The 72,089-nt window shown below is 41.6% G+C and overlaps 2 protein-coding genes across 3 annotated transcripts; both read right to left on the bottom strand.

Moving 5' to 3' along the window:
• Nucleotides 1-26,852: 26,852 nt before the first annotated feature.
• tfap2b (transcription factor AP-2 beta) lies at nt 26,853-38,652 on the bottom strand. Of its 2 annotated transcripts, none has more exons than XM_068708222.1 (7): nt 38,577-38,652; nt 35,907-36,362; nt 34,438-34,492; nt 33,244-33,463; nt 32,782-32,900; nt 31,625-31,766; nt 26,853-27,863 (listed from the first exon to the last, which is right to left on the bottom strand). In XM_068708222.1, exons 1-7 carry the CDS (start codon nt 38,622-38,624, stop codon nt 27,575-27,577), a joined length of 1,329 nt encoding a protein of 442 aa, XP_068564323.1. In that variant the 5' UTR covers nt 38,625-38,652; the 3' UTR covers nt 26,853-27,574. The 2 variants fall into 2 exon arrangements, with proteins under 2 accessions (XP_068564323.1, XP_068564322.1); XM_068708221.1 differs by lacking the exon at nt 38,577-38,652 and adding an exon at nt 36,677-36,828.
• Nucleotides 38,653-46,801: 8,149 nt separating this feature from the next.
• Nucleotides 46,802-61,292, bottom strand: tfap2d (transcription factor AP-2 delta (activating enhancer binding protein 2 delta)). The gene is made up of 8 exons (XM_068708219.1): nt 61,254-61,292; nt 60,050-60,568; nt 56,860-56,920; nt 51,506-51,671; nt 49,798-49,916; nt 49,539-49,680; nt 48,449-48,562; nt 46,802-47,075 (listed from the first exon to the last, which is right to left on the bottom strand). The coding sequence occupies exons 1-8, from the start codon at nt 61,290-61,292 to the stop codon at nt 46,859-46,861; spliced, it is 1,377 nt and encodes a 458-aa protein (XP_068564320.1). The 3' UTR covers nt 46,802-46,858.
• Between the last annotated feature and the right edge of the window lie 10,797 nt (nt 61,293-72,089).

Here is a 72,089-nt window from a genome sequence, read left to right as displayed (position 1 = left end):
TCCCCACTAGCAAGCAAACCATCAGCAAATCCAACACCATTAAAACAGACAGTTCACCAGTACAACAACCAGACGCTCTGGTACACAACACTGAACACATTCACTGTCACACCTGATTGTCTTTCAACCATTTTTTCAAACTAAATTTAAAATGTGTAAGAAGTACTCCACTCTGAGATACTCAGAGAGAATCAAATCTAATCAGAACTAGCTGTTTTTGATGGACGGCTGACACATCTTTCTGGTTCTAGTTGTGAAGCAATGGTAATCTATTAAGTGATGCACTTGTCTAATCAGGTGTCGGACGAGTTTCTGTCGTCTGAGTGAAGAAGACCGTAGACAATTATTATGACTTTCCTCCTTCCCAGGACCTGTTAATAATCACCAGGAAAACATAAAGCTCTTGTCATCGTATTTGGATCTCAAAGTTATTATGACAATCAGCATAACTAGGATAAGATTAAAATAGGTGAAATCAACAACTGAGACCAAAATTCTGCCAAACCCTAGCCTCAGCTCTGAAACATGTTGATTAACCATATTATGCCTGAAATTGAACATTTCGCAGCATGTTTCTGTCTTTCCACCATTACAAAACTAAACGCGGCAGAATCAAGACACCTTTGTTCTGCTGTTGGCAGCTGTAGCATCTGGAGGAAAGACGATAAGGAAGTCAGAGCTCTGTTAGAAGCACAATATCCTCTACTGTATCTACAAAGCAAAATCGTCAATTAGGAGTGATGTCACTGTTGAAGACGTGTGCTTCGCAGGTGCAACAGAACCACTGTTATGATCTTTTTTTGTGCTATTGTATTCCATCTGGAGACGTGAATCAATGCATCTTTTTGATCTCTCTCACTCCCATGTATACAACAGAGTGTGTGTGTGTGTGTGTGTGTGTGTGTGTGTGTGTGTGTGTGTGTGTGTGTGTGTGTGTTTCCATGCCCCCGGGGATGCCGGTTTAATGATAGTATCTCACAGGCCCCTCCGTGGGTTTGAGGCCTTATTATCAGAGCAGGTAAAGTAATTTCTCAGTTCGTCCAATGTTCCACACTAATTCCTCCTCTATATGTGTATCTTTGTCTGTGTGTGTGTGTGTGTGTGTGTGTGTGTGTGTGTACACGAGCATGTGTGTGTTTTTGTGTGTGTGCACACACATCAAAGCAGCACAGAGAGATGGGCCAGATAGCATTTCTCTGATTAATTTAGTCATTTGGGATACTCTGTTAACTGGATTACACTCAGATGTGTTGATATGGCCACATGGCCCTGGGTTGTGTTTGTGTGTGTGTGTGTGTGTGCGTGTGTGTGTGTTCGTGCACATATCCGAGCATTTAACAATTATCAAGAAGCCCCGCGTTTCATTCCACTTGTGAGGTCCAGAAATCCTACAGTACACTGCCATCTGAAGAGACTGACTGATGAGGGAGGGATCTGCTTTAAAGCCACAGTACTGAAGAGGTTGTTCTTTAAATAGACCCACCTGTGTGGGTGATGAGACTTTCAAAGTCATCCATGCGCCCAGGTAAGCCTGATGAACAGAACAAATTGACATTTAGTTTAACGTCATTCTTTCAGTCTGACGTAGTGTTCACATTATCCTCTTTCTCGTTGGGAGGGAGGGCTATTTTATTTAGTTTACTATCACTTCCGCGTGTACCGAAAAATATCTGCAAAACTATAATGTCCCGGTTTTCAACCGTCACTACCAACCTGTCCCGGTTTTCATTACATTATTTACTAAAATAATAATGAAAACATTGACGGCTTCAGTTTTTCCGTTTTCCGTACTTACATAGACATTTATCATGTTCAGTCCCAGTCATTATTACCTAACTCGATATAAAAACACTGCACCATGCGTCTGAATTAAACACAGATTTGTCTGTATGTGACTCACTCACTCAATGTGTCTCTTTCTAACTGAACCTGTCACGCCGAAGTCGGTCCTTTCTAAAGAGCTCCAAGGAGGCTTTGTGAAGTATCCGGTAACGAAATGCTTTGTTCTGCACACACTTGCAGGAGTAGCTCACATCTTTCGGTAGCGCAGGGTGGAAATGCTGACATAAAAGATCGTATTATAGACGGCAAGATAGCAATATGTAATAGCTGGCAGAGATGTTCTATTACACCAATGCTATCCTTTCGTTGTGTTTTACTAGTGGTACTATACTCCGTAGGTACCACTCGGATGTTTTCTGGATGAAAACAACCTGAGGTGCACACATTCATGTACGTCTTGGTTTGGGGGTTTTAAAATATGGTCACCCTAAGTATCACTAGCTAATTTAAAGCCACAGTGAAATCGCCACTTTTCTCATCCACGCTTGTCGCCATGTTTGTGGCTATTTTCTGTCGCTATATTTCATAGATGTAGCTAGCTAGCTATGTAGGAAGATGACGATGGTAATGACGACAAGACCAGGCACCTTTTTGGATCGCTGAATAATCGCTACTCCTCGCTTTCTTTCTTTCGTAGCTTTCATACAATGCTATTGGCCGAGCATCACCCATTGTAATAAGTGGAAGCATTATTACAGCTCACACACAGATGATTTTAGTGGTCGCAGAATCAATATCATGCTGATTAGGGCTGTCACTTTATATTCAAAAAGTAATAAGCCAAAAAGAAGAAGACTAGCGAGCTGTGCTGAGCTGTTCATTGTGACACGAAACCATCTGGTGATGCCTAAGATTTCTTTAGTCGATTAGTCGTTTTTTTTGTGCGTTTTTCATGCTGAATGACTTATTTCCAAGAAATCAATGAGCACATCTCTGGTAAACACAAGACTTTAAGTGGTGCTTTTGTGTGATTTTTTTTTTTGTAGCGAAACTCAGTTTTACAGATCTATCGGTTACATCAACTAATCGACATGTAACCGAAATCGTATGAGTGTTAATTGACAATGAATGTCTTTGGCGGAAGTAATAACAATGAGTAAGTAACCATGAGGCCTGGTTTGCATGCAAATTCATTTAAAGTAATTATGTATTTGATTTCAGATTTGTTCTAACCACATTTTTTTGACAAAGTGACAGCTGTAGTCGGGGAAACCCAAAGACGGAATATTGTACTAAAAAGACCATGACGTAATGATAACGTGTCTAATAACGTCCACATACATATTCATCATATAGAATGAGGCGGGATGGAAGTGGCAAATGTGTGTTAAGGTCCAATCGTTAGTAAATGTGTGAAAACAATTGTTGTGTACTAGTTTGTCTGCTGCGTCAAGACGCATTGAGACAGACAACCAGTGAAATGTAAAGAAAAAGAGAGGGAGAGAGGGAATGAGTGGAAAGGGTTAGGATAACAGCGAGGGGTAGAGAGACACCAAGAAAGAGAGAGAGCGAGCACAGTGAGATGGTAGAGTGGCCAGAGGGCAGTGTGCATTAGAGTAAGAGCCTGATTGGCTCTGACCTTCCTCACAGCCAGCTGTCAGCCTCTTAGATACACACACACACACACACACACACACACACACACACACACACACACACACACACACACACACACACACACACGCATTCACACGCACACACACAGCCTGTTACGGCCCTGCAGGCTCTGATTACCATATCAGCACCGTCTCATTTGCATAAATCCCAGCACTCTTAATTAGGCTTCATCTCTCTCTTCCTCTTCTTACCTCACTCTCATTTTCAGCTCTTTCCCTCCACTTTTCTTCCTCTCTCTCTTCCTCTATTTGCTTGCAGATATGGGCTGGGGTTTAGGGTTAGAATTAACAGATAGGAGGGTCCATGACTCCCAATTAGTTTAGTGCTGATTAGCCTAATGACAATTTCACTTCATCTACATGTATTAGCGCACCATATTCTTTTACCACTTCTGTTCACACAAACATTACCTGCAAAGAATGTTCTCTTTCAACTTCCCCCTCTGCTCTCTTTTTTTATTGCTAATTTTATTTTACAGGTGTTGTGGTCAGAAAGGACAACGAGCTAATTATGCCTAGAAGTAAACTCTTGTACCTGCAGTAAATGAATGGGCAGGACAATTCAGCGTTACACTTTTGCCTTCACGCGGTCGCGTTGGGGTCTTACAATAAGATTTTGTTGTGTTATATTTGTATTTCGTCATGGCTAACATTGACGCCAGTAAAGATCCATAATCAAAAGTTGGTTTGTTTACCAGCTCATCATCTGTCATAGCACAATTTATTGCAGCTTAATCGGGGAGGATTAGCAGTCCATATGCTACCTACATGCTGTCAGAAATATAATGAATTTCTTGCCCATTATCCAAAAGTCTGACAATGTGATTGCTAAAGTGTAAACTGTCTCTGTAGAGCCCATACTGAATGCAGATATGTGATGTTTAGAGTGAACAGAGTCAGCGACTTAAACCTTGTAAAACAGGTGTATGTTTCATGTTGTTCTTTAGAAATGAATACAAGTCTTCAATTCATGAATACATTGTCTAATAAATCATTCAAAGTATCAATTACATATGAAACAATAAATCAATTTATATTCCTCCTCTTCAGCATTAGTAGAATGAGCAATATTGGTCCTTTAATATTGGTATCTGCCTACAGCATTTATACTTAAATAAACTCAATTCTGTAAATTGCAAATACATGAAAGCTAGTAAGCCCTCCCAAAAAAGCAAAAATCTGACAAAGACAATGATCTAAAACTACGTTTGACAGATATTTGACTTATGTTTAATGACCACCCTTAGGGTCAATCTAAAAAAGTACGGTAGTTTACGGTAATTTAAATAGTTTTGCTAACTAGCGAGTAGTGGTGTAGCGGCCCACTGTCGACCCTTGACCCGTACGGATCGTCCCTCACGGTTCGGCACGCATGTGGACCACGGATTAATTACACAGTTTAAGGTTAACCATCACGGTGTGAAATGAATGACGATCGTCGGACATTTATGCTTTTCTAGTCACCAATCTCTGATAATGTCACATTGTAAACAACCAATCTGTGTTTAAATCAACAGGAGAGCTGTAACGATGGCAGCACCACTAAGGCCAACGAAGGCTCCGTTCGGTTACATTATGATGCGTTCAGGCTCTGTTCAGAGAAAATGAGTATTGGGCGAAGGTAAATTATAACATTATCATGATTGATGTGTCACATGTGATCTCGTAAAATGTAGTGTTGGTGAGAAACTTGAATAAATCCAGTTGTTTGAAGGAGATGTTTTACAACAACATAAATAGATATTAGAGAGTAATTATAACCTGTTTACAGTGACTCTAAGCAGCTTATAGTACATCATTAAAACTACTGATGACAAGATTTGTTTTAATCAATAAAAATACAATATTTTATTTTATAAATTGTGTATTTATGAAGAAAAAAACCCACTATAGATGACTATAACAAAGTATTAGTTAAAAGTATGGTTTACACTGACTTTAGAGCGGTTGAAATAATTTTTGGGACGGATGGAGCCTTGTAGACCAGCTGCTATAATCAAACAACAAAGGGATCTGTATCTGTATTTGGTATTGGCGGCAAAAAAACGTGATCAGGGATCTTTAAAAGTTGCTCCGTTTTTACTTTTGTGCTGATCCGATCTGTGATCCGATCTGTGAGTTGTATGATCCGTTGCACCACTACTAGCGAGGATGGTAACTGATGACAAGAACCAGTAAGCCTGTCATTTTAACCCTTTCATTAGTCGTAAGACACAAAGCCCCCAGAAATGAACCATTTCTGTTATTTCAGTGCAGGTGAAACGACTTTAGCATTTGTTTAAACTGTGAACTGACAACATGTATTGTCAAAGGAAAATCATTTATCGGTACAGATTAACATTCATGGCACGTATGAATTACAAGGTAAACAAAGCTGTAGACATCATAATCTGCATCCCGTTTTTATAAAATGTGAGACTACAATCTGCCTCTGTGAAGCTGTCACAACTCACTGTTTGTGTGCGAGACAATTCATTTTAAGAAGTAAATAAAGTGAGCATTAATAAATCTCTCAAGTGATGAAATTGGACATCAATACAGTGTCAACCAGCAAGCTGATCAACCTTTCTGAAAGGGTTTGGAGAGCATCATCTACCATGTACATTCCATATTTTTCTATGACAATATGTGATCAGTCCGACCTAACATCTGTCAAACATGAATCCACATTAGCTTTGTTTCACGTGTTCTACTCTTATTAGGCAAGCAACTCACATTTCTTTAAATTCTCTAAAATTTAAAAGATTTTCAGTTATTTGGAATCAGCATTTTAGGTAAACGGTGACTTTTTCCAAAAGAACAACTCTGTATTGAATCTGGTTTGTGAATGTAGGAGCACAAATGAAAGTGGATTGGGGCAACTAAATCATATTCAGCTTGGGCGCCGCACTCAGCCTGGGGGCAACCCTGATTTGTGGACCGCCAATATGTCTGCCTGAGGGGGCGTTACATCACCTGAGTGCCCACCAAAACTGAAATGGACTTCAGGACGACATTATTGGCCTAACTAACGAAGGATCTAAGAGGAGGACTGGGACTTGAACATGTGGTGAAGGTTCAACTGCATGTACATCATCTTAAACTAAGATACATAACCAGATGGCTTTTGGGGGTTCATTGTAGAACCAGGGGGCGCTCTGGGAGGCTGTTCGAACCCCCGAAACACTGAATTCTGTGTGTGTACACCTTATGTGTGTGTGTGTTGTTGGAGGGAGGTGTGTAGGGGGGTTAAACACAGCTATATTCTGTAGATAACAGGATTAGCTGGGAAGCGGATAATAAGTTAGCATTTCCTCCCTGCGGCGCTCTCTCCTCTCTCCTCTCTCTAATCCTGCAGCTTTGATGTCCCTGCTCCCATCAGGTATCTGGGCTGCTCTGGCCCCGGGGCCTCGGGGGCCTCCAAATGCTCAGACACTAAGTTGTGTGTGTGGATGTGGGTGTGGATGTCTGCATGTGTGTGTGTGTGTGTGTGTGTTCAGTGTCCTCATTAGTTCTGCCTGTTTACTAAAGTTGGCTTCTTGGTATGAAATCTGCTGTGCGGCCGCTCTGCCAGAGATCTGCTCACTATTTACAACTCTCTCTCTCTCTCTCCATGCCAGGGTCTGACCCAGCAGAAAGCTGATGAGGCATCTTATTCTGGCATCGAAGCCCCAAAAAATGCCTAAAAAAAAGGAATCAATTCAATTTGAACAGCAAAGCAATCAGCAAAGTTAGAGCTTTACAGAAAAGAATATCCTCTCAAAGACTTTTTTTAAAAGGATTTTACATTATTAATCATGTTCTATATAGCTCAGTTAAGATATCCATGCATAATCTTTTTTACAGCTATGATAGATTTCTGCACATGTGCTTTAACTGCAAGCACTGTTTTATTCTATTTCACAGATCTTTAAATGATAGGAAACCCTGCGCCCCCACGGTGTGATTCCTATCAGGTTGGAAACGCCTCTGAAACAGACAAAGTGACATAATGTTCGTTCAATCTCATAAAACCACCTGTGAGCACATTCTGTTGCAATGGTTGAAGTGATGTTGGTATATGAACCATGATCTTTCACCGTCTTTGAGGTTGCTGATCAGAAGCACCTATGACCTTTTGTCATGTAGATCGGAGGACTATTAGTGAAGCGGCATTGAGATCATAACGGGAAACTAAAATTCATCTTAGGATGTGTTCAGACGTACATTAACACTATGGGCCTTTCTCAATACCAAGTACGCCAAGTACGTACTTGTGTACTTTGGAGTTTGGACTTGGCAAGTTCAGCTCTCGGGAGTCCAGCCTCGCAAGGACGGAGGGACGCAGTACGATCATTCTGCATTTGGAACAGCAGCTTACTTGCTGACGTCACCACCTCAGAACAAATAATAGACTCTAAGACCAAAGATTGCTCGTTAGATACAACCAAAACAAATTATAATTCATGTTTAACTACTACGGAGACATCAGAGCCAGTGGCAAATTTGAAAAAAACTTGCCAAGACGAGGCTTTCTCGGCGCGGTACCATGACTAGCAGGACTTCACATTTCCCAAAACGTTGAAGCAAATTTTTTAAATCGACCACAGATTTGATGTGTAAACAACTAAGAATATCCTAAATCTACAATGACTCAACAACAGTACAACATCAACTTTCAGTTGTGTGTTTTCTCCTCCGCCATTGATCCCTGTTGCTGGTACACCCAAGTCACCTCTGCTGCATCCCCGGTAAAACGGGCGGAGCAGGTTATGTGCGAGCATTTGGATTGTGCTTGGCTAGAATGCTGACTTTTGAATTGGAACAGTACAGAAAAGAACGTAGATTGAGAAAGGCCTTGTGTAAAAAAAAAAAAATAACCTCCTCATCCTTTTCATTGATGCCACTGCAGTGGCAGAGCATGAATCCAGCAGACGCTCTAGTAAAAAAAAACACAGGGTTGTCTGGCAAACAACGTCGAACCGGGCAGAACATTTGTCATACATTAACGTAAAGTCATTTAGCGCTGCTTTGGCCAGTCTATATATGTGCAAGCACACATTCCTGGTACATATACTTCTGTAACATGAGCGGTGTAATTCTACTTTTTACCTTGCGATCGTTGAGGTGGACTATAAAATGTTGGGCTGCCTGATAAACCTTCAAACCAAAGAATGGTTCAAACTGGACTTCCTAGGACCCGAAAAGATGGTGAACTATGCCTGGGCAGGGCGAAGACAGAGGAAACTCTGGTGGAAGCTCATAGCGGTCCTGACGTGCAAATCGGTCGTCCGACCTGGGTATAGGGGCGAAAGACTAATCGAACCAGTAGCTGGTTCCCTCTGGAGTTTCCTTCAGGATAGCTGGCGCTCACAGTTTTTCCCCCACTGCATTCACGTGAATATGTTGTATAGAAAGTGTTCAATCATAATTCTCGTGGTGCCCACGTTACCTGAAGGCAACGTTGTTGAGGAAGGTCCTCAGCCTTCTTTGTGATGCTGTCACTCATGATGACACACCCCTCTCAGTTGAAGCCACGCCCCCACGCTAGATCAGGGTCAAAAGTCTGAACTGAAAAAAACAATCTGAAAGTGAAAAAAAGATTTGAAACCGAAAAAAAAAAAAAAATGAATCTGAAAATAAAAAATCTGAAACTGAAAAATACAAGACCTCAAATATCAAAATATATATGAAAGTGAAAATAAAAAAATAAATGTATTCAAAAAAATTCCAGAACTGAATCAAAATTATATTCAACCCAAAAAAACTTTTTATTCACTTATTTTTATTTTTAATACATTGCTGTATTTTTCAATGTTCAAGACCATAACTTGAACTTTCAGGTTAAATTTTTTTTCAAATGATCAAAACTTTTGACCTGGATTTAACTCCATACCAGTATCCACCCAGATAAGAAATAGTCCTGCAGACATAACCCCATGTAACACCGCAAGTTGTCATTTTTAGATATTTTTGTACAGATTAAACAAATAATATAAAACGTGTTTATTAATGAGCTTTACAGGCGAATGTTCAGACAGAGCCAGGCTAGCTGTTTTCCCCTGTTTCAAGTCTTTATGCTAAGCTAACTGGCTATTGTTTTCCTATTGAATGAACAAACTGTGAGAGTGGTATCAATCTCCTCATCAAACTCTCTGCAAGAATGCAAATAAACTTATTTCCCCAAATGCTGAACTATTCCTTTAAACCTAAAGTAAACTCTGCACCACACAGGGAGGCAATGATGTGGGATAAACCTAAAACTGTCCCTCTCCAGTGGGAGGTCCCTGAAGTGTATTAATGATATTGTTAACATCCCAACAGCAAGTCAGTAAAAAAACCCTCCTCTTTCTAAATAATGTTGTAAATGTAAATTATCTTTAAACGCATATCTTAAACATCAGCGGACCAGATATAGACGGTATAGGGTCTCCATACTGTTGTCAGGCTGTTTACTTATGCTAGAATGTGTGCGGGTGTGTGGTAGGAGGGGAGAAATTGAGTCTTGGAGTGTGTGAGTCTAATTAAAACGATGAAAATAATTACTGATACAGGCTGACAGACAGCCTCGCCCTCAGACATCCTCAGTAATTAGTTAATTAACCAAACGCAAATTAGCAGCAAGAATTAGTCAGCCAGGCTTAACGGAGAAGATGGTGAGCCCTCCTCTCGCTTTCTGCTTTGCTACTCTCTGCTCCGCCTTTGCTATCAGAGTGTGCAAATGTGTGTGTGTGTGTGTGTGTGTGTGTGTGTGTGTGTGTGTGTGTGCGCGCGCGCGTGTGCTTGCAGAGCCACACTAAACAGTTTTTTAAAAACTTTGAAATAGGGCACGTCTGCTTTATTACACTTTATCACTACTTTGCATGACACAGTCGCAACATGGTATGTCATATTTTTTATGCCTAAGTCAATTCATTCAAATTAAAAAGTGATTTCAGGATAATGAGGCAGTAATTTTCTCAGCTTTTGCCAAACATAACAGGGTTACACAGTGTGAATGTTTGCATCTGTTCCCCTTCAAATCCCCTAAATTTGTATGTGGTAATAAAAGTGCTAATATAAAAAAAAAAGATATTCAAGCATTTTCTTGAAACTTGAAGCTGAAGTTTAACCATAAAGTCATCAAGGACAGAGCAGATATTCTCTCTGTTGGAAAAAAAAATAAAAATACTTCCTCATCCCTCCAGCTCACATGATCCTAACAAGCTACTGTAGTTCCTCTGAAGCCCTGCAGGTCATAAGAACAACCCCTCAGATCTACCACACTGAAGTCAGAATGATTACATGAGCAGGGATGAATATTCGCCCACTGTTGGCTCCAGCGGGCAACTTGAGGCTCAGTGCTGGAAGCGGCTGGTATCCCTCTTGTTAACATTCACTTTGACTCGCCTGTGGGTCATTTAAGGAAGAGCCGAGAGGAAACAATGCCCCGACTGCACAACAATCCTCAACCCTGATGTGGCGTGGCCATATGCAGTATGTATAAACGTGAATAAAGGATCCGTCTGATATATGCTCTTTTTATCGTCAACAAATAACTGAGTGACATGCTCCTTCATTACAATGAACACACACACACACACACACACATACACACTGCAGTTTATTTTAAATATTTCTCGCCATTCTGCTGTGTGACATATTCATTAGAGCACCACATGTGTATTCATCCACAGCTGAAGATAGTCCCCAACAAATGCGGTATTTCGTCCAGTTTGATGAGGGTTTTCTAAAACACAATCACTTTTGTCCACAGGGACCAATAAAATCAACACAAAAAGAGTGCTTTTAATGTTAACTTTACTAGTAGGTTTAGTTGTTATACTTATGATTGAATTTAGTCGGCACACAGCAGCACATGGAGTGATGTCACAGCTACACACACACACACACACACAACCTGTCGTTGGTGTGGAAGATCTTCAGCATTGAGGAAGGAAGACGTAAAGCTCAGCGACCGGCTCGTCTGCCAACAGCTCGGTGTCTCTCCCGAGGACAGTCCTGCTTATAACAGAGCCAACAGCTAACAATGACGTGAGGTTGTATTGGCTCGATTATGTTGCGTTCAAGCTCTACGTCAAAATGAGTATTCAGCAAAGGTAAATTATAACGCTATCATGATGTGTTCAAATGTAATCTTGAAAAATTTAGTTTTTGGTGAGAAACAAGAATAAATCCATGTAAATAAATGTTTTAAGGAGATGTTTTCACAGCAATATAAAATAGAAATTAATGAATGCAATTAACCAGTATAGATGACAATTACAATGTAAGAAGATAACATTTAGAATAGTTACAGTTTACATTGACTTTTTGGAGCAGTGAAAAAAGTTAGTCTGGAGACTTGCTGTCAATTATTGTTAGAAAGACGATCGGAATCGGCAAAAAATACAAATCGACAGGTCAGACTTTTAAAAAAATTGGAATCCACAGAGAAATCTGCAATCTGTGCATCTGTATGACCGCCAACCCGAAAATTAGCATACCTCTGGTTCCCTAGACAAAAATCCCATTGGGATTGTTCCATTGGAGTTTGGATGATTACAGAAAAAAAAGCCCTGCCTAAAACAAGTTCATGATACTTGCACATTTTAATCAGCAAGATAATCTAACACCACTTTTATGAATTTTGAAGCATAAATACAATCGGCAGAAGTAAAAAGCTAACGTTAGGCTAGAAACAAACTACACCACATAACATTTAGTAGTCTCATTTAGCCACTTGCTGGAAACCCCCTTTCTTAAGACAATTAAAAGATACAAAAATCAAGAGTGGGATATTTACTGACACATTTCATGTCATTTAAGAAAATGTTAAAATTGCTTAAGCTCATGTTAACCACAGACCTCATTTCAGGTATCTAACCAAAAACTTTGAGAGGAAGGAACCAGAAGTTAAAAAATGCTAACCTCATTTTCGGGTTTTAGGACTCATTCCTGTAATTTTCTATTGGGCATCTGAATGCTTACATGCAAGAATATATGTGCATCATTGTGTATAGCTGTGTGTGTGCGTTTGTGCATCTTTGCATGCTTGCTTGCTTGTTTGTAGCTTGGGGGGGGGAAAGGAGCCATGTGCACATTCAGGTCAGAGCTGCCAATCATGCCCAATCTGTTACTTTTGTGTGTGTGTATGTCTGTGTGTGTGTGTGTGTGTGTGTGTGTGTGTGTGTGTGTGTGTGTGTGTGTGTGCGCTTGCACTGAGTGATAAAGTAACCTAAAACCAGCTGTAGTGATGGCCGTTAGAAAAGTATCTCCTCCATTAGTGCTGCAGGATTTTTCCTCACACTTCATGTGAGGTAGAGCAGTTTTGAAACAGTGCCGTAATGAATCCAAGAATTGTCTCGGTTATCCAAGGCCCTTTTTTGTTTCCCTTTTCACACCGACATAAGACATGAAGTGGACATCTGACATCAAAATGGGAGTGCACTGTTGATGCAGAAGGGATGTTGTGCTCCATGGAAGTACAATCATTTCTTTGCTATAAAAATGATCTTTTCTAGAAAGCCTTTTATAAATTCAAGCCCACGTCTTCTTTGTTAATTTGCCTGAACTCCTGAAATGTTCTAATCGTGGTTCAACCATGTAAAGCACTTTGCAACTTTGTTTTGAAAAGTGATTTATTAATAAAGTTTAGCGTCATTATCACTATTATTAATATCATAAACTGCTTTTATAAAAACATTTGTTGATTTCAATATTAATGCATTTTCAGTGCAACTGTCATTGATTACGCCGACTGATCATGGCAGCCCTGTAAGCCTTGAAGGTTACTGATGCATCACTTAAACTGGACGTCCTGGATCCTTCTTCATCTTCTCACCAGACCCGTGAAGCCCTGTACGCGAGTGCTCTGACACAGTGCTATTTTCAGTGTTGTTTACAACACAGCCTGGGGTTTAGCGTCCCGTCTCCGCAGTCGTTGTTTGCTTCTATAAATGATGAAGGTGATCTCTCCAAAACCATAACTAAGTCGTTTTAGTTGCCTAAACTTTACCGTAAGTTAACTACAGGTGCGTCTTAGAACACAGTGACAAATTGATATACTCTGTCGTTGAGGTGTGAGGACTTGTTGGTCTGAATAACTGATCTAAGGGTACGTGTCACCGACATGATGCTGTTGGTTCACATCCACTTGGATCTTTTGTTTACGCCGCCTTCGCTGTCTCCCGTCTTTCCCGTCACACTCCGCCGTGTATCGCTTAGTAGAAGTCGAATCGCTTTAAAACAGTCTGTAAACAGCACAGTTTCTCTGGTGGGAACGTCTGACTGTGTTTCCATTCGCTAAGCAGCCAGCAGCCAAAGAGCTGGCACAGTGGGATTCAAACTTTTTCTCCAGGGACCCACACTGGAAGCGCATCTACCCAAAACACAACAGCAAAACCTAAAGTAATAATTTTTGACAGTAGCTAAAAATATGAGAAACGACCCCAGGGGAGTGTGTCTGTGTGTGTGTCAATATTTTTTTCTGAACAGGATGAAAATCATTTTCTTCATAACTTTTGAACTAGAGGAGAGACGCACATTATCTACATGAGAAATTGTATCTAGCTCCATAATTAACGATAACGATGAACACAGATATCTGATGAAGATCTCGGGATGCAAAATGCCTGAATAAATATGTGGGAACTTTGGAACTAGTGTTTGGCATTCTCCCGTTTTATTTCTCATGGCAATAAGGGATGTGTCTTTGGTACCTTACATTTTGACCGAGCTTCCAAATCAGCCATGGTTTATAATTATAAGAATATTCATGAATTTATATTTTAACCTTTAATCTGGTGGTCTATTAAGAAAAAACAAGGTGAATTTCTGTTTATTTAGCTTTTTATGTTTACTTTCCACAAACAGCCAGTAAAAGTCTCGGACTCTGAAGGAGGATGCATCTATGCATCAATAAGGTATGTCACGAGCGCTAATAGGCACTTCAACTTGGCATTTTCTTTACATTTCCAGCATACAATGGACTGACTGCTTTGTGGGCCCATGGGGACAATTATATCCCAATAATCATCAATTCGCATTTACTTGCGATCCCAATTATTTTCATATTGTGGCATGCCCACCTCAGGGTAACATTACTTCATCAAAAACAACTGTCTTGGTTCCACCCTCTGAGATTCAGGACACATAAAAGACATTTCCAAGTTCTTTGTACTGGAAAACAAACCACGACCAAACATGAAAAAACAACAGAAATGCAAGTTAAGGTGATGATTTGGCTTCATCCAGCACCCAAAAAATCCATTGAAATCCATTTTCTTTTTTTCCATACTCCGTGTTTTCCGTTTACAGCTTTCTGAATTCTGAATTCTGAATCTGTGTTTTACTCATTTGGTTTTTTTTTAAGTTACAAATTAAGTTACAGTTAAAAAACACAATCCATCCTTTTGGATGTCTAACAGGTGACCCTGTTAGTTACTTTGGCAAATTCCACGATATTCCACGTTTTGCAGCTGATTTTTTTTTATCAACAAATGCTGCGTTTCCCTCTGTTCTCCGCGTCGCAGAAATCATAGAGCCTTACACTTTGCCCCAATGTCCGAGATATGACATGACCTGCAGGCATCTGTTCTCCTTCCCTAGAAGCTTCTCATATATGCACCCATCAAAGGCATCACACACACTTTTTGCAACACACACTCCCCACACCCCTGTCTTGTGGTATTTCTCGGGTATCCACGCCCCGTGTCCTATGGTGTGTCGGTAGAGGAGTGTATGTTTTGTTTATGGTCAGTGACATGCACAAGCACTGTGGGGCCTAACTGAATGTGAGCACTGTCAGAAGAGATTAGAGCCATGTGTGTTGGTGTGTGTGTGTTGGCTAGTTGACTGGTGGGGAGACACCAGTACAGATGGGGGCTTCAGATGTGATGAGCGTCATGGTCGGGCCTCCTCCTGTCCTCTTGGTTCAGCATCAAGAAAAGCCCTGCTGCTGACGTCCAAACTAAGCAGCCCACCGGCCACACCAGTGTCCCCTTTGTCTCCTTGTCCCTTTCTCGTACACACTCACTCACAGACACACAGTTGGTTCAACTGATATGGGTTTTCCAAAGTCAAATTTGTATTTTTAGGACCGAAGCAGCTGAACAGATTTCCATCCAGAATTTACGTTCCCAGTGTTTCCCATACATGCATTTATTTATTTATTTGTAGCGGCTCGCCACAATTTCAACATTGACCGCCACATCTTGATCGTCTTTTCTTTTTTTTTTTATACTACTGCAGTGCCCGTTTAGAATGTGTCACTGTTCTTAACAGGCTGATTGCTTCCAGAACTGCTCATTGTTCATTGAGCGAAAGTGAACTGCTACTTCGGTAGCAAGTCGATGCCAAAATAAAAAAAACGTGACGTTACTTATTTTTCTACAGTAACTAATGTTGTCCTTAGGATGATAGAAATTGTGTTGGGACGCCTATGAAGGTAAATCGCTGTCAAAATCTGATTTGGTATACAGAGATTGGAGTGGTATCAATCTTCTAAGGGTTTTAACCCCTTTCTGCACTTAACATCCTTTTTCTTCTTCTTTGAGATGCAAGTTGTAATTGCAAAAAATTGATTTCCCCCTTGGAATCTTTCAAATATTTTCTAACATAATAAGTACATTGTGATAAAGTCCTGTTCTTGTTTTACTTTTGATATTTTATATTCATAATAATAATAAAACCTTCTGCTTCAACAGTGTGGTTGCTAGTGTTCTTGATTAAATATATATTCAAACAAACTGCACTGCATACGTCATACATAGACCGTGTTGGACGTGTTATGAGGGCGGGCTGGATGCTATAGGAGTGGAGGTTAGTTCATGGCCTTGCTCACTCAGACTAGGCATTTTGTTCAGACACTGAACAGAGACCTCTATCGCCCTGAGGACATTTCTCTCTCTCCATCTCTCCCTCTCCCTCCCTCCCTCCCTCCCTCCCTCACACAGTCTGTGAGCTAAAGCAGAATTTCTATTATACCTGTAACAAACAGATAATACGGTTTGTCTGTTATCTCCCTCATCATCCTCTTCCGAAAACACATCATCATCCTCCCTCGTTTTATCTTTGATCACACCTGTTGTGTTTGCAATGCATTCACATTTAGCAGATACATACACATTAGGATGGTGTTTGCCTGTTGACCAGATGGGATTTTCAGAACAAAATTAGAACACAAAGTTAATTTCTACATAAGTAGATCTACAAGCAGGTATACAGGGGTCCAAGCAACCAAGGCAATTCGGAAGGCAACAAAGAGACCGCTTGGGCAGGCTTGGATTAGGGATGCAACGACATCACACCAAGTACAAGTACTTACGTTTGAATACTTGCTGATGCCGATACTAATACTTAATAATAGCATTACAATTTTACCAATGACTTTGACATCCTGTTTTATTTTCAGCAGATTAGAGGCTTCCCTGTAGAGCACAATGTAAGGATCTGCCACAGTCTTTGACCATAAGGTCAGTGGAGTAGTGGTGGGTATCGCCACTGATTTCCAGGATCTATTCAATTTCTAATTAGATATCAAATAGATTGGGGATATTTCACTAAAAATACCAAAATTTCTTGGATTGAAAGAGATTCTGAGAGAACTAATGCTGTAAATTGTGCACAAACACACACTTTCCGTGCCTGTCCCGCATGGCAAATGAGAGTAGATGAGGAATAAAATATGCCATGTGCAAGCTTTGCTAGATGGTTTGGTCAAAACAACAACGTCGGCTCCCAGAGAGGTTTGCATTGAATCTGCAATAGCCTCAGTTATATCAGAACTGTGTGTTTGTTAACTGGAAGAAGAGCCAAGAACGAAACTGAAAGCTTTTCCTGATGGAAAAGATATTTTTCCTCTTCTCCCGACTCTCTTCGGTACGAGTATGGTTGACAGATGGTTCATCCAATCACCTGCCACATATTTTTTTAGAATGTGCCTGACCTTTTCCACACAGTTTTCAATGACTGCTTTTCAGATGGTTCTGCGCAACAAACCATCTGGCGGGTCAGGTTAGATATAAGGACCTTTAAACTGGAATGATGGGGTTTTGGGTTTGGTTTCCAATGGCAGCTACCATGAAGGTTTACCTGTTTTGGTTGAAACTTATAATACCCAATGACCTAAAGAACCTGTCACACTAAGCAGCAGATATCTTCAAGTTGACTATGCTCTAATATAAATGGCAGATCCCAGACAAGTAATTGGATTGAAAGGGAGTATCAGCTTACTGACGGCTTTTTAGAAATGTACTTTCCTTTCAGTTGAATGAAACAAAGACATAACACAGAATAACAAATAATAACCTTTAAACAATATCAAACTAAATTAACTTAATTAAAATGATCAAATCATATGCAAATCCTTAAATCCTCTCACCTATTACCACTACTTCCTTGTAGCAAACTCAGCAATGCACACACACACACACACACACACACACACACACACACACACACACACACACACAATAATGAGAAAAGTTGCAGGCCTGGACATTGCTTGGGTTTATTGTGGCCCACAGAGTCTTTATCTAAAACAAGCAAAAGAACAGAAACAGAACACAGAAACTACAACTCACCTTTCGGCTTCAGTCCTGGAGAAACAGTTCATGGTCCGAAAGATGAAACCAGACAGCAGCGGAGATGAAATCCTCATCAGAACGCACACCAACAGTCCTTATGGTGTTATCACTCCGCTACTATCCACTACTCACACAAGCTAAATTAAAGAAACTGCTGCTAGCCGATGCTACCAACATATCTAGCCGCATTTAGCTAAGCAGTTAGCATCTTTACTCCCGCTTAAGTTAGCGGCTAACTGCTAAGCGATTTCAGTTAACCTAATCAAAGAATTCACACAAACAAACAGTAACATTCAGGCTACATAACCAAGACTAAATAGAAGTGTGTGTGTGTGTGTTAGTGTCAACCTAGCTTCTGTTGATCCACATGTACCATCCTTATCTTGTTTTCTCTTCCTTGGCGTCTCTTCTGCATTTAAAAAAAAAAGATGACTTATTCCTCCCACTCTCTTGCTAACCTTCGACCAATTACCACAGGGTGTCACTGACTGATACCTACAGTATCCAATCAAACTAAGTTAGGTTAAACTAATGGCACAATCTGTGTGATTTTGTTTTGTTTTGTTTTGTTTGTTCAACCCCGCTGTTTTTTCGTTCTTTAACAAACTATATTACTTTCAGTTTAATTGCTTTACTGAATTAATTTCATCCAACTTTATTAGGAACTAACTTGTTTTAATACTTTTACACCAGGGCTACACATGCCTGATCCAACCACAGCATGATTTATACTTATTATTTACACATCCTGCATTTTGGCCACTTTGCAGCAGAATATTGTTCATTGGATGACATTTGATGATTTACAACACCATAAATATGCACCTTTTCCCCCCAATTTTGCAATGTTGTTTTTCCTAATTATATTATTTCTTTTGGAATGCTCTTAAAACCTACAATTTCCCCTCTGAATATTAACACTTAAGAAACAGCTATTTGTGATATACCTTGTACTCATATTATATATATTTACACGCACACACCCACACACATTACATTATATGTGTAAGAGCCGGTTCACATGTGGCCAAAAAACACAACTGAATGAACACTCACTCAGTTTCTGTTATCTAAAAAGAAGGATTAAGAAGATCTGTGCAAATGTCGCTATTGAATGTAAATCAATTAATGACACTGGTAGGATTTAATACTAGTCAACAGGGTCAAACAATCAAGTGCAGCTAAAAATGCTCACTGAAAAGAGGGGAAAAAAAATACTTTTGATTAACGCTAATAGCATCATTAGTTGCCTCTGGATTGACCCACTTTGAAAATGTATCTGCTTGGGCCAAAGTGTTTGTCTCTCCTCTGACTTGAAATTTACATCTGCAATTGATGCTGTTGTCTCATGTCTGACCTCCCACTGTGACATGCCTCCTCCCGTTCACTGGTCTGTGTGTGTCTGTAAGTGGTATGACCCAAGCATGCCTTCAACAATAAACACAGCTAATAACAACTGACTCTCAAAGGACCGTGTAGATATATTTGTGTGTGTGTGTGTGTGTGTTTGTTGGGGGTTGAGTAAACGGGTGAGTTAATAATGCAGGCAGACACAAGCAGAGTTCAGTAGTGGTGGTGTACATATAGTAATCTTCAAACCCTCAGCATTCCACCAATCATTTCCCACTCCCTCCTTCTCCGTACCTGATACCTGCATCGATTTGTCTCTTTGGATTGAGATCAATGATGTTCCCTCATATCTCCGATTTCAAGGTCAACCCTAACAAGCACTACATCACAAAACGATATTATATAACTGTGAAAAAAAGTTTTTTTAAACAGTTTGAGCAAGATGTTAGGTCACAAAATGACGACGTGTAGAAACTTTGTGGTAGCTGTTATATAAGAAGCCTCTGCACTGGCGCACCAGTTAAAGCATGAAGATCAGAGCCGTTCAACAGTTTAACTAGGATCAGTAAACAAAGGTGCTGTAATAGCTTAAGCAAATCAAATTACTCATTCACTGCTGAACAAAGAAACAGCCATGACGATAACAAATATCCATCACTTACTCGAATAATGCATCTGCTGCGCAGTCCACTGGAGAAGACAGGGAGTATCAAACCAACATGCTGCAGCAAGCAAAGAGAGAGCTTGAGCAGGGCCCGATCAAGGCCTCTTATCATTTCAGGTGTGACCTGACAGGTTGAGGCTAAGTCCTGCCCCCCCTTAGGACTGGGCAGGAAGGAGGATTTCCTACAACTTGGGTGTTAGCGAAGGACGACTTATTTACAGGCATCGTCTTAGCTTCCAATTTAGTGTGAATTCCTTTAAGTCTACGATTGTGTTTTGGTTGCAGTGAAAACATAGAATCCTCTGCACGTGAGCAGTTTGCTGATCTGATCTATTGGTATGACACCTTTACCTAACTGGACATGATGCGGGCAGCAAACTATATCAGATTGTTTTTTCTTCAGCGAATATATCACTATGCTCGTTGTAGGTGAAAGCTTGAGGTTGTGGCGTATTCACTACGGTAAAGGTGTGGTTACATCAAGACAAAACACTGTTTGGTTGAGGTTAGAGCAAGTTCATCGTCCCTCATGGAGGCCAGCCTAGCTTTTTCCACTTGTTTCCAGTCTTCATGCTAAGCTAACCCTCTCCTGTCTCTAGCATCATATTTAACAGACAGATATAAGTGTGGTATGGATCTTCTCAAGTAGCTCTAGGCAAGAACAGCGTATAAGCGTAAGCGTGTTATCCCAAAATGCCAAACAAATCTGAGCAGATGCAAAAGCCAAGTAAGAGGCCAAACGATAACAGCAAGGCATCAGGAAGCATCAGTCAACACTGACTTGATAACATTGCAATATTCAAATTATTTGCACACTTTTGACATCTTAAGAAGGCAGACTATAACCTGTTAAGATGCAGCGTACAAACACATGAAGATCTCCTTATAGCAGGAGCACGTAACTAGACGTTTTTAACCTTGGCGGCTAAGAGAGCATTGCTTTGTATTCCTGGGATTGTATGCTTGTGTCTCAGTGTGTACGTGAGCGCGAGAAGCTATGTGGCAGAAGTGTATTCTCCTCTGTGCAACCTTGACCCGTCTGGAGAGGCGGCCTCGCCTCAGCATCAGCATCAGCAGCAGCAGCAGCAGCTGTGTCACTACAACTCAGCGTCTTTAGTCCAACCTTAAGGGACCCGGACTGCCCGTGTCCCTGCCCACACATCCACATCCAAGACCCCCCCCCACCCCCCACCCTGATAGAACAACCAGCCAGATCCACCCCCCCCTTCCCTCACACGCCTCCTCCTCCTGCCCTAAGCTACCAGCGAACACACATTCATGCACACTGTCCGTCATGCATACTGATAAACGTGCTCACTATCAACGGCAGCAGACAGTGGCTCGACTGCTCGACTGCTGACAAAGCCCAGACTCAGCCTGCCTGGCCCTGTAGACACAAGAACACAGGCGGAGACAAACACCGGCCTCCAGCCACTCCCGGTCAGCTCTACATATGTCACATGTTAATGACATCAAGTCCGTGGCCACCCACAGACATACTTGAAGGCAGCGGATCGAGAAAGAAAGTCGTTTCTCCACGGAACGCCGGCTTTATTCTTCCTCTGTAGCACTCAGCGCCACGACTCGGAGGCTTTAACCATTTGCGTTACTGCAGGTCTCTGGTCACCTTTCTCCACATTCTCCAGCCACAAATCATGAGGTCTGACATGCTGGGGTTTGGCTACAGAGTGATTTAGAATAAAATGTATTTGTAAAACACAAATATATCATTATAATATTTATGATACATGTTTTTCTTCCTGTGAAATAATGAATATTTGTAGCCTCGAGGCTTCCTCTGTTAATTAATTAAGTGAACTACTGAAAAGGGAAAGCATAAGTCATTATTCTCGTGTCTGAGTTCATTGCTCTGTATATTCAACTGTTTTATGGGAAACTCAAGTAGTTACCCCTTTGTTTTTGTAGGGATTTGAGCCAAACACCAGGGGATGGATGAGCCAAAAACACATATTCACAGCTTTAATCCTGATCCCATTAGTGGACTCGGGAGTGAAAATAGTAAACAGCAGCCATGCTAGACTCCTCCATGTGCAGAGGGGAAACAGTGCGGCGTCTTTTGTCAAACATGACTGATTCCCTCTCGCCTTTTGTGTGTGTGTGTGTGTGTGGGAGCTTTGCCTTTCACATCGATCACGGTTGTGCCAACTGTTTGTTTTGTCTTTTCATATAATGAACCCTGGGCCCTCGGTGAGGCCCCGACGGAGCTTTGCTCCATGCTAAAGGGCTTTTTGTGAGACAGTGTCACGCTCCCTCGTTCCGGCGAGGCTTCGCGTTTCTTATTATTCATGGCTCTCTCCCCGTTTGTTGAGAAGGCCGGGATCAAACAGGCCGATTTGCCACGCCTGACACCCACTGCTGCGAGTGTGTGTTTTGTGTGTGTGTGTGTGTGTGTGTGTGTGTGAACTCGGCTCAGGCTCAGTAATGACAGGATTTGTTAAACAGTAAATTAATGAATAATGAAATATCCAGCACGCGCCTGCCTTGCCTGGAGCACAGTGCCTCGAGCTGGAATTACTCCCGACCGGCACTCTGCTGTCTGCATGCTGGATAACCTGTGTGTGTGTACGCGTGTGTGTGTGTGTGTGTGTGTGTGTGTGTGTGTGTGTGTGTGTGTGTGTGTGTGCGCGTGCGTGTGTGTGTTGGATAAGCATTTTTACAGCCCATTGCGTGACAGAACGCTGAGGGGCTTTGCTGATGGGGGCCTGCTCTCTCACTTCCTGGCAAGAGGACAGACAGACTGACAGAGATGCAGACATAACTGCATACAGCAAAGACTGTCAGTGCTGCTCTCATACTGCGCAGATCAAATATTACCAATGTGTTCATAAGCTCAGTCCATGTTCATCAACGGATTACCTTCCACCGGTCCTTTCATTAAAGTAACAGCCTGTGACGCTTTCATAAAAGTAAAATTTGCTTCCCATTATCGCCCAATTCATCAAACACGAGTCGTTCACATCATATCCAGCTCCTGAACGAACACCGGTCTGTCTTCCACTGGTGCACAGGAAGTGATGTGATTTAGCGTGATCAGCATGTAGCCACGTTGGACCCACAATAACCCAAACTTTGGTCATTGCAGAGCAGTGCAGAAATTTTGCACAAGTTATGTAAACCCAAAAAAGGAGGAAATAACGTCATACCACTTTAAAAGGCATACCTGTAATAATCCAGAGGTATTCCATCATGGCTCACCGTTACGGTCTATAGCAGTGGGTGCTCTAGGGGCCGAACCCACTCTCACCTTTTCTGCTTACCCTGCACCAGACTTTTGGTTTCTCTTTGGATAATTACATCAGAAAGCTCAAGTGACTCCTGTGTTAGCCTGGCATTCTATGTGATCAGTTTTAACTTTCTGTGCTCATATTGACTTGTATTTGTTCAAATGAAAGTTTGCAGGATTTTGTGAGGTGAGCAGATGAAGCATTGAAGCATTCCTGAGCAGTGTTACCCACACATACGTTTTGTTTTCCGTAGTTTTAGATGAGGTTTGAAACTTCCTGTAGCTTGCATTGATTTCAGGAACCTTTGCAACGCATTGACAAGCTCCAAGTTTGTAAGTTTTCATATTATTGTATACACCCTTCAGGGGGAAGCAACATTACACAAAACATTGAGAATGCAACTGCTCAATGCTAAGGTTTTGTAAACATGTATGGTTCTTCATTGACTTCAGGTGCAAACAACTATTTAGAAAACTGAATCTATAAAGCATAAGTTAACATATAACATATAAGATATAGGGTCTTATTATGAGCTGTAAATGTACCACCAGCTTGACTTGTCTTTGGATGTTTTTATGACTAAATATCTTGTTAACAGTAAAGCCTTACTGCATGTTGCAAATAAGACAAATCACATTTGAAAAAATATAAATCCTCCAGCAAATTCCATTCAGTGTGTTGTGTGACTATGTGTTGTAGACTCAGCACAATTACAGCATTTTAAAAGCTCTGCACTGTAACTGTTACCTGCACTACACAAATAAACCTATAAGCCTAAAGTCAACACTAAATATATAAGATATATAATAGATATTTCCAAACATTTTTGTAAATACAAAAGTGTTTTTTTTTTTTATTTCTCTGCATATTCCAAGCTGTATTTGCAATATTTTTGACTTTTTGAAAATAAATTGGTAAACTTCTCATTAGCCTTCCAATTCAATTGTTAATAGCCTATATATAATAATAATACTCTAATGTGTGATTGCATTTGCATGTTCTTGGAAGACTCATTTGTCAACAACATGTAGTTGTTTGGATGGAGTCTTAACTTCACAATGAAGCATTTTCAAGAGTCCTGAGGCTCTATACACAACACTAACTTTGTTGGCAAAGGGAACAAGACCTGCACAACTGATTTTAGTTATTTGTTTGGGTTCTAAGTTTGAAGAGAGAAAAAATTGTTCTCAAACAAGTGAACAGTCCGAAGAGACACCTTTCGGCCTATTAATTCAGTTCAGTTCACATAAGATCATTATTGTCCAACAAGAGGAAATTGTTTTTGCAGCAAGGCAACCAAAACATCCACCGCTAGGTACACCACATTAGTTTGAAGAGGGGGGGGGGGGGGGATTTTTATCATTGATTAATTGCATTTTCTTTTTAAATCTAATACTAAAATTTAGATTATTATCATTTTATTGAGCTTTACTGTAATTTCATGATTAGCTATTTTGTTCTGACCCTTTTTAGATGGCAATACTAGAGGCTTCCACCCCCCCCCCCCCCCCCCCCCCATCATTTCTGTTATCACCCAGCATGAATCAGTGCACCACTTGCTAACAATTGTTAAATTGTTAGCCCTCTGGTGATTTCTTCCTTATGAGTTTATTTATTCATTATACATATATATATATATATATATATATATATATGTATAAAATATTTTCACTGCAGCTCAATGACACTGAGACATACAGGCTACAAGTTTTTGGGTGTGTATTAGCTAAATATTTTGTTTGGGATTCCTAAACAAGAAGAGCTTTGTATATATTTGTGTCTTTAACATATTAAGTAATTGACACATTTCAGTCAATTGAATCAACTAACATTAAAATTACATAGTTTTACATTGAGTGCCTTTGTAAAGTTTAAAATCGATACTCATCCTCTTGATGAAGGGATGCTGCCTCAGTTCATTAGTTAAAACGTCGTGTTTCTCTTCCGTGTTTGCTGTTTTGTTTTCTTTGGCTTGTTTGTTTGTTTATAGTTCCAGCCAACCTGTCGTTGTTGTAACCACTGATGCTCAGCAGCTTCCTGTCTTTGTTGAGCGAGAATCGCTCGCGGACATGCGGGTGCTGAACTCTGCACCTGCGTCACGCGGCGTTCCACTCCACGGGTCACACTGAGCCCGCGGGACACTCTTCCCCTCTCTCGCTCTCCTCCTCTCAAGCTCGCTATTTTCTTTCTCTCCGTCTCTCTTTTTCTCATTAGCTTTCTTTCTCCGTCTCTCTCTACTTTTGCTCTGTGTCTCTCGCGCTCTCCCGTCATTAGTACACCGGCGGTAGCTCCCCACCGCAGAAGCGGGCCCGCGAGGCACGATTCTACTCCCCCTGCGCGCGCGAAAAGAGAGAGAGAGAAGCCTCTCTGAAACGAGGGCCTCGCTGGCCAGAAAATACAGCCAATTATCTCCCTGGAATAAGGCAGTATCCATCATGGTGTGTGTGTGTGTGTGTGTGTGTGTGTGTGTGTGTGTGTGTGTGTGTGTGTGTGTGTGTGTGTGTGTGTGTGTGTGTGTGTGCGTGCGTGCGTTCATTTCAGAGGCTTTGCAATATATAGACTCCAGACTACTGATATTTTAAACGACTACTGATATTTTATACCTTACAAAGCAAAATATGAAAACATTATTTTTACTTTTATTCATATTACTTACAATTTTAATCTTGGACTATACATGCCATAAATTCGTTAACAATTTGGTTAGGCTATATCTTTAATAATCTCCATGTCATCAATAACAAAATATAGGCCAATTTAAAGGACCATTTAGCCATTTTTTTCCTCACAAACAACAATTGTGGTGAAGTCATATACATTTTTTTGCATTAAACATGGAAAATACTCCATGAACATCATAAAAGCTGTTTTGCTCTTGTTCTTGCAAACATTATTAAGGTAAACAAGCCTTTTCAAATAACGTTGATGACTGGATTAGTTCTATTCAGTGTATCAATGTGACTCCAATTCTGTGTTTGCAGTATTGGTGGTGGGGTTACATTTTTATATACATTTGAATCAAAGACATTTTTACAGCTTCCAGATAATTTCCTCCCTTCGGGAAGATTTATGGCTTATTATTGAGGGCTTATTATCCATTTATGGCTTTTAATAATGAATATAGGAAATACTAATTCTTAATTTTGCTTTTGTTATGGATTGAAATGTACCGTCTTCTGCAGTAAATAATTAGTCAAAATGAAAAGTGAAATTAAATTTGATGGTTTTCTTCAATGCTGCTGTTGGCCCATTTATTAGATCTTAATGTTTTTTTTTTACACTGGTACTTAAACCAGTAAGACATTTATATTGTGATGAACAGACAGCAGTTGTTAAAACCCTAACTCACATTTCATTTAAATCAGAATGACAATGCCCGGCCTGTGAATTTGAACTGTTACATTGAATATCAACAATCAATAAAACTGTGTTAGGGTTTAACTCCAATTTCGATCATTCAGAAAGTTGCATTTCCTTTTTAATCTCCCAGATCAGCCAATGAATACCATGTTTTAGTCCGACCCCCGAACCGTAGTGGGACTCTCGTGGAGAAAAGGCGCAGGCTGCACACCTCACATAGTAAAACACATGGTTTATTATCAATGTGATAGAAATGAAATCACTGGACAATTAGAAGCATGTCTACCCATCATCAGCACCATGACAACAGCTCTAGAAGAACAGAAAAAAAACACTGGATGAGTCCTGCACCCCCGCCGGCTCACAAAAGGTCGAATCACAGATAAATAGGGCTACTCCAAAATAGCTGGTGCACCTATTTACACAACCATCCATTTAAATTAATATAAATAAATATTTACACACATAAATTAACACCCTCCCTCCTTGTTAAGTCACCAGACAAACCTGTTTCACAGATAGAATGCTCATCACCCAATCTTCATACCCACAATGCTTTTTCTGCGTGAGGACAAACACAAGCACACACACACACACACACTCAGGCACACACACACACACACACACACAATGTTGTTTGTTGGCTGCTCACAGCATCTCAGTCTCACAGGATGCAGGCAGGGGGAGCGTAATGGATGTAACACAGTAACCATCATGTCCTCAGGGGAATGAAAAGAACGTAACACAGATGAAACATCCCTCTGTGCTCTCTGACACTGGCCCACAGGTGTCTTCCTCTGCCTTTTTCTCCTCTCTACCAAGCCTTCCTCCTCTTCCTCCTCCTCCTCCTCCACCTCAGCCCTGTGTGTGGCAGGTCAGTGGCAGTGGTGTAAAGCTAGAAGTTAACGGTGTTGAAGCCTCTGTCTGTGTGTCTGCCTCCCGTTTGGCTCTCCGTCGTCGACCTTCCCGGCTTCATTTCCGCTGCTTCTCCTCTTTGTCGGCCTTGTTGCCGCCGTCCCCGTGCCGGTTGTTGGGAGGGTTGTTGAGAAACATCTTGTCGAGTCCTTTGAGAGCCTCGGTGAGGTAGTTCTGGAGGGTGGTGAGCGCGGCGCAGATGGCGGGCGAGCCGAAGCCGTGCGTGATGAAGGAGAAGTGGGAGAGGCAGCTCTGGATGCCGGGCTCCAGGATGGGGCTGGGCCTGGAGTTGCCCAGGGGAGTCCTATCCTGGGCCAGCAGGTCTGTGAACTCCTTACACAGCTGTCTGCAGGGGGGCAGAAGACACAAGACATCAGGAGGGAACTCTGCCTTGTCTAAGGGTTTCCCCAGAAATAGTGTTCAGTATCTGTCATTTTAGTGTTTTCCAAACATGACAAACGTTTTTTTTTTTTTGGGAATTTTTACTACAAGATAGCAAATTCCCATGAATGATTGCAGAGTAACAGAGTACAATAAGTAACCAATATTCACTTAGTACTAAAATGCCTATCAATACGGACCCAGTCAGCAAAACAGTATAGAGCATGTGCAAGCTTTGCCCAACTTAAAAACTCAGGAAATGCCCACAAATCAACCACTGGCAGCACCTTACTGAGATGCCTATGTGGTGAAACAAAAGAAGATAGTGAGTAATATTTGTTTAGTTGCATTAGCAGACGTTCCTGCAACAATACCTGAAACTGAATACAATCTATCAATAAAGAAAATCTTACATCAGGTACAAATCTCACACTTCTTTAATAATGCTTTAATTGCACTGAGGAAAAAGAAGCACAATCACTTAACGCTGCATTTAGTGCATCTCTCTCTCTTTTTTTCTTTCTTTTTTTTTTTAGAACTTCATGTCCTGTTGAAAAACAACTCAAAGAGCAGATTAAAAAAAAACAATTGTGGTGTCAGTAGTGTTACAATGTGTTAGGATTAGAAATGAATTGGGGCCATCACTGAAACCCAGACTGATACAATTCTTTCCGATTGTTTAGCGGCTGCTGAAGACAGCACCACCCTGTTTACTGGAAGGGCAGTAAAGCAAACGCTTAATGCAACAGTGCCGTGTGACTGTGAAGATTTAAGAAATTACTTTTGCAACGCAGCATAGCAAGCTTCCTTTCCCCTTTTCATTGATTGATGTGATTTCCAAAAATGGGTTCGGAGAACAGTCAGAGGAAAAAACATGAACTTGATGCAATTCACCATGGACCCCCACTGACACAATCACAGACATTTACATATCCCTGCACAGCTCTTCACTTTAAATATACACGTGACACTTTAATAACAGACTCGCTTTGACGTGCTCTCAATTTGTTTTGTTTGTTTATTCTATTGTAAACGTTCATATTTGTATTTTTAAATGTCTTACACTATTGCGCTGTGATTATTGTTATGTACCAATCGCCAAGCCAAATTCCTGGTGTGCGCAAACGTACTTGGCAATAAAACGATTCTGAAAATAATTGTGAAATCAGCTGCTACTGTATGCTGTTACCTGGACAGTGGCAGCGCCGAGAGAGCAGGAGTTCTCTCATTAAAAGCAAAAACATGTCTTCTGCAGGAAGTTTATACCTGTTTTTTTGTGAAAATCTAATACAAAGCTTTACCTTTTATTCTGAAGGCCTGACATTACACATGTTTTATTGTTGATGCTTTGGACAAGTGTTTCTGCTCCTGACTCCACTGGATACCCTCTCAACCTTAAACACTGACTCAATATAACATCATACCATCATGTTGGACAAGTTAACTTCAAGAATGACAAAAATACCTTTCCACAATACTTTAAATACTCCCAGAAATACTAAAAGCCAATAATTAGCACATAACATTGTCCAAAAACACTAGCCAGTGATTTCTGGAAACTGAAGTAAAACTGAACTCATTTTAGAACAGGAATGTTGTGTGGTTTGAGGCCTCCACCTTAAGAGCCAATCTCTAACTGCAAATATATGTAATTTGAGACAAGAGGTCATCCAGTGGATCTTCATTCTTCACATGGGAAAAATGAAACGGTAAAATAAAACCACGACTTCACCTTGTTCTCCTTCTTAAATTTCAGCAAATTCTCCTCTGGTTCTAGGCCCCACATTACATATTCAAGAGACCTCTCTCTCAAATTTGTACTTGCACGCCCACATGCACACACACACACACACACACACACACACACACACACACACACACACACACACACACACACACACACCCTGTGTGCGGCCTAAGGGCAGAGCTCCAGCAAATGAGTGACAGGCTGTGCAGGCCGAGCCCAGCTGGGGTTAGGGGAGTAGAGAGGAGAAGCCGCCACCGCGGGCTACACTCAAGGCTCTCGCTGTTGTTTTCTGACGACTTGAAACACTTCACTGCTAAATAATGAATTTCTAAGAGGCAGCGCCGACACACAGTATTGGAACAGGTTTGAATCTGAGCATCAAACATCCACCACCAAACACACCGTACATACTGAGTACATCGGGATGCACACACACACACACACACACACACACACACACACACACACACACACAGGCAGATGGTTTATGCAGTGCAGGCCAGCAGACAGCACTGTTTATGCAAGCTAAAAATACAAGCTTCCTGAAGGGATCTTTGTTAGATAGTTTGCAGTTCTGCTTGCAACCTTTTCATCTAGAAAACTCATTCAGGGGAATAAATGGACGTGGAACAGGGCCGCACATTAATTGGCAAATGGCTTTTTTTTTTTTTTTTTTGGTCTTAGTAAAAATAGGAAAAAAAAATTCAAAGTAATTCTGTGATTTAATCCACATTTACAAATCCACATCACCTCTCCTTGCCCTGGTTTCTTTCAAGAAAATCTATGTTGCTCGCTTGCTAAAAAGTAATCAGAAGATCCTGGATTCAATTCCACAGTTTAACGGCCATAAAAATGGATTAATATAAGTAACTTTACGAGGAGAACCGGTAAAATGGATCGCTTCTAAGAGCAGAAGCAGAGGTCAAGCATACAACCTCAGAGCTGGTATTTAATAATGTCTGTGAGCTGATACAGGCGACATTAAAGTGTCCAGCTTCAAATAAGGTTCATGTATTCTTGAGCTAAAGGTTATTCAGGTGGTGAAAATGAATGCCTTGCCACTTTTGTTTAGTCACTATACGATTCTTGACTTTTAATGCGGATTCCTGCTCATTTCTTAAACGGTTGAATTGAATTTAACTGCCCTCGTTTTTTAGTGGGCCAATTTTCCAATCAGCCATTTTCATTACAGGTTAGATCCATATCGAGTCAGATGTGTTTCGTTAAGAAAATCTCACTCTCCCTTTTTAAATGTCAATGTCATGTTCACTGTGGCAAAATGGACTGTGTGTGCTAGAGAGTACAGAGCAGAGGATATAGGAGAGGTTTGCCCCCCTCAGGGGTCTTCAAGAGGAGCCACAGAGGCCCCGGGAAAATGGGAGGATTTAATTTCACAATAATTTCATTTATCAGAAATGTAACTACTTACAGAAGACGAATGTCCTGTTTTTTTCACTGTGTGTGTGTGTGTGTGTGTGTGTGTGTGTGTGTGTGTGTGTGTGTGTGTGTGTGTGTCAGTTATGTAATTCAATTCAACAGCGACAAAATGTTTCCACATGGCACTCTGGAACTGTAAACCTTGTCTCAACAGGGAGATACTGAGCCATGAATGCATGACTGATGTGCATCTTTGGGACATTTAAATAGGAGAACATCTGCTGCATTAGGACAGTAGGACAATATCTTGAGCTGGACTGGATGTTTGTGTTGTTACCCAGCACTTTGCTCGTCTGTGCTGACAGACATAACGTATTGAATCAGGGCTCTGACTTTGTATTTTCCATGATGCTGTGCTCTGGTTGAACCTGTCTAAATCTCTATATTGCTCATTTCAGTGATTGAACTAGAGCTACTCGTGGGGTATAATATCATTACCAGCGGTATCTCACTGCAGACGTGTATTATATATTCTATGACAGACAACATCCTATAAAGATTATAAGGGGGCAGAATCCAATCAAACGGTCCATCAAACTCACTTTGTCGCCAGCAGCATGTTTTTCCGCGTGTGCAGCTCGTTGGGGTCCGCGTGCTGCCGGTTGAGGTACTCGCTCACGGCTTTGGTGGGGAACTCCGTCTCGCAGATGTAACCGAAATCCCGGGCCAGGTGGACCGCTTCACCTGGGGGACGACATGAGCGGTTACACTCGATGGAAAAATGTAGTGCAGACAAACAATAACCCCGCTTCACAAAAACCTACACGTGTTTCTTTTTCTCTGTTTTTATAAAGAACGAATTAATGTGCTTTGATCCGCTTATTTTCTTTGTATGCAAATATCTGTTCAAACTGAAGCGTTAACCCTTTACGCACTATTTCCCCTCCGATGTCGTCCTCTCGGGTAACGCAAAAACAAAAGAAAGTGTTACATTTATCCCTGTTTTTAATTGTGAAAATTAAAGATAGTTGCTAATTAGCTAGTCTTCGTCATTACATTTTTTTTTTTAATTATGACGCTTTTGAGGCAAGGGTGACCACAACACCCAAATGTAGTAAATCCCAATACATCCCAAAATGTAAATGTCTGATAAGTTAGCATGCTTGTTTAAAGTAGCTTCATGACTTTCTGAGTAGATGAGCAAATCCTGGGTGTGAATACCAATAACTGAACTATACATTTTAAAAAGTAGAAAGAAATGGTCCTTGTATATATTACCTGGTTGTCTTAATTGAAATGACCAGTTTATGAGGAATATTATAGTGGGCTACATGTGTGAGAAAAAAGGCTTATATAATTGCAATGTATGCAATTTGGCTATAAAATAGCCAAATTGCTGCCATACAACCGGCTAGGCCCAACCTGCAGCCTTTAATCAATTAATTAACCATTTAATTAAATCTAATAACCCCAGTCCTCCTCTCTCCACTCTTCAACATTGAGTATTTATTTTCCTGATATTATATAGCAGTCACTTTATGAATACAGGGTCATTGTCATTTGTTGGCCGTGACCTTTGTAGTATAGCTGTGCTTATTGTTGGTGATGCTGAAATCATTGTCATATTGAGCAGAGAACATTTTTGGTTTTTAGAGCCACAACTTCCCCAAATGGTCTATATCCGGCTAAAGAGTATATTTCTGCAGTTTCTGTATTTATGGAGTTCAAAATAAAATAAAAAAAACAGCACATCAATCACCTTCTACAAGAGATGTTAGTAATGTGACATTGGCAGCTTTGCGTCTTCCAGCAGGTAAATTGAGTCCAATCTTCTCCAGTTTTTCTCTCAGACATTTCCCACCGTTTTTGGACTTTGCTCTGTAGAAAAAAGACAACTAATTAATGTACATTTTATGTTACAAAAGTAGGCATATATATAAAATTTAAAAATTACAGGATACAACAAAAATCCTCTCACATAGCGTTATATTAATAACTTGCCAACATTCCCTCCAGAGTTTGAACTTCAGGCGTCAACCTGTGCTCCAGTTTGTCTCCAGAGATTGTAATGTTAAGTAGAATCTATATGAGGTAAATGGCACAGATACAAAAGGCCTTTTTCACACAGCTCAGGATTTAATTAATAGATCCCAGGGCCACACGCTTTTTCATACATCCAGAGTTGTTCCTGCGTCAGCATGCTCCGAGGCGGAAGTCCTACCTTCTCAACACGCCCCCCAACAAGGAGGCGTTGAGGCACTCGGGCGGGGACAGCCTCCTCTGCACCTCCCCTACGGTCACTTTGTACTTGGAGGTGGAGCTGAGCAGCGACAGGCGGCCCGGTACCGAGCAGAACACCTCGTTTATGTTCACGGTGATTCCGCCGATCAGCCCGTCCTTGCCGAGCATCAGAGAGCCCATGTTCTTGTGTGGCATGGGAACTGAAAGAGGGGAGGTCAGAGATGCGATGTGAGTGCTTCTCTTACATAACACGCTTTGTTTTATTATATATATACAAGTGAATGCATCCACTCAAGTTTTAAATCTCTTCTGTCAAACTTTACTTCAGCGTATGACACCACGCGCGCTCTGAGGGCGGCCCTGGCCTAATGAAGCGCCCACGCGCCGGGCATTTGCTGTTATTTAATGTCGCGCGACATTCTCATTACAATATTATCGATTGTTGATTGGCTCGCGCTCTCGCAATCGCATTAACCACCTCCCCGTCTTTTCTCCACGGCCGGTTTAACTCCCACCAGCAGCACTGGATGCTGCTTCATCCCGCGTGTTAATGCTCGAGCTAATGGCGTAAAAAAAAAGAAAAGAAAAGAAAAAAGCCAGCTAGTCTCGTGCATGCATGCGTAGGGGCCAGTGCGAGTTTTTTTTTTGATGGCTCCACGGGGGATAATACCGCAGATTAGCTTTAAACGAGCTCACGAGATCTCCGTGAGCGGTGCCATTTATTACATCAGCGGCTTAAATGCCCCGCGGGGAGCTCAGTCACTCAACGTCCCGTAACTAAATCACCGCACATCATCAGGGCGGCAGCATGGCAGCCTGTCAGCGACACACTGCCTGCTGTAGTCAATATACCGGGATCGTTAACCCGGCCTCGAACTCCTCATCCCGGATACCCGAAAAACAATGTGCGCCTGCGTGGACCAGGGAGCGACCTTTGACAGAACCAAAACATGGAGATTTGTCGGGTCCAGTTTAGATCCAAGTCGCACATAAATAATAATATAATCATATCATAATTTATAAAACTACATTATATAACAAGGAGCAAAGAAACAAGATATGAGGACAGTGCCACTGAGAAGACGGACAGACAGATGTGATGTGTGTGTGTGTGTGTGTGTGTGTGTGTGTGTGTGTGTGTGTGTGTGTGTGTGTGTGTGTGTGTGTGTGTTACCTTTCTTAATTACTGATTGATCCAGGATGTTCGTTCCGTTGGTGTCGTCAATGGTCTGTTAGAAGCAAGATAAATAATACAAATCATTATAATATGTTTTATACACGCAGGTCCACACAGTAGTAATAACACATGAAGAGTATGTGAAACTTTATTTGAGTTTTTTTACAAAATCTCGGAGGATTAATTTCAGGTCTGAGTCGTGACTCATATAGGCTATAAGAAGCTCCTCTCACAAATTTAAAGCCCCATTCATCAATCTCAATAAATGCCTCTATGAATAGACCCTGCTGTTGTGCACGCTCGTAAAAAAAATAATTTAAATGGGGTTAATAAATGCATGACACAAATAAGGAAAGCCAGAAATGAGAATCTAATGTGGAGGTTAAATGGCTAACAATTCGTGATGGTTGTGCCCTGAGGGGAAACGAGAGGAAGATGAAATCCTACACAGCTGAATATAAAGTCTATTTCACCAGGTCTTTTTTACATGGCAGCAAAAAACACAACAAAAATGACAGCCTTCAAATTCTATGAATTAAATCACAACAGTAGTCAAATTAGCATGTATTTGATGATATTAGTAATAATAATAATAATAATAATAATGATAATAGTAGTAATAATAATTTTAATAATAATAATACATAGAGTAAATAATAATCATTCATAAAATACATGTTTTCAGAAAGGTGAAAAAACACAAAGGCTATTTTATTCTACATATTAAAGTTGATCAAAAAATATTCCAGCATCTTCTCCAGACTTTGCTGTTTTAAATGTGTATTAACCATTATGACAGTGAAGGGAGGTGAACTTGAATTCTTAAGCGACATTTGAGCTCCATGCAGCAATTATGGATAAGTGAATTATTCCACATATCAGCATCCTCTCATCAAAGAAGATGTCTGAGCTCTCTGAAGACGGTTTGTTTAGCTGTGGGCCATTTGTGTTCAGGCTACAGCTGCTGTGAGAGTCCAGCCCTGAGGGAGCTGCTCTGAGTTCACTGACCTTAACTCCAAAAGCCAAGGAGACAATGAAGAAGACTACTGTCAGATATTACCAATCCGTTTCTTACACTGCAATTTTTGCCATTCTATTTGTCATTTTTGTCATTTTTGTCATTTATCCTTTTATTTTAATTTCGTTGTGGTTTTTCACATGCAAAATGTTTTATATACCTGGAGTTAATATGTTCGTTTTGGTCAAACATAAAAGTGCTTTACTGTAAATTGTTACATTTATAATTACAATTAATCGCGTTTTATATCTGCTATTAAGATTATACACAATACATTTTATTAGAATTGCAGTGCCATATTCCCCCATTTTGTCCGACAGACGTGCAGTTCTCGGATGAAATGATCTCAATATCATTTAAAAAAAAAAAAAGAAGAAGAACATCATAACTGGAGCTGGAACATGTGTTACATTACTCCTGTAAATCTCATCTGTGATCTTTGACTCACCTGAATATCCTCCATACCGTGCAGCCCCTGCAGCAGTCCGTCGCCCATACCGGACTCCAGTCCCGGGTGAGCGGAGTGCAGCAGCACGTCCGGCCGCCGCACACCGTAGTCCCGCCGTGGGTCCAGCCCGGACAGCTGAGGCAGCGAGGCACGCGGTTGCGCCAGCAGAGCCGAGCTGTCCATCCGCTCCCCGGCGTCCTGCCGCTGCCGCGCCCCCCATGCGCTCTGCTGGCTCTGGTGCAGGGAGTTCAGGGAGTACGGATCGCTGACGTGGGAGTACGGGTCCTGGCTCTGGTAGTGAGCGAGCGGCTGGTACGGTGGTGGAAAGTACGGAGGCTGGAAGTCCGAGGATGGCGCATGAGACAGCGGCGGCGCGCTGGAGTATGGTCCCGCATGCGATACCGAGCCCAGCTGGGACAGGCGCGAGCTGTGGCTCGAGACACCGTCATGCCGGTCCTTGAAGAGGGTGCAGAGAAGAACAGAACAAATCAACTCCTTGCTATTGGAACCACATTTTAACGAAATAAAAACAAATGGGGGCCTATAGGACCACGGTGCGTTTATTAGCGTATATTGCCCCTGGTGATGTAGCCAAAGTAGCCTAACTGCCTTTTTTTGTTTAGGAGATCCAATGCCTTAGAGGAGCCTGGAAGAAAAAAGGTTATAGCCTGTTTTAAAATGACCCAGAACAAAAACCTCCTAGCAATGTCTACGGCTTCACCATTTGCGCAAACTAATTCTGATATACATTGTGAGGAAAGGAAACTCACCGCAGTGGAGTAGGAGTGAACTAACATTTGTAAGCCCTCTGTTGGTATCAGCAGTATGGTAAAGATAGCGTTGGCCCGAGATAGCCAAAACTAATTCCAGGTAAAAGCAACGCGTTCGTATCTGCAGGCGCGGCCTGGTCTACAGCTCCATGATGAACCTTCTTCCGCCCGGAGCTGCCGCCGCTCTGAGTGTGAGCACCGAGAGCGCCCGCCTCTACCCCCGGTATACGGTGTAATTGTTATTCATGACTGAGACTTACAGGAATATTAATGTGCGCCAGGCAGGGGACTGGCGGCACATGGAGCGTGAAGCCTCTCGCGCAACCATGAGTGACGTTGAAATTCCGTGGAGAGCCGAAACGACGCGCGAACAGCAGGAGATAGAAAGAGGACTCTCTCTCACTCTCTCTCTCTCTTTCTCTCTTTCTCTCTCTCTCTCTCTCTCTCTCTCCCTCGCAGGAGAAAGAGAACAAGGTGACCAGACCAGGGAGGAATTCCCATCACCAAAAAAAAGCGCACTTTGGGGCTCTTTTTATATAGGCAAAATCTGACGCAAGGAAGACGCTCATTCTTGGAGACACTTTTGCGCAAACCGTTTATAAAAACCAACATAAGTCAATGTGGTGGATAACACTATGAACAGGGGGTCCTGTAAAGCTCACCGGGTGACTCTTTTACCACCAGGGTCAAGGGCACACTCAGCCTCGTGCCAGTGCAAGATGATGTGGAGAAGGCTTCCCCCAAATTCAAACGCAGTTTACTTTTACGCACAGACACCAAGATTGAACACATCCTATTACGGTGTCACCAAAATATATGTAAGCTAAACTTCAGCCTTGCAATAACACTCGCACACTGAAGATTACGCACTGAGTAAACGGTGGCTCATGAAGTGTTGCAGCTGCCTTTTATTGGCCTGCTGAAAAACCCACCCGAGACACCGCGGGGAGCAAAGGGGGCTCGTGTGAACGGTGTCACGAGTCAAAAGAAGCGATTAAACTTTATATCGTAGACTATAGCGGCCCCTCTTCGCCTCTCTTGGATGACTTGTTTAACAACATTATTGCCTCCCCCTCCCTCGCGCCGTGGGAGAAAAGCCATGTGCGGCACGAGACGAGGGTTTCCCACCGGGCTGAGCCGAGGGGCCTCGCGAGCTGCCCTTTCTTCGTTGGCTTTGTGCTCGAGCCCCCATTCAGCGCGAGCCGGAGCATCGTTTCGCCCCCGCGCGCGGCGGTATTTCTCCCCTTCCCCTCGCTCGTTTTTGTAAAAATGATTGTTCTGGGATGAAAGCCAAAAATATTTACATACTTCTGACACATCATCACCCTCCTCCTATGACCCAGCGGTTCTCACTTATTTTTCTTCTTCTTTTGCTGTATTTTCAAATCTTCATTTGTAATTCGACTATTTTTGGATTCATAATTTGCAACATCACTAGTCTTTTTCTAAATATCATTATAGAGATATGTATGAAGCTAAAATATATTTTTTTAAATGAAAGTTGTATGTTACTTTTGAACATACATTTGCACAAAAGACGTAGTGCCATATTCAAGATATATCCCATATGTGTACATTCTGGAAAAGGTGAAAGAAAAAAATCGTCTATATCCACTGTCATTTTTTCCTCCCCGTTTTACCTTATGATCCAAAACGCGAGTGGACTTGCACCACAGCCGCAAACACAACATAAATATATTATAAACACTTCGACCGTAAACGAGTGAAATATCTTGTGATGTAGTGAAATGTCCTCCAATTCATATTCAGTCACCACATCACAGAATAACAGGCCTAGAGCCTCCTGCAGAACACCACTTAACTCAACACTTCATTACTCCCCAAAAGCGGCATCTCTAATAAGTCCTGAAGACCACAAACACATGGACGGCAACGTTACCTCATAAATATCTTCATACTTGACATTCTCAACTAGTTTCCACAGCATGGTCGCTTCTCCGGTGTCGGTAAACCGAATGCAGCCAAGTGAGGAAGGGATGTCTCAACTCTCCCTCTCTCTCTCTCTCTCTCTCTCTCTCTCTCTCTCTCCCTCTCTCTCTCTCTCTCTCTCTCTCTCTCTCTCTCTCTCTCTCTCTCTCTCTCTCTCCTCTCTCTCCCTCTCTCTCTCTCTCCCTCTCTCTCCCTTCCTCCCCCCGCCCTCTGTAAAGTCAGTCAGTCTTTGTGAATGGGGAACCCCTGTGAAGACTCCACTACTGTTAAGAAGAGCTATAGGGCGGGCTGACAGCAGCAAATAGATACAAAGAACACATGTTTTATGTATCGTGTGTCTCGGAAACTTCCAAAATAAAAGCACAAGCAGTTAGTAAAACCCTTTCGTGGAGGCCGTTGTACACTATGGCAAAGACATTTAGAGAAGGGTGACGTAAGTTCACTGTGATTCCAAAAGGTTTGGCAAATTATTCTCACAGTGTCAGATTTTAGTTTTCTGAACAAGGTGAAGCAAAAACTGATAGAAGTGAGACTTGATTGAATGTAGTCGTTACAGTGATGGGACATCATCATTATTTCTACACAGGTGACCAATTAAAGCAAACAAATATATAAATGATATCTCTCTAGTTCATACCTTCTATTATTTCTTAATGTCAGACATTGATGAAGGCTGGTGGACTGTAAGCACCAGAGACAACAATGGAAACATATTCCTGACAATGTTGTATAATATAAACCGGCTATATATAATGTTATCCATGAACCATACCAATTATAAAAGTATTGGGCCACCACAAGCCTTCAGAAAACAGCTTCAGTCCTCCTCGGCATATAGATTTAATTCTGTTTATTTTTACCGGAGGGATGAACAGCATTCAGTGACTCCCTTGTGCCTTCTGTGGAACTCTGTGCTTTTTTTTTTTATGCTCATCTATTTATGTTTTTCCTTTTGATTTGTCATCTGTGTGTGTATTTGCTTGCGTTGTTATGATAAGGCCTATGATTGTTCACTTGTCTTGCATGATACTACATTACAGCAGGCTGCCAAGTTATAGGAATTGTTAACCAAAACAGTAGATGGAGTACTATTACAGGATGGTGGGGTTTCAGTATCCGCCTATGAACTTATGTGAGTGTGATCACAGTATAACAACCAACACTGCTCTGTTGACGAACATATCTCACACTGTTTATGTTATACAGGCCAGCTGTGCATAGATGAACAACCACGACCCATTACCCAATGCTTGGTTAAGTGTGAGGGTTCAGCATCAAAACATATCACTGGGTTGTCATCACATTGCATCATATTGTAGATGTGGGCGATTTATAGACAGAATATTGTATTAAGGCAATATTAATATGCTATGATATTTATGAACATATTGGAAATCCAAATATTTTAAACACCTGTTTATTCCAATAAGTCATACAAATTTAATTAAATTATTTTAAAATACATGTTCTCAGGGATGCTGAAAAAAATGTGCAAAATAGGGATATTGTCAATAACTTTGTGGCAATGCAATTGTGTCATCGTCCAGTTATATTACATGACATCACTTTTATCACACATTTATCATATCTACAGAGTGTGTACTCCACGAGATAGACTTTCATTCTTATCAGAGTAACCAAGTACGCACATAGAGGGAATTTAACCTGAATTTAATTTTTGCATCTCGCTCAATATATTTACACAGAAATAAAAATAACGGCCTGGGACAAGGAAAACAAAGCTGGACACATTTGAGTCATACCCATTGTTTCCCATAACAATTCAGCCCCAGTTTGTTTCAATGCTTATGAATCTTTCTGTGATATACCTCATTTATAATGAAGTGTACCATCACATTGACCAGGGTTGTTGGTTCCATAAAGACTGGATTCCTTTGACCTGCTGCACTTGTACCCTCTCATCAGTCTCACACACCAGGAAATAAACAGCACACAGATTTAGCGTCACAGTTAAATTTACTTTAAAAAAAAAATCACATTCTGTCCTATTTAACTATGGTTCTCCCATATAACCACCCTGTGAGACGTTATCCAAGTGTGTGTAAACTGCTCCCCCTAGTGTCATTAGAGCATACATGCATACATCCATCAAAACTGCAAGTATTCTGTGAAATAGTTGTCATCTTGTCCCATCGTTCCTAATTCAAAAGGCCTCAGCAAAGTTGATTAAAAGAGTAGAATCATCTTATTTTAATTAACTAGTTTTAAATGAAAGAAAAGGCACTTTAAAGTCAATGTTATTCATGGTGTTTACAGTAAAAAGAATAGACTTCTTAAGGAGGGAATTCACATTTGTGCGTGTGCGTGTGTGTGTGTGTGTGTGTGTGTGTGTGTGTGTGTGTGTGTGTGTGTGTGTGTGTGTGTGTGTGTGTGTGTGTCAGCGCACTTGAGTCAAACTGGACTAGACCAGAAAATTACTGTCAGGAATTACATATTTGGTTTTGTAGTTCTTGAGAATGAGCTGCGCCAGCTTCAGTTCAGGTGGCAAAATAAGTTGTGAGAGTCTGAACAGAGTCTCATACACGTTTCGTGCTCTCATACTGTCTGTACACTTGTTTTGATCTGACATGGCTGCCGTGGTTCAGCTCCTTTGACAACAAAAACAAAAAGTGCCACTGAGGATACCAGACATGAATGTTTAAGAAGCACGGCTGTTCCCATGTTCTCTGGAATGACCCGCTGCCAAAAGATTCACCCATCCTTTTTCTCTCTTTGTCTCACACACACACACACACACACACACACACACACACACACACACACACACACACACACACACACACACACAGACATGGCAGGGCATATGACTGTCAGCGATGACAGATGTCCTGACAGTCTGGAAGTCTGGAGGCGTGGTTGTGGTTGTTGTCCTGCAGGGCTTTGACACACGATGTATCAGCATACATTACACACACATGTCACACTAATACCGCTCTATCTGCTCCCTGCCTTTTGTTTGCAGCCATCACTACAAAAGAGACACATTCATTTTTTATTTGTTCCACTTTGACTGGCTTTTCAAAAATACAACCACCCTTTTACCGAGAGTGGTTGTATTTTTGATCTCACCTGTTCAGGCCTTTGCTGTTGCTCAGGGTCCAGTGCGATACGACACTCTTTATGCCATAATGCCGACATTCACTTTCATGCAATTCCATTTGATTTACTCCACAATTCAGGCTTTTGTTGTCCAGGAAAAAAATTGTGTGCAAGGTAACATGAATGATTACAAGGCTGGAAAACAGTATTCTGTGATGTGAAAATGCCTCACATACACACTAAATTAGATTTTTACAAATTATAAAATGTTTTTTTTTGTGCACATCTTCATGATCCTGCTCATTTCTTTCTTATAACCGCAGTGTATTTTTGGAATCAACATTTTCTAGGTAAACCATTAACAAGATGTGTTGTGGTAGTACTGCATGAACTCCTTTGACATACCACCAGCGGAATGGGTCGACAAAACATTTCAGTGTAGAGCAAATTGGAATTGCTGGTCAGTTTATGTTCAAGTTTGCTACCTTACCATCTTAAACACCTGGAAAAGGAAGCACTGGAGGGTTTAGTCTGATTTCTTCAGTATTAAAATCACTTCTTTTGCCAGTGATTTATGCAATTGGATTGTAGAAATTTAGGTTGTGACTATAATTCCTTTAATGTCTTCATTTTCTGATTGTTTTTTATTGTTTGAAGTGATATATGCAGCATTTGGTTGAGGTTTTAATGAGTTTGTGGTGTCCTTTAAGCTCATGTGGGTTGGGTATGGTTTTATGCAAATCTACATTTATTGATGCACCTTTCATTACAACATCTTAGGATGTTAATTCTTCCTATATGTTCACCAGGATCCAATTTTCTAACCCTATCCAGTCTAAAAGGTGTCACACTGTGTTGGAGTTATGCAGCTGCAGTTCTGGGTGGTGACCACTAGGTCGCACTAGAACACCACGATAAAAAAAAAAGAGAGCTGAGGGCCAAGAACGTGGAGACCCGAGCTCAGCATTGATTTGATAGTTTGGAATAGTTTCACCAAAATCTTTTATTGAGAGTAATGGGTAATGGGATGACTCAAAGAAAATTCAGCTGAAAAATATTATATATATAAATGATCAAATTTAAAAAATGTTGAAATATAAAATGGGCCTTTTTTTTTTTACAGCAGACAGACAATTTGACGTGTGACAGCAGGAAGACCACAGGTATAAATAATAAAATAAACAATGGCCGACTTCCATTTAGCTGCTTCCGTTTCAGGGTCCTGCTGTTGTGCATGCTGGCTCTTCAACCAGGCTTACTTGAACAGAACAGAACCATCATTAATGTAATTAGTAACACCTGTGCTTTTCCTTTTCCTCCTTGTCAAAATGCCTGCCGTGAAAGAGGCTGGCTGGTAGACATTTACAGACTTCCTCCAATACGACAGAGGGAAACACCATAGACAGGTTTTTAATCAGTGTGTCAACGTTGCAGACTGTTGGGGGTTTTAATTAAGAGGAAGGGGAGATAAAATGACTAAGTCTCAGCTGTGCATTCAACAACAAAATAGCAGCGTTGCGTCTTTAAAGCCTGAGACAAGACTTGTATTCACACCAATGCCTCAACCAAACTCCATCAGCATTAAATATGACTGTGGCTTCCACATCCAATTCCTTCTCAGGATCCAACAGACGGAAGCAGCAGAGGTTGCGAATCACTAAAGGGAGAATAGGGCGTTCCTGTAGCAGCTGTAGTAGTAGTAGAAGTCCTGTAGCTCATGTGGATGTGTGGGTTGACGGGGAGTGATGGGGACCATCAGGACGGCAGCTGAGCAGAAGAAGGCCTTGAATGTTCCTGGGACTGAACGGGATCAGGACAGAGGAGGAAGAGGTTTTAGCAGAGAAGCAGGGGAGGAGGAGGGTTACAGCTTCAGAGGAGAGCGACTGGAGAGACGGGGCTTAGAAGTTGGCAGAGTTTGGTATTCGTGACCGTGGGGCTCAGTCAGCAGGAGTTATAGTCCCTCTGAGACCTCAGACTGTTTAATTCACTTCTACACAAATGGCAGAATTCATTGCGTGCATCTCTGGGTTGAAGATGTGCCTTTTCTAGCTTTAGTGTGTTCTGGATGTTAAAGCTTACTTCCACGTGAAGAAAACATCAGCACTGCACTATAATGATGCAAACATTTAATTAGATCCATCACAAATATTGCACACTGAAGGCTGAATAGGAGAACGTTGCACTCTTAATGCAGTGATAACAGAGCGCCGCATTGTAATCCAATCAATAGCCCATGTGTGAATAATGCATCGACCGCCCCGTCACATTATGCGCGGCTGATGTCAAACTTATGATTCATTCTTGTCTGTTTGTCAATTTACAGAAACTCAAGCACAGGCGATGCATCGATTTCATTTTCCAGCTCGTTTTGATCAAGCTGCTTATTATTCTGATGCCGGGGTCAACAGAGACGTCTTTCACAGGGATTACATGTTTATCATCCAGTAATGACAAACAAAAGTGTGATTAAGTTACTTTCTCTGAGTGGAAGGTTTGCATATGTGCAGCCCTGTGTGTGTGTGTGTGTGTGTGTGTGTGTGTGGGTGTTCACAGTATGTATGTTCACGCTTATTTGTTGTTGCTGGTTCCCTCCAGTGAGATGCAGCAACCATCAAAGAGCCAATTTAGAGAGCTGCTTTGCTTCACACACATCACTCTGTTACATCTTCACTCACAGCGATACATGAGTTTGATTATATATGAGGCTGAATCTTCCACATCAGCCACCGATTGAAGTTCTCCTCTCAGCAGCCGAGACTAAAGTGTGATTAAAGCGTGTCATTTTTATAAACAAAAGCAAAATAGGATCTGTATATTATTCTGTAGCCTAGCAACTGCCTGACAAAAAGCGTAGAACTGAACTCAACATTTTCTTTCGTATACCCAAAAAAGTTCCTGTCTTATTGGACTTCCTGTCGTTTACAGACTGCAGACATTTCAGTCAACCTCCTGGGTCCAATTTCTTCAATGTGGCTTCATGAAGTGTTTCCAGACCTGCAGCCGGCAAACCACCGAGATCAGGAGCAATAGGTGTCGGATATCAAGATGATAAGTTTGTTTAGACTTTAAAAGATGATTTTGGATGAGAATGTAGATTTGCTTTGATCCCTTATGTTGTTTTATTTCATTGGATGGAAGCCCTATTGTTCAGAGTGTATTAAAAGATGCACTGCAGGTGGTTGTACTCAGCACAGTGTTGCTCTTGTGCAATAATGCATTATTGTAAACACACAGAAAAAACAGTTATTTAACCTTTTTGCCATCATGCATTCTTTTTGCCATTTTGAAATGCATTATCAATGGTGCAGCTTTGTCCCAGCGTCGTAAAACATTGACTGCATGTGTGTGTGTGTGTCTGTGTGTGTGTTTGTGAGATAACACCATCTGTCAAAAACCAGCCCAGACAATAACAGCATAGACTGGGAATGCACTGGCATTCTGCACCCATGTCACCTCCTCCCTTTATATCCTCGTCTCTACAGCTATTACTTCTCCACCTGGGGCTCCAACTTGCATTGATTGAGGCTGACAAACCGGCGCAGGCATCACTGTAAATGCATCCTGTCTGATTATGTATTGTGGTGTTATGCAGTGAACGTGACCTCCTTTTAAATGACTAGAATAATAAAGAGTAAACAGAACCCACAGAGCCCGGATGGAGACGCCAGCAGGCAGCTGCTGCTCTCTCTGTTTTATCATTACATTTTTTTCTTTTTTTCACAAGCAGAAAACCTGACAGAAGTCGCTCAAACTGGAAGAAAACACACAGATGCTGGCGCACACAAAGGAGGCTTTTGAACTTTTCTGCAGGTATAGCCTTTTTTCACAACATTAGAGAGGAACTCTGACTTTTTATAATTTGCAGACTGTGAACTCATAGGGATAATTCACACTCGATAGCTTTGATCTGTACTGCTTCTTTTGAGTCTCTGCTTGCTCTTTTTGCCACCTTATGTATGTTTACACATGGTGTGTGTGTGTGTGTGTGTCGTGTGTCGTGTGTGTGTGTGTAACACATCATAAAACCAGAGTAAATAGTAGAACACGTAGCAACTGTCTTTATTGAACACCAGCATTGTTAGAAGGTAGGGATTTAACATATATATAGTTGAAAGCCTACAAGAAAAGTAATTTAAATATTTATATATATCTTTACAAATGTTCATGGGCGACTCAGAGAACTTGTGTCGGCTAAACTTGCGATCTGGGGAGTGTACAAAGATAGACATGCACAGGGATGAGTTAACAACGGCAACCGCAAAGTCACCTTTTACAAAATGGCTGAGGTGGACCCCTTTCTCTCCCTCTCTCTCTCTCTCTCTCTCTCTCTCTCTCTCTCTCTCTCTCTCTCTCTCTCTCTCTCTCTCTCGCTCTTCCACACACAGTCACACACACTCACACATTCACAGACCACAGCCTAGCCCAGGCAGTGGTGTCAGTCTCACGTCCAGAAACAGTGTCATTTTCTCTGTTGCCCACATGGTAAACACACTGGTTGGTTGCTATGGCACTGATTGTACGGTGTAAATATTAAAATACGTCTGCTTGGGGGAAGGGGGGTTCAAGTGCTCTCTCAGGAACAGGTGTGTATGTGTGTGTGTGTGTGTGTGTGTGTGTGTGTGTGTGTGTGTGTGTGTGTGTTTGTGTGTGTGTGTGTGATGTGTGTTACGTTGTATCAGCAGATACCACCCCTGTCCTGGAAAACTGTGATGTCAGCGTGTCCATGTTTACTTCCTGTTTTCAGAATCAATAAATAAACAAATAAGTCTTGGATGAGTCACATCCGTCTCCATGGCGAGGCTTCTCCTTGTCATGACACACGCAGATAAACACACACACACACACACACACACGCACACACACACACACACACACACACACACACACACACACACACATACACCTAAACAGGATGTGTTCACTCATACGTCAGGACGTCTTGTTTGGGACGTTTCAGGTTAGAGTTACATTTCAACATAAGATAAATAAATAACAATAAATATGAATTGTCCCAAAGAAGAGTAATGCATGGGAGTTAACAAATCCTTGCTGAGAGTCTACACACACACACACACACACACACACACACACACACACACACACACACACACACACACACACACACTCTCCTAAATGCAGCGCTCCAAGGCACGGGGACCGGTTGGGTGTGGGCTACTCAGTCTTTTCTGTTTTCCCGTCTTTGCTCTGGGGCTCGGCTGTTTTCCGGAGCTGCGTCTTTTCTGAGCTGCTGTTGATCTGTTGGTCGGTGGGTCCGCCCGTTTTCCCGCTTGAATTTTTGTCCAGGTAGTTGAGCATCTCACTCAGCACTGTCTGGAAGGTGCTGAGAGCTGCGCAGACCGCCGGCGTGCCGAATCCGTGAGTGATCAGACTGTTTGGGAGAGGAGGCAGAAGCGACCATCAGAACAATGACAAACCATTGTTTCATTCAAAAGAAGAAATAAATCAGTTTGGGTTTGTAAGGCAGGCTGGTTTACTGAAGTAGAGCAGATTTCTTTGTCTCTCCTCAACTTGTTCACTTTCCTCTCCCTGCATTAAGAGCTTCTAATCCTCCTAAAAGAGTGTCTACAGCAGAGTTTAAATGTGCTCTTACCCTCTAAATGCTGTTTCCGCCCTGGTTCTATTACAATGGACAAGGAAACACGGAATACTACAGCTGTGTCAGCAATTTCTACTCTGAATATAGTCAGGTTTGAACATTGATCCATTGATTGGTTGATTGACAGAAAAACAACTGACAACTATTTCGATAATCAATATTTCATTATTGTTTTAGACAAAAATGCTGAATATTTCCTCATTTTACCTTCTCAGTTGTGAGTGTTTGCTTTTCTTTGTTTGATGTGAGAGCAAACTGAATATGTTAGGAGTTCATTGGACAAAACAAGACATTTGAAGACTTCCCCTTGGGCTTTTAGATTTTGTGATGGATATTTTTCCATATAATAATCCAGAAATAATCCTTATTTGCCACCCTTATACAGATTATATTACACATGGCTTCAACACATACAGTAGCTGTGTTTGTCCCCTTTTTGGTATTTAAAGCGATCACAATCAACCGTATTTTTATTTCTTTTTCCGAAAACTAAATTTGAAATCTACACTAACAGACCGCTCTTTACATTCTATTTTTTCCAGTTCTGTATATACTATAAACAAAGTTAACCCCACAATCCAAAAGTGGCACACAACAGACACATGCCATTCATTAAAGTCAGTAAAAATGTAAAAGCATCACAGGACTGCTGAATAACAATAGAGGGTATATGAGGTTAGAAAAGAGATTTTCATTGTGATACTGGTTTGTCTGCCTTGTCAGATCCTTTCTTGCAGAGCTAAATGTCAGGTCACCTCTCAGCTGCCACAAGGACGCTCTTCAGTCCGTCATAACTGTATTTCTACAACCGTCTTATTTTTCTGCCCAGCGCTCTACACTGCATCTCCCTTTAGAGGTTTGATAAAACTGTGTATATTCTGCGACGGATGACGCCATAGATGTGACATTTCTGCTAACAAGCCGCCGTTCCCCTCCTCCTCTGTAATTTGTGCCAAACGACAAACTGCACAGCTGCATGTTTCGAAAATGGCAAAGCGGTCAGAGCCAAAACGGAGGGAAGCCGGGCTCCGTTAAAAACAGTTTGCACTCAGTATTGACTCCATTACTTAAAAAAAAAATCCATTACTTCTAGGTAGAAAGGATGTGTGTGTGTGTGTGTGTGTGTGTGTGTGTGTGTGTGTTACCTGAAGTGTGTGAGGTGTCTCTGGATGTCCAGGTCAAGGATCGGGGTCGGTCTGGAGGAGCCCAGAGGAGAGCGGTCTTGGCTCAATAAGTCCTGGAACTCCTTACAGATTTGCCTGATGGACAGACGGAGGGAGGGAATGAGGGTTTACCATCTGTCTCCAACACAACCGTCACAATTTGTATTTTTTTTGTTTTTTTTCCCTCCTTGCACCCATCCTCATCATTTTCATCAAATCCCTCCCAGGAAACAATTGAAGGAACACTACATGCAGGAGCGAGACAAGTTCGATGTCAATCCAAAAACGAGCAAAAAACACTTGATACACAACGTGATACCAAAAATTCTGCAAGTGTGGAGTCAAAGTTGGTTTTTCAGCATTGGCCTAGGCTGTCTTTTTGGATTTTATTCAGCACTGGGATGATTTCATCGGAAAAATAGGATCAAACTTAACTGGAAAAGAGTGGGAACCTCACCACATCCAGTACTCAGAGTGCAGTAGTGCTATAATAATGTAATGCTGCTCACTGTTATACAAACACAAGTACAATTGTGATTACAATATCTTTAAATTCAAATGCAGTAGATGCTCTATGCATGAACAGGGTATGTAGTTGGGATCGGGAGGCTCTCCTCACTCATGGCAACACTCTCTCCCTGCTGTGCATGACGGTTATTTTTTCATATACTGTCCTTCTTGTTAACCAAACCTTCTCGAAACCGTTATTACATTTTCTCCATTGTCTGACTCTCACATAGCCAATGAAACCACTAGTTTTCTTGTTGTTTAACATGTTGGTTCAAGCACTTTTTATAAATGTTTTCCCTCAAGTTAGGCGGTTAGTAGTAGCATGACTATAAAGTGGCTGTAAATGGAAAAATAAGGTGTAAAGTGAAAGAAAAATTGGTTCTAAAATGATCCATTTTTCTTGACCCGGTTGCAACTCCAGAATTGACTTGACCTTTTTCAGGAGCTTTACACAATCGAACATACTGCATCTGGCAGAGAACTTACACTCTAAACGGTTTCAGTGTGTCTGCGCTGTTTTATTTGTGTGTGTGTGTGTCTGTGTCTGTGAATGCATTCTCACTTTGTAGCCAGGACCATTTTCTTGCGTGCGCTGGTTTCTTTCGGCTCACTGTGCTGCCTCGCCAAATGTTCCCCCACTGCCTTGCTGGGGAACTCTGTCTCGCAGGTGTAGCCAAAGTCCCTCGCCAGGTGGAGCGCCTCACCTGAGCACGAAACCAGGGCAAAGACCGATGAAACGAGCGCTAAATGCGTAAACTGGAATATTTCTGAAGGTATAAGCCAAAATGTTAAGCAAAATCTTTCGGACAACAGTCCCTTACCTTCCACCAGGGAGGTGAGCAGTGTGACGTTGGCAGCTTTCCTCCGTCCTGCCGGCAGGTTGAGGCCTAGACGGTCTAATTTCTCCCGAAGACACCGGCCTCCGTTCTTAGACTTCGCTCTGCAGAAAAGTTAAACAACTTCTTAAGTCACATCTTCCACATCATCACACTATGCAAGACATGAAATGTCATCATCATCATCCTCATTCATCACCCGATATTTCAAATTGAACCAAAATACAAATAAAACCACCTGGCCTCCTTATTCTACAAAACAACGTGTGCTTAATTAAGTCTTGAAAGTACGGATGGAAGAATATAGATTTGCTTTGATTTGACAAAGGCGTGAAATTAAGCATAGAATCAAAGAGTATAAAATTAAAACATGTCAACTCGTAATATATTAAATATGCTTTCTTGACGCATAGATATGGTTGCATGTCCCCTTGAGTTTCGTCTGTCATTGTTTGAGCATTTGTCTCTTTCCGTTTTGGACAGCAGAGGAACAATGGTCCCTGTCATTTCTTCTTCTTTTTATGTGAAATTTTAAAACCATACGTGCTCGCTTTCTATCCAAAAGATCCTTTTGGGATATTTTGATTGAAATTACTGAGGGTTTTCTATCATTCTGGAAAAAAGTGCCGGCACAGTTTCACTTGAGATAAACTTCTGAACACTGATTGTGATTTTGGCTTCGATACACATGTGGAATCGCACTTCATGTTGTCATCTGTGAGAATAATATCGGTATGTGATTTATTCTTCTCCAGATGAGGATCAACACCTCTATTTGCACATGTTTTTATTATTTTTTTTACTTTGTTGATGCCTCATCTTGTAGGACTGGCCATATTCTCTCCCCTCTTCCTCCCTTCCCTTTCTCTCCACCTCATCAATAATACAGCGCTGGCAACTCTTGCTTTCCTCTGGTTCCTCTGATCCTGGCATGCTTTGGCCCGGGTCTCGCCTCCCTCTGGCTCCCTGGGCATGGCGGCGCGTGCAGCCCCGGCCCTCGTTCGCCTACAATAGTCTTTGTGGGCGCTGCTGTATATCCTCTGTTTCATCTGAGGGCTACAAAGACTAAGGCAGCGCTCTCCAATGTTCACCAGCCAGATTTACGCTTTATAAAACCATGTTCTCAATCTCAAAAATCCATCTCTGTCACACTCTATACTTCAATTTTAATTTGTTACGGGATATACAGGGGGTGGACAAAATAATGGAAACGTTTTTTGATAATCTAATACAATCCAAAAGAACAGCACCGCAGTCTGAGTTGTTGATTTATGAGACTATAGATTTTGTGTTGTTGCATTGTTTTACCTCCCTTTCACTACTACACTTACACACTTTTATATAACCCGGCAGCTGCAAGATAAAGTTTTGTGTCCTATATGGCTCAAATAATCAAGACGTAAGGATCGGGAATCAGTGGATGTATTAGGAGAAACTTTGGGTCTGAGAAAACTGTTAATGGAGTTACTGTAAAATTCTTCTTCAAAGATGTCAGAAACTAAGGTTCTCTGCAACAACAAGACGCGTTGGTTCTGCAACGAGCCAATAAAATGAGATGAAATTTAAACATTTACCATGTCAGCGGTAACAAATCAACCAAAGGAGTAAGTCAACAAATCAGTGCACTCTCTTGAATCGTCGGAGTTACATTTAGAACCATTAAAGAACCTTTGTCCTGTGTGTTTGTACTGACCTGCGCAGTATGCCGCCCAGTAGGGAGGCGTTGAGGCACTCTGGTGGGGACAGTCTTCTTTTCACCTCAGCGATGGTGACTTTGTACTTGGAGGTGGAGCTGAGCAGCGACAGTCGGCCCGGTACCGAGCAGAACAGATCTGTAGGATTCACCACGCATGTCCCCCCTGCACACAAACACAGCACACGTGTTACAACAGCTGGCCAAAGGAAATGTAAACGGTTGTTGTTGTTGTGTGCTCCCCACCAGTAGAGACACTGGTTAAGGTTGTATCATTGTGTTCACTTATCAGACTTGATATTTTTATATTAAGCGCCTTAAATTTGTCACGCTCAGTCCACATTTCTGTTTACACAAATTAAAGATGAAGTGTATTCTGATCTTCGTCGCTAAAAACACACAAATCCCCAAAATGTCACCTTTTCTTGAAATAACAAAAACAGCCCCCACCCTTTTTTTTTATTTTTTACCAAATAATTTTTAAACAAAGTGTTTCACAGAACAGTAAATAACCAGTTCCCGGTCACAGCGGCTTGCTTTGGTGACTGGCATGGAGCTGTGCTGTGAGCATAACTGGCTGTGTGTCATTTGAACAAACAAACACTACTGTGTTTCAAGTCATATAGGAGTGAATGCATAATTGGCAAAGTATTTCTCTAATGATGCTGTGTGTCAACAGACGAACCAACACGAAGCTGAAATAATGCAGCACAACCACAGAAGCATCGAAACAAAGAACTGTGGAGGAATCCAGCAGATTTCAAACCTTTTGCTACTTTAAGTTGGATGAACGCTTTTTATAGATTAATGGGGAATTGTACTTTGTATCTATTGTACTTCTGTGTACTTCTGCAGGGTCTAATGATTGCTCACATCATTTAACAGGAATGCTGACCCACTGTTTGGCACAATTTACAGTGTATTGATGATTGTTTGTTTTGACAGCGCACTGATTATAATACAACAAACGTTTGTGTTATTTTGGGGAAGCCCCTATGTGGCCACAAGCTTGCATATTTAAGGGGGTTAGGGTTATCATTGGATTTTTAGGAATATTCCATTGCATTGCAATGACTTAAAAGTACATCAGAATTAAAATAATATGCAAACAAGAAAGATCTACTTCTTCTGGATGTTCAGTTCCACTGCGATAGGATTTGAACGCACCGGACATTAACCCAAACTTCTCTCAGCGCACTAACTGCCTCAACACGTATATACAATACGCAGCCATACACAGCGGTCATAAGTTGAACATTTATTTTCCAAAGTGTCAACAAAACAAGGAAATTCAGTAAAGATAAAAAAATATGAACAACACTATTAATAATGATAATAATCAGCCTTGTGACATCCAGACAAGAAGCAAAACACAGTGTGAAGCCAAAAGCACTGACAAATATTATGGGGCCTCCTTTAATCTGAGGGATACCTCATTTTGTAATGAATTCTGCAAGTAATGAGAGAAGGCTGCATGTGTTTTCACTGTAGAGTTTCAAAAGCCTTTTCCTTTAATTTTGGGGTGGGTGCTTTCAGGTCTGTACCGAATGTGTCCAATAAAAATCAATTTAGACCGTGAAAAGCCTTGACTCATAGAAGATACATGTACGTTTTATTCCAACAGGGACCTAATGCATAAAAGTATAAATAGTGTATGTACTATTCCCAGTGAATGGAAATGTTAGGACTGTTAGAATGTCTGTACAGGAAAAATGTTCAACGTACTGTAACTAATTACTTTCCACGTGTCTTAAAACACCAAAATCATTTAGAATTCTTAACATTGTTTTTATATTTACTAGTTTTCTTTTGTCCTTCACACAAATTAAGGATGCAGCTTATTTTGATCTTTTACACATGAACAAAATGTCATCTTTTCATGATTTTAGAAATCCACCCTGTCTCCAGCTTTGTGTCGATACATTTTTCGCATTAGTAATGGAGTATTTTAAGATATATAATTATTTCAACCCACTAAAGAGCAAATAACCATTTAGTTTATATGAAACAAATTGAAGGTACTTTTTTCCCCTGGAAGTCTGGCTGGTAAATCATTCTTCATGGTGCAGCTAACATTATATATCTTTCAATATTATTTTTAAAATCAATACTTAATCCAGAAAAGATTGTGTAGTATATACACACTCAGTACATACAAATACATAGGTTCAAGTACCTCCAATCACCGCTGGTGAGATCAATGTGTTTCATCAGTCTGCTTTGCTCTAGTTAAATATGACATTTTTCACTATGTACATATATTTATATTCCAGCTCAATATTTGTCTGTATGTAAGACAAGTCTGCTGTAATCTTCCATGAGAATTTTCATTATCATCTTCCACCGAGCTGATTTCATTGTGTACCCCTGGATGTGTGAGTTGTGATAGTGAGGGCTCGTTCACATTATTAATTGCGTCTGAATCAGTGTTGCTGCATCCTCCTGGAATACATCGACTGCTCTGAGCAGGCCCGTTATTATGAAACTTTCACTATAAGGTCCCAAGCAGCTGAAACGCAAGGTTTCTGTCTGATGTACTGTAGGCTATATTCTATTATTCATCTGGCTCATTATCAAATCCAACAGCAGGGCGTGTCGCTTTGTTATTAGGTCGTGCTGGATATGATGGAATGAAGAAAAAGGATGCCATTTAGGCCGAGCAGAACAACGCTGCAGGCGAAGATTGCCCCGCACACGCCAATCTCTTTCGGGGCAATGTGGACAATTTGGCCACCGACTATACGCATTAAATATATGAGCAACTGTAGCCTATATTTTTGCTCAAAGAATCCATTATTCACACTCAGCAGAAATGTGCTAGTTCTCTATTATTTCCATCCATCTGGCCGCAGGAAGGCAGTTTAAAAAAAACAACGTGTCAGCCAGCTTCAGCACCGTGGACAGCGGCTTCCCACCTTTCATTTCAGCACCTGGACAGCGACCTCGTGCCCACGGCGCAACTGTGACATCATAATGGTGTGGTAACAAAAGCCTGTTGTAGCCCGGGCTACTCCGGCGGGCAGCACTTTGTGCGAGGCAGTATGGGACTTGTATTTCACTCAGGCTGTCAAAAAATGGACGACTGCAGGTCGAGGGAATCCATTGATGCTATTGGTTAAGGAACTCCTGTGTGTGCGTGCGTGTGTGCGCGCGCGCGCGCGTGTGTGTGTGTGTGTGTGTGAAGTCCGGCTCGTTTGCGTCTGTATGTGACACAAACACTGCAGACCTGTCTGTCAGACTCACGCGCTCTGACAGGGGCGCGCGTCTCTGAAAGCCGCGGGTTCACATCATATTAATTCCCCTAAAAATGTTTTGATTCAAAGTAGTTTGTATTTTATGTTGCCAAGGGCAATCGAAAAAGAGCTATTGCCGGTAGTGCAGTCAGTGGAGCGCGCGGGCCCAGAGGCGATAACGGTATTTAAGCAACGGAGAGTAGCCTCGGGCTGCGGCGCGAGCGGCGGGCGGGATCACACGCGGAATCAAGCGCCTTTTACGAGTTTGCCACGAAAATTAAAGAAAAAGAGACACGGGCCAAATGTCATTCTCCTCATATTTTAACAACAATGTTTACAGCTCAAATAAAAGCCCGCCAATGTCTTGACAGAATAGAGAAGGGGGCGCGTGCACGGGTCTACAGTGGCGGGGGCGCGCGTCTGACAGATCAGCTTGATCTTGAGAGGCTGCTGTTATAAGAGCTTCACTGGAAAAGGGGATCGCAGGGTGATTAAAAACACAAACGACTCCTCCTAAGTAGGATCCGCGTTTCTTGAGTGATTTTCTTTTGAAAAAGGTTATGTGAATATTCATGCCGCCAAAGCCGCAGTCAGAAAGAACAACATTAATATGATCTCGGCTGAATCCGGGGCCCCGCTCGGCATTAGCATATCAAAGCGTCCGCCCGAGGCGAGAGAAGCTATCGATACGGGAGCGGGAGGTAAAGCAAAGATTATTGGTTGTGATGGTTGCAGCGGCTGAGCTCAGGGCCAAATACGGCGCACCATTAACCGAAAGTGATAGCGAAGGGATTCCCGCGTCAATCCGAGAGAAAAGCCCCAACACCTAGGCAGAGCTGATGAAAAATTAAAGCCGAGACACAGCCTTCCTGTCTGTATGGAAAAAAAATAAATAAAAGAAAAACAGGCTTTGATGGACCTATAAAGCAGATCCACAGCAGGTTTAAAACCCAGACTCATGAAAGGAAAGGCTGATCATATGTTGATGCAGGCCTAGAGTCCACTTCCACATTTGACCCCTGAACAGTGAAACTGAGCCGCCTTCACCTTACAGGATGTAGCATTCATGCTACTGTCTCTGATTAAACAAAAAACAAGTCACTGCACCAGAGACATAGAAGTATTCCTGGGAAACATAACAGTTCATGGATAAACACAACTCCAAAAAAAATAAATTAAATATAATTTGCCTAGAAGCCATGCACGTACTGAGCAGCTTAATGGACATTTTATCCTCGATTGTCCCTTTAGTCGTTTTCCAAAATACATTAAAGATGTTTTATGTTATGTCAAACTGAATTGGATTAATTTATTGACAATATATAGACATTACAGACCTATACTTTAATTCACAGGTGATTAGTTTGTTTAATTAAGCCTCACAGCCTTTAGTGCTTTTTTTGTCTGCAAAATTACGCAAAATTTACTAAAAAATAAAAGTCATAGCATAAATATTCCTTGAATCAGTGTTTGCTATATAATTGTATTACAGACGAGAGATAATATCAGGATAGCAATGTTGGGGAATTATGATTAATTTGTGCTGTTAAAATAAGCATGAATATTATATTAAAATAGTGTTTATTTAATGAAAAAAAGCAAGCAGTCAGTCTTCACTGTTAAAATGTAGCCCACAGGTTTAAATTCAAACACGAAGTGTCTGTTGTAACTATAATATTTCAAATTCACATCTGAAAGGTCTATACGCTATCAAACCAGTGCCATGTTAATTTATGACTTTATTGACATTTTAATTTCCTAGAAAGAACAACTCGCAAAGCCACTGTTTAGAGGGACTGGTAAAAACAACAACCCCGGTACAGGTGTTGAGTGACAGTCCATTTCATACTGGAAATGGGAAGCACCGTCTCTGCCCGTGTACAGTGTGGTAGTGTTTAAATCGGCGACGAGACGGGGCCCCGCTCCTGCTGTAACATGTTGACAGCAGACAAGAGAGCAGCGTTCCGCCCTGTTTGTCTGTCTGCTCGCTGTCGAGTCGCGGAGCGTTCACGGCCCTCCGGTGCAACAGTAGAGAGAGAGAGAGAGAGAGAGAGAGAGAGAGAGAGAGAGAGAGAGAGAGAGAGAGAGAGAGAGAGAGAGAGACTGAACGGGGGCCCTTACCTCTCCGGATGACGCCCCCTTGGCCGTTCAGCACGAGCCCACACTGCGCTTCCACGGAGCCCTGTGGAGACACGCGCTCATTAGCACGAGCAGGCATGGTGAAATCACTTCACCCAGATTTTACACATGCTGCAGCACAGTTTACCCGCGCTGTCAGGAACACCTGGAATTAATGACGCTTCTTTCGTGTTATTCTTTTCTTTTTTTTTCTGGAAGGTGTGATGCTTTATGGGCATCCATATTTACCATCACACAGAAAACATTCTCTGAAATCTTAGAAATGAAACTAAGACCATAATAATGCAATGCAAAACATACATTTTATGACAGTAGCACTGTTGCTGCTCTGAAGCACCACATGTTAAATGTTTGTTTAAGCAACATGCATGTGTCCTGTAAATCCTATAGATAGTGGATCCTAACCATTTGATTTGTGTCCACTGACGCGCGTGTTTTATAATTTACCCAATGTGCATTAACTTAAATTATTGTATGAGCAACATTTTTGTGTAGCAGAATACATTTTTAGATTTTTTAGTACAACTGTATTACATGACCCCTGAGATATACCTTGCGGACCCTTTGGGGGTCTTCACAAAGGCCACCGTAAGGCTTTGCAATAACAAGTTAAACACTTCACTTATGGCTTCTGGACAGCATTCTGAACAACATTCTAGTGGTGGAAGCCTTTTTGTTAGAAAGTGTACGTCATTTAGCAGTCTTTGAGTAAAAATTGAGGGCACATTAAGTTAAAATAAAGGATGCAGCTCACGGCTCACCCAGAAACGAGCTTAATTTGAAAGGCTCCGGGCTATAAACGCGAGGACAGCACAGCTCGTCCAGACTGAGAAATGAGCACAAGTGTCCAGAGTTTGTTGAAAGCCACCAACCTGTTGGGGAATCACTCTGCATACACACACACACACACACACACACACACACACACACACACACACACACACACACACACACACACACACACACAACAAGCAGCCTATATGGGCCTATATGCATGGAAACCTGTTACCGCCGCCATTTTGGTCCAGATCAGACTCGCGTGCTATCAACAATGTCATCACGGAAAGGAGAACACGCGCTTTTTATTCAGAAAAACTCTTAATCCCCCGTGCGAGCCTCGAGGCCTGGCCCACGCAGAAACCCCGATTAAAATAAACTGGAGAAAGGAGCGTGTTGTAGTTCTTTCTTAACCAGCTCCTGCTCTGTTTCTTTTCTTCTATTCCGAAGCTAAAGTGATTATAAAATCAATATACAAAACGCAGAGGTCTTGCATGAATTAGCTTAGTGACGGGGGAAAGGTGTGGCAGCTGCTTTTGTTCAGCATGAAAATCTCTTTAACGCGCTCAAAGATGCGACCGGGCTGCACGAGACCATAGGCGCATCTGTTCCGTTCATACATCCGCCGCGTGCAAGCTCAGGTTCACGAGCCGATTCTTTCTTTTTCTCAATAGAGGGTCAAACCTGTGCTCTTTTCAAGTGCCAGCAGCTTAAGATAAATATAGTATTTGCCATAACAATGATCCACTATGAGCCTTTGGGTTTGAAAAATTATATAGAATAAAATAGAATAACATAGAATAAAATATAATTAAATAGAATAAAATAGAATTAGATAAATTATAAAATAAAGGCAACATGACTTACTATTACTATAGTAGTTTTAGACTACTGTAATGCAACAATACGTATTACGTAAATTATATTTTATATTGTTGTCATTATCACCGAATTCAAATGAATACATTTCACTCCAAAAATCGTATAAAATAGTCCATGATGACAGCAATAGCAATGAAAATAATAAAAACCATGCAGACAGAAATTTAATTTCAGAAATAAGCTTCTGCAATATTTAGGTACAGTTCACGTTATATATATATATATGTTTCTATTATTTAATGCATCATCAACCTCAGGCTATAGGCTGCTGCCACACCCTTTAAATTAAGTAAAACAAATTAATTAAAAGAAAACTGAATTACTGTCATACAATATAATAATACATTACATCGGCTATTGTTTATTATCAGTACATTACTATAGTTGTTATTTGTATTGATGCTATTTAAACATATAGTGTAAACATTAGGATACGTTCAGCGTGTCGCGTAGTGACTTCTAAAATTGTCAATAAAAGCGACACTTTTATCGAGCTGAACTTCGAGTGGGTTGGTAAACACTTAACGCGACTGAAATGATGTGTCGCTGTGTTAAATTGTGTTTAACTAGAGACGTGTGTTAAGCAGCTCAGATGTCGCTGCATAAGCAACAAAGTTGATTGACGTTAAGTCGGTAATTGGATAAACTACGGTGCTTTATGGTGCTCGAGCTGGGCATTGTGCCCTGAACCCCCGATCCGTTAATCCGCCCTTTACCGGAGAATAGAGCAACCAGCGGCTTTTCTTTGCCTCAGCAGACAGCCGGACACACACACTCACTCACACACACACACACACACACACACACACACACACACACACACACACACACACACACACACACACACACACACACAAGAACCGTGCGAATCCGTTTTCATCTCGACCATTTCTTTACATCGAAAAGAATTATGTAAAATATGGGTCACGTGTGTTTCTGGGAAAATAAAGGGCGGATTTCACAATAGGATTGTATAGACTGCCAGTCAATTAACCTTTAGAAACAAGGCCTTGCCTTTCAGAGGCACGGCGCCGGGTGGACTTGACATTTACTCAAGCCTGTTGTACAGTCACGTTTGGTGTGGCAACAAAATCACCTCGAGACCGATATCAATATTATTTACTCCAAAGTAGGACAGCGGGAGTGGCTGGGGATAACCTACAGGCCAAATGTGATGCAGCCTCGTCGGTGTCATAGACAACAGACAGATGAAGCAGACAGGCAGACAGACAGACATCTGGCGCTGTCTTTCTGTTCAATATTTTTGGAAATGCTGTGTTGCTGGTACAATAGGGGGAAGAAGGGGGGTTCAATAGTAGGCCAGTGGGGCAGGGATACTGAACCTGGCAGCTATAAGGGTCTGTGTTATGATCATATCTGAATAAACCAGAAACAAGAAGCCATGAGTGAAGGTAAAATAAAGGTACAATAAGGTGTTGGATCTGAGGCCCTGAGGTGATGGGACACTGGGAATAAGCGTGGGGGGGAAAGAGTGAGGAGGGCCGACCAGTACCTGCAGGTCGTCCGACCCGGACGAAGGGAGACCCAGGCCGGCGGCGGGCAGCAGCCTTTGGTCCGCGTGGTGCATGCCGACGCCGTAGGCCTGGGAGCCGTGTGACGTCATCAGCGACAGGTCATGGCGCCGATAGGCGTCGAGGCAGCCTAGCTCGCGCCGCTGCTGCTCGTCCAGGCAGGAGGACTTGAGGGCCGAGCGCGCATTGTGCAGGTTGATGAAGTCTGCGGGCTCCCCGTGGTGGATCTGCTGGTAGTACTGGCCCGAGTGCAGCGAGTTCAGCCCGTAGGCCTCCGGGGCCACGGCCGGGTGGGAGTGCTGGAACTCGTAGTGGAAGGACTGGTGGTGGAGGGGCGTGTACTGGTGGTTGGCCGAGAAGTAGGGCGAGGCGAACTCCGTCCCCGCCGGCGCCGGGTAGGTGAGCGGGGAGGAGGAGGAGTAGGCGACCGAGGAGTTGGCCACGGACTCCAGGCACCCGAGCTGCATGAGGCGGTAGCTGTTTGATCCGTCGTGACGTATCTACAAGATAATAAAGAGACGGGGAAATATATGAGCCGTGTCATTTAGCATCAGCCGGTTTGTCCTCTCTCTGCCTCCCAAACACACTCAAAAACACAACTCACACTCTCAAAGCGGGGTTTTTTTTGTTCCCACTTTAAACCACCTGAAGGAGATGTCATTTCCACACGCCCGGGAGGGGAACGAACGCACGGCAACAGGAGCCCTCGGTATTTTTTTCTCTCCCTCCCTCCCTTTGGCATGCCTGTCACTCTCCTCGCAGCGTTTTAAAAGGCGTGCTGTTATATATTATTATTATTACCGAGCTGCTGGCAAATTTACTGTCCCAGCTCTGTCGCTCATTCTGGATAGGAGGTAAGCAGAGTGAGACACAGCGGAGTGTTCCGCCCTAAAATGTTCTAATCACACTGTTGCCGGCTCACACACGAGCCTCGTTTGCCTCCACACACTAATAAAAAAGCCCCGTTTTTTTACCGGCAGCTGCAGTGAGATGCCCGACTCTTTTCTCCCTCCATGCATATTATTTTTTATTATCCGTCCGATACAGTATATTCCAGTTCGAGACTTTCTTGAGAGCAGATGCTGTCTCGAAATGCCCCCATAACTCAGTTTAAACTAAAGCAATATTTATTCCGTTTCTACTATAATTTCATAAATTAAAGGATGTTGAAATAAATTAGCGTACCTCTGCGTCGTGGACAAGTCCGGGGAAGGTCGTTGACATTGTGCTTTCTCCAAAGTAACCCGTTTTTTTTTTCTCCGCTCACTGGCCCGATCGAATAATAATAAAAAAATGCCTTAAAATCCTCAAAAAGCGAGAGAAATGGAAAAGTCCCCCCTTGCGCGCTCTCGGAAACGGCAGAAAGCTGGCGGAACGCGAGCGTCTCCCCTCTGCACGGACGGGGCTGGCTCACGGATTTTGTACTTGCAGGGTATTTCTCGGCTGATGTCGTAGGTCCCTTGGTAATATAGAAGTTTTGAAAATTAAGCATCAGCACTGAGGAATGGGAGGACAATAGACGGAGCGGAGCATCCCAGGAGACAAGGAATAAATATTGTATCTTCGCCTTAATAAGGAACCAAGTGCTTCTTTCAACATTTTCTACGCTTTTTGTGGACATTTTCCCTTTTGACCCGTTTGTATTTTCACAAGGTCTTCTGCTCGGTTTCGTCGTGTTATTTTTTTTTTTCATTTATTCACATCGGCTATGTCGTTTTTTACAAAAAAAAGTACGGATTTTCAACGGAAATGTAAGTTTGCTTTGAAATATTATAAAGCTAATTCTGACAAATATCACCGGAATAAAACTGGATTTTCGTTTGTTTCTAAAGCAATCTTGTGATTACTTTAGTCAGCTTCGATAAGGATTTCCATTTGGAAACGGGATGTTTTGATGCTTTTTGCATGCCTCAGATGAATTTTCATTATCACTGCTTTTAGTGCATTTTTAATATTGTGGTTTATACGGATTTCAAAATGAAACATTCCCACATGTACACATTTTTTCAGGAGAGATTCAGTCGATGTAACCACAACGGAATCAATAAGATATTTTATTTCAGTGAATGTATTAATTAAAATAGCGTTAATTAAAAAACAACACGTCAGTTATTTATTATTCTGACTTAACTCATTATTAAGTATGTGCATATGTGCTCAATTAAATCGACAACGTTCATTTTTTTCTTTTTTTGTGTTATTTTTACTAATGCATGGAAAACAGCTTTTGATTATTTATTTTTTATTTTCATGGGGGAGGGGGTTACTGTTGCCTTTGTGAAGAACCGACAGAAGCACGAGACCTTGTCTTCTTTCAAATCAGCATTGCGAAGTGTATGTGTGACCACAGGCGCGTGCGTGGTTGAATGGAAGAATGGACTACTGCTGGTGCTACTGCATTTATTGTTATTATTTGTATTGTTAATGTTTGTGTTGTTGTTGTTGTCATTATTGTTATTATTATATCCGGACATGGCAGATCAGAACTGGGACTATTATTTCGGTCAGTCGGTCATCCTCGTGACCCGTCTCTCTCTCTCTCTCTCTCTCTCTCTCTCTCTCTCTCTCTCTCTCTCTTTCCCTCTCTCTTTCCCTCTCTCTCTCTGCCTTTCTCCTCGTGCTGTAACTCACCTGAGCACGCGCCCTCGGGGTGGTCCTGCCCAGCTGAACGGAGCCGTTGTGGTGTTGTAGAGGAAGATGATGGAGTTTTTTTTTGGTAGGCTATTTATTTAAAAGCCTATATAGGCTTTAGAAACAATTAAATAATACAATCAGGTGAAACATCCTCTTCAACACAAACATGCCAATTATTTTGCTGACGTCTTATAGGATAATAACACAGCATCAAATAGTAACAGGTGTACAGAGCCACGCAGTGAGTAAGGTACAGAGCATATATTATCAGAATGAATATTCAGACAGCAGCCTATTACTGTCTTGCCCTTAGGCCACCCGGGGAAGCAACAGAGATACAAAACGTAAAAAAGCAGAAGCCCAAAGGTTGTGGTCACAGCCTGAAAAGGAGCAAAGGGAAATAAAGGAGAGGGGAGGAGAGGAAACTGAAGGAGGAGAGAGAAGAGTCTTTCAGATTTCCTGCCATTCAAAACAAACCGAACAGAGAAGAGAGGGAGAGGGAGAGGGAGAGAGAGAGAGAGAGAGAGAGAGAGAGAGAGAGAGAGAGAGAGAGAGAGAGAGAGAGAGAGAGAGAGAGAGATAAGCCCTAATCAGTCTTGTTTTGGATGTTGTTCTCCTGCTCAGCTGTAACTGTAACCAACGCGACTCCCTGATATTATTAAAGTGCAGACTGTGACCGTGCTGACGCCGGGACGCCAGGATTGACTCTGCAATTTAATTAACCAACTATTTCCCCTCCCATCTGTTACTGCATGCGTCTCTCTCTCTCTGTCCTAATCGGTTACAATAATGACAAATAATAACGACACACCAGTCAATAACCCATTTGATTTTTTTTTTAAATATATATTAGAAAAGGTGGATATTTTTGCTCTTTTGATAGTAGTTCTTATTGATTTCTTCCTCATATGGCTGGAAAATACATGTTCCACCTCATCACCGGTCACATAGGCTAATAAATCCTCCCAAACAAGCTGAAATATTCCCAAAGATCTCCTATTTCTTCTTGATCGCGACTATTTAGCCTATTGCAGTCGCATCAGACAAACACAAACGGCCGAAGACACAGGAGGAGCAGGGGCCGCCTTAAATAGCCTCCCTTGAAAAGTTCTCAAGGCCTTTTATATTTTAATTAACCGTTACCGATTGTTTTGCCTCGGGGCTCGACGTGAAACCTCTGCACGACGAGACCGGTGAAGGCCGGTTGTCGCACACCAGGTATTAAAAAACGAAAGTGAGAGAGAGAGAGAGAGAGAGAGAGAGAGAGAGAGAGAGAGAGAGAGAGAGAGGTGGGTGAGGGGAAGAAAGGAGGAGGGATGAATGAGAAGGCCACCGGGCAAAGAGAGATGGAGAGAGCAAGAGAGAGCTTTGGTGTCAATTAAGATACCTTAAACGATTCGAAATGTGATCATATGATCAGGATTTTGTGATATCATTTTCTTATTTTGGGCAGAAAATATCATGAAAAAAACGTACCAACATTATGAAACTCGAGCTAAAATGACACCAGGAGGGGTTTGGCAGGAAATCACGCTGACTCTTTCCTCTCACATCATCATCATCAGAGGTTGAATCAAAAGACTGACATTTACACCTGAGAATATAGTTTGCAGGTTTGAGAGAGAGCTAGACAATTAATACAAATAAAAATGTGAAACCCGGCAGTCTAATTTGTTTCTAGAAGCGAGTTTCCTACAGCCAGAAGGTTTACCCCAAAGTCTGCACAGTCCATTGACCGGTGTCCTAACAGATCACTGAGCGCACGTGTCACTTTTCGTTATTTATGTCAGCAGGAGGTTTTGGTGGTGAACTCTCCTGCTTGACATATATATATATATATATATATATATATATATATATATATATATATATATATATATATATATATATATATATATATATATATATGCTAGAGATATAATATGCATGCAGGCAGTGCAGCCACCGTCGCTGCCAACCCGAGGCACCAGTTGCACGGTAGACGGTCCTAATAGGGCTTAATGCTGACGAGTGGCCCCGCTTTTACCGGGGGCTCGGAGCGCCGCACCAGATGCGCACTGATCTCCGGACAGGAGCCAGTCCATCTGCCGCCTGACGAGGCAGGGAAAGGCCCGAAACCCCGCACGGTACTGCCCAGAGGCGAGAATTTAGATCAGCCCCAAGGTTCCCTGGATGGACCGCTGCTCCTGCAGAGGGGAGGGGGCCCTGGTGCCATATTTCTTGAGCAAGTGGCAGAAAATAAGACAGCGTGGAGAGGCAGAAGATTAGGATTTGAGCTAATGTGGGCATGTAGCACTTTAAATAGGCTAATTTGTGTATGGCATTTGTGACCTTTATTATTGTAATTCGAGAGATATTTGAAGAAATAAATAAATGTCTACACAATCACGTCACCCTTAAATTGAAAAAGTCACTTTGGATGGCACATGATATCAAATGAAAGGACTTATTTTCAGCTCAAGGTTTTGCCTTAAATAAATAATCCCCAATCCAACATATTATGTTTAAAATCAACCAGTTCCCCTTTAAACACAAAGTTCATAATATAAAAACAAACATTTCCTATGTGATACTAAGCGAGATGTCACCCCTCTCTTGGATTCAATATCAGTCCTGATTGGTTTAAATGGTTTATTAGAGGCAACAATTTATTTATAACAGATCACTATATAGCCTGCAGTTATGTAGCTTATTGCAGAGTAAACAGTAATCCCTTTAATGCTTTAAGGCAATTCTTTAGGTATATTGTGTCAGATTGTAACACTTATAGCAAGTGATGATTCTTTTATGCGTGTTGCGCCCATGCTGAATTATAATGAGCCTATATAGGACTACACAGGATTATTTCCCTTTCACGGTTTGCCTCGTATAAACATGCTCTATATGCATTGTGTGCAATTTGATATTTCATTAATTACATGTCTGAGGTAAGAGCAGTTAGAAGAAAAGCATAAACTCACAATACGGTCTGCTTCCAGTCTATATGCACATGTGTTGGCCTTGTTTATGAGTCTGTTTTGGTTTTAATCAACCCCGGTCAGACACCGGCCTCATATGGCCATGAGCGTCCGTTAACTCGGCCCTGTAGCCTCTCTCTCTCTCTCTCCTCTCTCTCTCTCTCTCTCTCTCTCTCTCTCTCTCTCTCTCTCTCTCTCTCTCTCTCTCTCTCTCTCTCTCTGTGTGTGTGTGTGTGTGTGTGTGTGTTTAGACCTGCACCTTTCCAGCCAAAATAACGACTGGCATAATGAAGAGCAACCATAACAAACGGCCCAGAAGATGTTTGTCCTCCATCAACAGCGAAAAAGCAATTAAGAAAATGGTGTCTGACCTACATACAGGATGCGCCTCGGAAGGAAGCACAGGTTAATATGCTAATATGGATCCGCTAATTGTGGGGATTTACTTGTCGGTTTGCGGCGGGGAGGGGCCGGGGCGTCACTGCCTCGTTTAAGCCGTCAAGATTTGCAGCAAATTAATTTCTCCCCATGCAGTGCGTGAGGTGAGGAGCGCAGAGGAGGCAGGAAACAGGTGGTCGCTGCCAAATGAACAGTCAGGGAGAGACAGACCAGTATGTCCAGATAGTCCAGATTTACAGACAACCCCCCCGCCCCCATACCCCCCACCCAAAATCTGGATTATATTCTACTACTTTTATTATATTTCCTGACATATTTTCCTATAAACAGGGATTAAAACAAATATATAAAATGCATCCAAGTCAAATGCACTCATATTAATTATTATCGCCCCGGGGTGACGCCCCCCCCCCCCCCCCCCCCCCCCCAACCTCACCCCCACCACACACACACATAGCCTATACAGAGCCGCAGGACTTTTAGGCTACTTCAAGGACCCGTCATATCTCCAGGAAACAATCTTTTTTGAGCGAGAGAGAGAAATAAAATGCAGGAATAACACGGATGCTGAGGCTACCTGTCACCAGAGGCAGCCACCGGGTATCATTGCCGGTTTGTGTTGTCAATTAGCGGGTAACTTGTTGTTCTTTTGTTGCAGTAATTACTCCTGAAGTCAATTCAGAAGTTCAACTCAGGGCAGACACGTGTCAGCTGCTGCGAAAACACTAAAGAAAAGGCCAATCTGCTGCCAACGGACAGTCACTCAGCAACATATTGGAAGTATATATAATCCGTAGGCCTGTACACGGCAATAATAATTATTAAAAAAACAAAGCCCTGCGCTTTTTGACCATGCCCCTTTTCGTCTGTTATTGTTTTGTTTTAATTTTTGTAATTAATTCTATATTTGGGTTCAAACTTCTAAATTTGGCATATATATATATATATATATATATATATATATATATATATATATATATATATATATATTCTTTCAAAAGAATTAAAGTGTAAACTAAAAACAACAACAACTATAAGTCAAGTGAATGGCAGTTACAACGCAGTCTGTTGAGGTTTTTCTTCTGAATTCAAACAACCAATGAATGCTTTTCTACGATGAGTGATTAACAATATTTGAAATAGACCATTAAAGCCATCACTCGGCCATAACTGATGCTGTAAAATTGATCTCTAAAACTTAACTTCAGCAGCTGTTGGATCAGTATGCCTGGTGTGTGTGTGCGCGCGCGTCGATCGATGTTCATTAACTTCTCTTTTCAAGAGTTTCTGAAGTGCTGCTGGAGATCACACGAAAGCTAAACAAGTCTTTTGACTATTTCCCATCCAGTTTATTTGTAATGCACAGATGGGAGGAAAGAGCAACATGTACTTTCATATTTTCATCATCTCCTTTTCCTCCTCCTCTTCCTCAATGTGTTTTTTTTTTTCTTCAATCCAACAGCGACGTGAGATGCAACAGACAGTGGAAAAAACAACACTTTTATAATTTATAAATTAATCGGTTGTCTCACTGGGTTCTCTTTCGGCTGTTGGTTCAGATGTATCTGCAGTCTGTGGGATTTCATATTTTATGTAAATACATGCCAGTGTTTAAAATGATAGAATAAAAGTAAATTCCATGTGTGATTGCTTTAGGCTCCAGGCTTTTTCTGTGTGGTGAGTTCAATGCCAAGAGTCAAGTGGGTCTTTGACCTTTTGCCTTTATTCTCACTGCAGCCAGTTTCAATTGATGTCAAAGTTTGGAAGACTCTCATATAGAGGAAGGGAAAAAAATACAGTTTGTTAAGAAATTACCAAACTATCATCACCAGTTGTATTTTTTAGTGATTACAGCGTCTTTCTTGTTGTGGAACCAATGTTGTTTCATTTTCATTCGAGAATCTCTGGACTCCCACGATTGCCTGGCTGGTATTGTGGAGAATATTAGTGGGATACAAAATGCCACATCAACAAAACCAAAGCACTGCCCACAAGTCTGCCTTTATTGAGGCAACTTGCAAGTGGATATATTAATTCAGCCCTTCTCTCTTCTTCACTTCCTGATTAAGAACTTCGCTAAAGAATCATACTTTCAGGCTGTACCTTGTTGGCTGGTAACCCCTTAAAACAATAGGATGTTTTCTTGCTGCACTTCCTCACTTATTGTCTCTACTTGTTGTGTTTTGATATTTTAATGTTATTTAGAGGCCCGAAGAAGTAATTCACAAGATAAAAGCAAAGAGGAAAGCATGAGAAACATGATCCTGTAGCATAATAATGTTTTCTTTGCTTCCTTTTCCTCGTAATCATCTTCTGACCACTCAGATTGATCTTGTGACCCCTTGAACAACGGCTTGTCCATGTCTTTTGTAGTGTGCACATCCAACCCTCGCTGGGTGGTTCAGTACAAAAAACAGCAACAAAGGCAAAGGAGAGGCTGCCTGCTCAATCATCTGTCTCCCAAGTTTTATGAATGCATTGTTCACATGGACATCTCAGAGCTTGTCTCATCTCAGCGCTGCGACCTCCTTCCTGTTCAATCTTTAGTGATTTTCATCTTTTTTTTTCACTCTATTGCAGGTTTTGGTGCTGCACAACTCGACATGTGTAAACAAGTGAACATGTGTTGACCAGTCAACATGTGCTGCTGTTGGTTTGTCTTAACCGTGTACTGTGCTGAAAACAAGCTGCTTCTGGGCAACCGGGCAAGAAAAGATCAGCTAAGAATGAAACCCCCTTTCAGTTTTAGTTTTATGTCTTTGCTTCTCTAGCACAGGACCAAGCTCCTCCTCTGTGTTGTTAAAATGTCAAAAACAAGTTTTTTTACTTTTGTTGTTTGCGATCATAAAAAAAAAGTGTTTTCCCCCATTTTGCTGTTCTTGTCCCGACCAGCAGAGTGCGCCGCTTTGGCAGTGCAGCCTGAGGGGAGATTAACCTGCAAGTCTCTGAGAAAAGGGAGGACACACACAGACACACACACACACACACACACACGGATGCACAAATTCAAAACCTCTCTCACTTTGAAAGAAGTATACACATGCAAGGGGGGCGACGCAGGTTCAATGACTTTGATCGTGTAATTCCTGTGTAATCTCTGTAATCTTTTAAAGCAGAGCTGTTTAAATGTATGTTGTATGTGTGCGATTGTGTCTGCGTGTGTGTGTGTGTGTGTGTGTGTGTGTGTGTGTGTGTGTGTGACTGTGTGTGCGTAATGTTCATTGGATTAACAAGATGAAGCAGAGGCCGAGACTACAGTTAAAAGAAAATCTTTAAGAATCAAACGATCTTACAGATTTTTCCACTCCAGGACAGACCAGCAGATACAGGCTGGAGTTGGTAAGGCTGTGCAATATGTTTATGCCACACAGACATTCTCAGTTTTAGCTCGTTTAAAGAGTTCATTCAAAGTGTCTTATCCGTCAGCTGGCTGTGAGTGTTATTAGGCAGTTAGACACAGTCAAACGGAGGACATTAACATTTGCTACGACGGCCTCCATGGCAGCATACTTTGACTTTTTTTATTATCGTAAAGTTCCATGGGATCTAAGTCATTGATGTTTCTTCTATTTGTTGCATGACAACAATATAAACACATGTGATTATATGGAAGCAATGCAAAATAAATCATTATCATGAGAACTTTGAGATTTGTCTGTTATCTTTGTATCTTGGGAGGAACAGCATCCACATACAAAACCATAAAGTCCTAATTTACCCAACTCTTTATATATTTATTACAAATCAATGTGACCGTGACTGTTAGGCTTTGATGAATTCAAGCTGCAACATTTTATTGTTTCACTGTGATGGGAAACACAAGCCATTGTCTGTTAGTGAACAATGGCTGTTATTACTAACTAATCTTATAAGAGTTCAAGCAAGGCCACCAGACCAAAGACCTTGGCGTCCAGCCAACACATTTAGTTTCTGTTCAGTTGTTTTCTTTTGTGGCCTTCAGATGATGCAGTGCACACCACTCAGCATCACACAGAACCAAATTAACGCCAAGCTCATTTATTTGTTGGCTGTGTGACTCACTTTTGTAGACTTGAACAGTGGCTGTAAAAGTCGTTTTGTCATTTATGGAGCACATCAGCAGCTGTGTTCAACTCATCTTAGCTCATTTTATGGGAATAATTGTTTCTAAACTGGTGCCAGAGATAATTTACAACATGCAAAATGTAAAGTGAAAGCATAGTGAACTGGAAAGGAGCACACGCTTGTGTTCCTGGATTATTTTGGTTATGGCTATCGTTTAATTTATATTGTAACAATGCAAAAGGTTAGATTTATTCAAATTATGCTAAAGGTGAAGTAGTTTTCTCATGTAGATTCCAACAAATTCCACCATAGTAATTGTATAAAGGCTGCCGCAGACACTTACCAAACTACCTCTGGCAGCATAACCCACGTAGCCGTCCATAACTATGGAGGGAATTGAACCATAGACATATGCAAGATATTGTTTCTTAACCATGAGGCTGCGGGGGTGCCCCCCCAAAGTCTGTCTTAAAGGAATATTTCAACATTTCGGTAAGTGCGCCTATAGCTTTCAATACCCCTCTCATGTTTGTAAGATTAATACGAAGCTATTGCTAGCAGCCGGTTAGCTTAGCACAACAATTTCAAAAAGGTCTTGGCCAAGAAGTTGTCTTGAAAATAGCTAATGGACATTTTTACACTTTGGTCGTTGTACTAATCAAATAACGTTTTAATTACTGAGCTTTAGAGGTGCTGGTTGGTGGATTTTGTTACCTTTACACAGAGCCAGCTGTTGCAACATATTTATCGTACAGATATGAGATTGATCTTTTCATCTAACTTTCGGAGAGAAACTAAGTAAGTGCTCCTTCCAAAAATGTTGCGTTGGTCCTTTAAACTGCGTGAGAGGAGCAACATCTTCTTGCAGTGCTCCATAAACTATGGTCTGAGCACTCCCAGGTGCCACAGTGGACCACCATTACATTACATTACAGTCATTTAACAGACGCTTTTATCCAAAGCGACTTACAATTCAGTATCTATCTACACACCGTAGACGCAGCTACGGGAGCAATTTTGGGGTTAAGTGTCTTGCTCAAGGACACATTGATGTGAGACTAGCAGAGCAGGAGCCGGGGATTGAACCACCGACCCACGGTCACAAAAATAATATATTAATATATAATATCTCAAACAGAGAATGTATGAAAGTTGGAGTATTTCAAGCTTTTGCTCTTGCTACTGTCATGTCCTATCGGGTAGAGCGATTGACAATAAACAGAACATCCAACACCAACACATTTCTGTCAAGAACAGCGAGCAGATAGTTAAACTAACAGACCTTCTGAAGAGTTTAGAAAAAAGCTGCTGTTTTTGTATAACTTGACCAAGGATATCCATTTTGTCCCTCACAGGCCACCATTAGACGTATCGATTTACTTCTCCCCCCTTCTGTCAAACTCAACTGTCTCACAGTGTTGTCTTTTTAGCCTTTAATGCTTTTGGTTATCCTCAAACGCAACAGAGGCAGATCTGAAACAGGAAAAGTGTGGATGAAACAATACCCAAATCAAGCAGCAAGGACTGAGAGAGACGCTGGGAAAGTTGAAAGCAGAGTTGGTCAATTATAACAGACTCCTCTGGCTTTGAGCCTTTGGTCGACCATAAGCTCATACGCTGTTTTCTTAAGTCATCCGCTGCCAGAGAAATCCTGTTTACTGTGTAACAACCAGCGTGGTTGTCAAGCGCAGTGTACACGCATGCACCTGAGATCACAGACCTGCTGCTTTACGGCAAGACAAACACCCACATTACACACTCACACACACCGCAACACACAGGAAACACACCGCAACAACACTGATATGAGCATATAAGGGGGGAGTTGAACCTGTGCGTGTGTCTGTGTGTGTGTGTGTGGTTACTTGACTGCTCCGGTATAATTACCAGGGAAGTCTCCTGATGTGGAACCTTTGCTGTTCTCACAATGAACCCATTTACTGCTGCAAACCATCAAACACCTGCCAAACACACACACACACACACA

The sequence above is a fragment of the Cebidichthys violaceus genome, unplaced genomic scaffold (assembly GCF_023349555.1).
Source record: "Cebidichthys violaceus isolate CVI_PGR_0920_01 unplaced genomic scaffold, fCebVio1.0.p SCAF_14, whole genome shotgun sequence".
Lineage (NCBI taxonomy): Eukaryota > Metazoa > Chordata > Actinopteri > Perciformes > Stichaeidae > Cebidichthys > Cebidichthys violaceus.
Note: the sequence above shows the minus strand (reverse complement) of the source record. Positions and strands in the feature narration are given on the sequence as shown.

Excerpts from the sequence above, each read along its gene's own strand:
- tfap2d (XM_068708219.1), bottom strand. The coding sequence starts at position 61,292 with ATGTCAACGACCTTCCCCGGACTTGTCCACGACGCAGAG. Across the intron at positions 56,921-60,049 it reads CCGGGTCGGACGACCTGCAG|GGCTCCGTGGAAGCGCAGTG; the intron begins GTACTGGTCGGC and ends GTGTCTCCACAG. Across the intron at positions 49,917-51,505 it reads CTGGGCGGCATACTGCGCAG|AGCGAAGTCTAAGAACGGAG; the intron begins GTCAGTACAAAC and ends ACTTTTCTGCAG.
- tfap2b (XM_068708222.1), bottom strand. The coding sequence starts at position 38,624 with ATGCTGTGGAAACTAGTTGAGAATGTCAAGTATGAAGATATTTATGAG. Across the intron at positions 33,464-34,437 it reads TCAATCAGTAATTAAGAAAG|TTCCCATGCCACACAAGAAC; the intron begins GTAACACACACA and ends CCCCTCTTTCAG. Across the intron at positions 31,767-32,781 it reads ACTAACATCTCTTGTAGAAG|GTGAAGCGGTCCACCTGGCC; the intron begins GTGATTGATGTG and ends GTCGTCCCCCAG.